Genomic DNA, 70933 nt, shown 5'->3' on the forward strand with positions numbered 1-70933 from the left:
CCAGGCCCTAGTCCCAAATTTTGGGGTCATCTTTGAGGACGCCCCAACATGTATCTGTATTAGATCCATTTATTAACTTAAAACTTTACAATGGCATTAACCTATTGCAAGTTTGCAACCCAACCCTCCTTTTTTTTTTCCAAACTTGGGACCGACACTGAACAATATATATGACAATTCAAAATCAGCATCATATGGGAAAAACCAATTAAATCTACGCTAAATGAATTGAATACTCATATTGTCTAAAACAATCCATAATTAAAATCGAAACAAACCAAAATCAAGCTATTAAAAATGAATTTATTCATAAGGCCAAAATTCTATCATTGTCAAAATTAATCCAACAAATACTAATATGCAAACATTCACATATAAATTAAGAAAAACAAATTGAAAAAGTAGATTGATATGAAAAGTGAAAACCCTAACTAACTAACCTGACCTTGAAAATGAGAGACTTGCCGATCCGGCCGGCGGGGTGATTGGCAGCGTACTCTTCCCTGGTCAAGTTCCTCGCCGCCATGAGCGCAATAGCGACGGTATCACCGAAAACCATCTGGATGGCCGTGGAAGTGACCGGAGCGAGATCGAAGGGGCACAATTCTCGCTCCAGGGGCAAATGCACGTTCATGTCACAGACGGCGGCGAGCGCATTGCCCTGAATCGAAGTGAGGGAGATGAGGTACGCGCCTTTGGCGCGAACGCAAGGGACGAGGCGGAGGAGCTCGTCGGTGTTGCCGGACTTGCTGAAGAGGACGACGACGTCGTCGGGGGAGAGAATGCCGATGTCGCCGTGGAGGGCGTCGACGGGGGAGAGGAAGGCGGAGCGGATGCCGAGGGAGACGAGGGTCTGGGAGATCTTGTTGGCGACGAAGCCGGACTTGCCCACGCCGGAGAAGAAGATGGTGCCGGAGGTGGAGAGGAGGGTGCGAGTGAAGGCTAGGGTTTGCGGGAGAGAGAGGTTTTGGAAGAAGAAGTTGAGGTGGCTTTGTTGAGATTTGAAGAGATCCAGGAGGGTAGTTTCGTCAATTTTAGAGTCCGATGATGATGATGAAGAAGACGATGATAGATAATGTGGAAGAGAACCCATTTTTGTTTGAATGAGAAAAATGAGAGAGAGAGAGAGAGAGAGAAAGAAAAGTGGTTTTGTGGTTTTGGGTTCGTTTGGTTTTCGCGGTATGAGGGAGTGTCGGTGGAAGGGGTCAATTATATATATATGTATTTATATTTGTATTGGGAGAATGGAGCCAAGGCATGGATAACTCATGGCTGTGCTTTGCAGTATGGTTTGTTCTGGCAAAGCACATGCCGACATGCACACACACCAGAAAGGAATGTGCTCTGTGGGCTGACGGTGAAAAACTAAATATGGGCATTTGTCCTGATTTACAAATTATGCACTAAGATATATCTGTTTTGAAACTATTTAGTGAAAGATTTCTGTTTTTAAAATTCAATTTTAACAAAATTGTATTACAACTTAAACTTAATATCATCAATGTCAAATTCTATGCATATTTGTCACTTAGATTTTTTTGAAAATTTAAGTGAAACTTGACACTACTAATGTTGAGTTTCACTTAAAATTTTGCATATACATTGAACTCGATTTTTAAGATATCAAATTTTATACCTAATTCTATTTTATTAAAATCGAGTTTAAAAAATAAGGATATCTTGCTATATAATTTCAAAATAAATGCATTTTACTAAATAATTTATAAATTAGGGCAAATGCCCATTTTTCCCTCCAAAGCAATGCCAATAAACTTTCTAAAATTGGTTGGATTGGTGTAACTCTTAGAAATAACCCATAACCTTTGTTGTTGTTGCTTTCTCTTTTTTTTTTTCTTTTTTTTTTTTTAGAGAAAGATAACCCATAACTTGCTGTTGGATTACATGTGCAAATTTTCAATTTTCATACGAATCAATATTATTTACTATTTGATCTATAAACTCATTTTTTATGCATTATTTTAAACTACAAAAAACTTGAATTTAAATAATTAATCAATGATATAACTACTGACCTTTGATTGTTTTGAAATTTTGCAAGCATGAAGAATATACGAAGATAATGTAATTTAACAATAAATTTGTCAAATTTCACATCCAATTAAAAAAAAAGCGAAAATACATTTTTGGTCTCTACATTTTGGTCTAATTTCTATTTTGGTCCCTAAATTAATTTTGCTACTAATGTAATCCCTAAAAAAATAAAATCAATTCTATTTTGGTCCCTGCCATCAAGCCACTAGCAGAAAAGTCCTATGTGACAAACGAAGTGCATAGGTGGCATGTTAGATGCTAACGTGGCTAATAAAATAATAACAATAAATTTTATTTATTTTTTAAAAAATGTCACGTCAGCTCCACATAAATTTCTAATTTTTTTTTTAAATAATTTCATTTTTTATACGAATTTTAATCAAATAAAAATATAAAAACAGTTTTAATCAAATAAAAATAATTTATCAATTTTAATCATATAAAAAAGAGAAAAAAAAATTAAAAATATAAAAACACATCAATTGAAATCTGTGTTCATCTTTGATCATGAACACAAAAGAACAACAACCCAGAATATTCAAACACAAGAACAAAAGAATAGAAACCCATAATATTCCAAAATTTGCACCCAAATTCTTCCACCAAAATTTTTATTCTAATACAATATTTCTCATAACATAGATTTTCAACCAAATACACAAAATTTCAATCAAAAATTCTTTCATCAATTTCCTAGCAACCAACAAAACCTTATCATCAAATCCACTAGAGATGTGGCTTCGCCGTGGGGACCATTTGGGCTTCACAACACCCACAAATCCACTACCTGAGGCTTCGTTTGTGAGGACTGATCTGAGCTTTACACCTGAGGCTTCCCCGTGGGGACCATCATAACAACATAGCTAGCACAACCACCGATCTAGGCTTCACAACACCCACAAATCCATAACCCACCACCCTGAATCGATCCTTTGCAACCACCACCACTACCGGTTTGGGGTTTCACAGCAGCACAACACACCCACAAATCCAAACCGACCCAACATCCCAAACAAATCCTTTGCAACCACCACCACCACTGGTTTGTGGTTTCACAGCAGCACAACACACCCACAAATCCAACACACCCACAAATCCACAACCCATAAATCCAAACTAACCCACCACCCTAAATCGATCCTTCGCCTCCACTAATCCACAAAACTCCATGGTTGGGCTTGAGGACTTGATTTAGGGCAAGCCCCATTTTAGAGCATTCAATCGGTTGGGAGAGTTTACCCAAAAAAAAAAAAATTGGTTGGGAGAGAAAGATCAAAGAGAGGGAGAATGAGAATCGGCAGAGAGAGAGAGAGAGAGAGAGTGAGAAGAATGAAAATAACTTTTTTAATTTAATAATTTGATTTTATTAGAATGTAGGTTTATTTTTTAATTTTGTTACGTGGCTTATTTATATATTAATATGCTTATGTGGAATCTTTTAAATGGCAAATAAGTTTTTTAAAATGTTATTTTAATAACAAGTCAGTTTAATGTTAGTCACCTATGCACTCCATTTGCCACGTAGGATTTTTCTGTTAGTGGGTTGACGGTAGGGACCAAAATAAATTGATTTTCTTTTTTTAGGAACTACATTAGTAGCAAAATTAATTTAGGAATCAAAATGAGAATCGGCCCAAAATGTAGGGACCAAAAGTATATTTTCGCTTAAAAAAATATTGGGTGATGTAACATTATTTAAAGTTACATCAATTGTAAATTTGTAATTTAAACCCAACTCTTTTAAAATATATTAATATTTTAATAAATATTTTTTAAAAACTTTGGCTACAAACTTTGTTGTAGCTTAAGATTACAATTTTCATGAAAAGAAAAAACTAACATGACTACATATTTTTAAAATATAGTCTCTAAATTGCATGTTTTTTTATGCTATTACAACATATGTCAATTTTTGTGTTAATCAAATGTTATTTACTATATGATTCATAAACTTCTTGCAATTTAAGCAATTCATTGATGGTATAGATATTGATTTTCAATTTTTTAGAAATTTTGCTAGCATAGAGGATATAAGAAAAAAAAAATGTAATTCAAAGATAGATTTTTCAAATTTTACATCTAATAAAAAGATACTGATTGAAGTTGTAACCTTGAGCTACAACAAAGTTTTAAACTTTTTTATAAAAGTAATAAACACAATTGTTGACTTGTGTAGATGATCAACAAAAGTAATAAACACAATCTAAACAAATTGATACCTTTGATCTGGTGCAGATGATCATTATTTTTCACATGGCTTACTATTATTGACTTGTGTTTCTAAGCAGTTTGCCCACATGGCAGACTTGAAGCAAAAATTGTGTCAATTGTTGTGGCATTAGACTTTTTTATTAATAAAATGTAAGAATTAAATCTTTCTACTAAAGAGTAAAGAGAATTTGGATTTCAAACCCTTTAATTTAATTTTGGATTTAATGAAATTTTCCTCCTAAATATTAGACAATTGTATTGGCCCTATTGGGTGATTATCACTATACCACAAGTAAATTATAGGATTTTTGTTTTTTTAAGTTACAAGTGAAGGGAGCCAGCCTCCACTAGAGGCCAGAGGAAAAGGGGTCCAAATCCCTTTTTAGGTCAACAAAAATAAGAGTAGCATTAGAGACACAACAAAATGTCACAACATTCCAAAATTAGCATATCAACTCATACAGGTCACCACAATCTCTAATTTAAATTTCTTGGTATGCTAACGTAGGAATGTAATAAAATTGCAACTCACACATGGGCCACCTCAATTTCTAGTTTAAAATTTTTGGTATGCTAACGTAGGAATGTAATAAAATTGTTGTCCCTACTCCCTAGCATTACATAGTTCATACGTACACATTTATAATTGTGGGGATAATCAATTTATATTAGGATCCTCTCAACGTAAAATGGATCCAAAAAATTCACAATGGAAGTCCCAAACAAAGAACCCAAGTTAAAGTGGAGCTATTATGGACAAGTCATCACAGGAACTGGACCTGTTAAAAGTTAGAAAGCCTTCACTTCACCAGAAACTAATATGGGGCTAATCAAAGGTGCTCCAGTGGTTAAGGTAGACACAGAAGGACGAAAGGTAACTTGTGCTGGATAAAGAATCAAAATTCTAATACATTGGCAAATGAGGTTTGGATATTTTTAAGGTCTTGTTTGAGAGCATCATAGGAAATTTCCCACGTTAAGTCTAATAGCCCATGCTCCCCGGGGAGCCTGAGGACTCCTCTGGGTTATGCCCAATGCCAAAGCTAAATAGAGGAATTAACCCTGATGAAAATTGAACTATAGAATTTAATTGCAGTAAAAACAATATCAAGAGAGAGAGAGAGAGAGAGAGAGAGAGAGCTGTTCAATCAATTAGTTTGTTGGGTGTAGCTATTTCAATATAAGACAGTGAATCAAAGCTGCGAAATAGCTGTTGCAACTTGCAAGCGTTTGTAGGTCCGCTTGTTCAGCTTGTTTGTTGTTGGGGAAAAGGGTTGCATATGCCAAAATTTTCCTGTCTCACAAACGCATCATGACATTACTAAAGAGGAGTACAAACTAACTACCCCATGTTTTACAATCAACCACAAAAAGGTATATGACATTAATTGGTGCTTTAAATTGTTATTAATATCAAATGTCTTCTATGGAGAAAATAAGAAATCATCTTCTGGGTGAGGAAGCGCCATTCATACCTCATTGCCACACTTCTCTAACAAGTTTTACTATAACACTACTCATCACCTTGTCATTGCTAATAAGAACAATATTACTTAAGCAAAAAGCTCAAACAATTTTTCTAATTTGCTTCTCAAAGCTAAATTGCTCACAGATGCCTCTTTAGATCTAAGATTCCAGGAGTCAACTGTATTATATTTTGCTCACTGTTAGTACCTTTTGAAAGCTTAGAAAATGCAGTTTCACTTAGCTAAAAGCCAAGATTTAATCTCAACATCAGAGTCCGAGGAACTTGAGTCGCTCCAGCTTTCAGAAGAAACTTCAGATGTCATCTCTCTTTGCAAAAATGAAATATAACTCGAGGTTGCAATTGAAATATTTGTAGATGTTGCTTTATCTTTTTCTTTCAGTTTGTCCAACGTTGTTGATTGGGGCAAACGCAACTTCATTTCTGCCTTGATGCTAGAAGCAGAAGTACTAGTGATGCCACTGCGTACTGCTGCATCTTGGGTCCCAACAGTGCTCTCTTTTTCTTTCAATTTGTTTAAGGTTTTAGACTGGAGCAGACGTGCCTTCAATTCAGCCTTAATGCTAGAAACAGAATTTCTACCAATGCTGTTGGGCGTTCCAATATCTTGGAATTTATGCTCCTTTTGTTTTGATTCTTCCGTATGAGACGCTAGACCACTTATAAAGCCTTCTGCCTGTGAAATGACTTTGGAGGCATAGGACTGCAGAGACAATCCAATATCCTCTCTAGCCCATTTGTAGACTGCAACTAGTTTTCCTTCTAAAGCTTCAATAAGAAGATCTAACTCACTCATTTCATATCGGAAGAGAAAAAATTTGTCACTCCAAGGGCAAGAACAGAGATGCTTGGCATGACTCAGACATGAAAATTTGTTTGGATTACATTGACAACCTGCTGCAGAGAGGTGTAAATCATAGAAACACACTGTGCATTCCATCTTGCTGCTAGCATCAAAATTTTTGCTCATCTTCTGCAACTTTGAAGAGGTGCAAAGATACTTCCTCATAATAGATTCAACTTTAATACGTGACTACACAATAAAGAAAGATAAAAAAGAAAAAGAAAAAAAAGAATCCTGCATTAGGTTGCTTCAACCACTTTGTAAAGAACACAACAATATCTACTAAGCGCAAAACCCAAAGCAGCAGAAAAAAATATATTAAAAGAAAAAAAGGTTATTAAGAAAAGAAAACCTTAATTAAAACTATACTCCTACCTATTGGAATAAAAAAGATAAAATGGTATCTATCTCATAGCAAAGCTGGAGTGGAGCAATCTAGGGGTTACCTTGGCTGCTTTTGTTAAGATCCCGTCCTTTCCACACCCGTCCCTCCATCTCAAATTATGTAACGTATTATTGCTTCGCAGTGAAAACTCCCATTGTGCCTTCACAGCTTCCCTAGCTGCTCCAAGCAACAGCTTATCAAAGGATATTGACGTCTTTCTCCGCTGCTCACGATAGAGTTCCACAGCATTCTGCCCAAAGGGCAACCAGTCAAGGGGTGCAAAATTCACTGCCTCGACACAATTAAAGCCGCAATCAAATCCCGAATGATATGCTCCTGGAAGGATGAGAACAAACTCCCTGGGATACTGAATGCAGCGATACACAGGTATACCCTCCGACTTTAACCTGGAGATAAATACCTCTTTAACCTGTATCAAAATTCATGTCATGAAAGATGTCCACAAAAAAAAAAAAAAAAAGGTGTGTTCTTGTAATTTCTAAATATCCAAGTAAATATTTACTTTTCATCAAAGAAATTGTTGAGCCAATGAAAAATTTAACTGCAATGATATATTCATTGTTCCTTGATTATTCATCCTATTTCTCCCAAAAAAAAAAAAAAAAATCACATCAGCTGACATGGTCAACTTGAGCATAGTAAATACACTGAAGACAACCATTAGCATGAAGGATCACTAACTCATATGGTGATAGATAGTACAATCACTGCAATAATTAATCAGTTTGAAGTTACAAGGGGTAGCATGTCTGCATTTAACTAAAACTGGAAGGATCATGTGCATAATGAGAAGAAACAAATCAAAGCTTATGTAATCAGCAAGCAACAGAATAAGGAGACGATATGAATTTTTTTTAGGGAAAGGTTTTGCTACATACTGGTATACAGCAATTGATGCATAAAAGATTATAAGCCGTAAAAAGAAAGTGACAAGTGTCTAAGGGTCCATCTGATCATGTATGTGCATTGCACATGACCGTTGGGACACATGTTGCTTTCTTTTTACTACCACATAACCAATTATGTGGCAATTGTTGCATATAAGTAGGGGTGTCCAACTCAACCAATGGCCCAACCCACCCGGTAAACCCGACTGGACCCGGGCTGACCGCCAGCCAACCCGACTACTCCGGCGGTCAGCGGCAGGTCTTTTTCTGCAGAATTCGATCTGGTCGGTTCGGTCTCGGATCTTCTCCCTAAAACCCAAACCAACCGAGATACATAGCATTTTTTCGTGAGATTTTTTAGATCCGGCAAGATCTCAACTAGATCCATGAAATCTCCACCGGATTTGGCGAGATCTTGTCGTTTTCACTCAGATCCAGCTGCAATCTAGTGGGCTTCGCTAAAATACGGCTCAGATCCGATGAAAATTTGATGGGTTTTGCTCAAATCCAGCGAAACTCCAACGGGTTTTGCTTAAATCCGGCAGCGATTTAGTGTTTTTTTGCTCAGATCTAGTGAGTTTTGCACAAATACGGCGAAGATCCTGCAAAAAATGCAGATCACTGCCAAAAGAAACCTCTGGCAGCATCTTCATCGGCTTCGACCGACCCGACTGCTAATCAACCAAATCCGATTCAATCTAACCATTGGTTTTTGTGGTCAGCGGCAGGTTTTCTTGCTGGAAACCTGATGTCATCGGGTCGGTCGCAGGTTGGGCACAAACCCGACCCGGACCAACCCGTGGACACCCCTACATATAAGAATGCAGCAAAACCTTTCCCTATATTATAAGTGACAACATAAATATAAGGCAAAGAACTATTTTATGCAGCACAATATAGCTGCAGTGGCACCGATGGTGTCAAATCTACAACATAGTTGGAGAATACGGTCCCTTTGAAAGCATAAGATCAAGGATAGAAACTTCCATCCAACCAGGAAGCCTTTTCAGGTTAGGGAATATGCAACTCTGGTAGCTAATTTGGTCAAAAGTATTTTATTGCATTTTAAAATAGAAATATAATCTCAAAATCTTATTAGGACTTGCCTAATGGAAATTTTTGTGTTTTGGTTTATTGGAGGCTGAGACATTGTTACCTCATCTTTACAACATCTCTTTATCTTCTTTCTCTATTATTTTGCATTGTCATTCTCTGGACTGCAAAATTACACAACAAAAATCCCTCTTTAGTTTTCCATCACAACACCCTAAACTGTGTTTCCCATTCTGCATATCTCTCACCTGAGGCAAAGGTAGGCATAGTAATGGGAACCCATTCCCAATAATTTGAGTCTCATTAACTGAGAAGAGAAAAATCCAATCCCCAGGGGGAGGGAATAAGACTCTGATAGCAACTAAATTGATTTTTGTAGTCTCTCTTCAATTTTATCTCCCATGTTACTCTCTCCCTTGCAAACCTCACCTCATTTGCACCCTCCACTGGTAATATCATACCCACACCAGCCACCACCACAAGCGATCTTACCTTTAACAAACCATTCCTATTCTTACATCTACCAAATTTGATAAATGTATATATTTCAAAAACTCCCATTCTGAAGTGTCAGAAAACCCAGACAAAGGAAAGGGAATCAATTGGTTGCAATGGGAATCACAGTAATGGGAACCCCATTCCAATTTTCATTCTCACAACCAAACAAGCCTAACTTTGCTATGATGTACCCTAAATTAGCTTGTGCCCATAATTTCGGGCAGGGTAATTTTCAATAACCTCAAGCTTTCAGGTGTAAAACCTTGAAGAATCCCACAATACCAACCCCACAATAGCTTACCAAATAAGCATTGGATGACCAGTTTCCAACTCTTTCCTATGTCAACCAACAAGCATATTTTCCAGAGGCAGAAATAAGTAATGAGCCAAAAAGATCATTACTATGATGTTTTGGTTCTTAGGAAGTTTGGGAAGAAAAGGAAGATGATGATGATGTTGATTTTTTAATGTTTTGGATTGCTTGAAAGTATCAAACATGGAACGCTACAACAAAAGCATAAGCAAGTTGACAACTTGACATATTATTCACAAGCTTCAGCTTCTAATGTATTGCTTATATATGACTGAAAACGGCAAGAGATCAGAGATGGCATATCCCATGAAAAGGCACGCAAGCTGTACCGACATAATTGAATTTCAAAGATATAATAAACAAGGTCCAGCCTTGAATGAACCCATAGTGGCATAAATTGGAAGGGAAATGACTAGTGCACACAAGCTGTTTACACACAAAGTTGTGTAATAGTTTTTAAAAAGAAGTCATGATTTCAGTTTAAAAAAATTCCATACAACTTTGTGTGTAATAGGCAATGTGTAATATACATTTCTTAAATTGGAAAATCATGTATAGAAATAAGGAGGAATTACAGGTGGGAAAAAAAGCACTGCATATTTAGACCAGAGTATAGATGCTTCTTACAAAATTGTAAATATATGCATGCCATTTGGCTTTTGTGTGACGAAATTGAAAGTAAGCCCATCAAATAGAGGTAGATATGAACTCATACCATTTTTTTAATAAGAAAACAACAGGAACTTCTCTTTAGTGAAGCAATTATATGAGAAGGATTGCAACTCACCAGACTATTGCCTAACTCATGTTGCTCAACCAACAAATCTGGAAAGTACTTCTTCACAGCTGCCTCAAATTTAACATTATAGCTCCTTGGAATGCAATAGGATATTCTAGGAGCACCCAAATGCATGTAACGCAATAAATATAGATGGTGCTCTTCAGTTTTCTGTTTTAGAAATCAATAGAATAAGATTGATAGGATGGATATTAAGCCAATTATTCAGGAAACAATCTATTTACATCCAGCTAATTAAGAATCCAAGTATCTTACCCAATGAAGTGAAGAAAAGCACATTCCTATGCGAAGCTGAGGCACTATGATACCAGAAGTCTCCCAGCTTTCGAAAGAAAGAAAAGAACCAGGCAGTCTAGATATATTGTTTAAGTTCCAGCCTGATTCCAAATACTTAGGATAACGAGATGTCTCTACAGAATTGGAAACTCTTGGAAATCCACTGCCAAAAACCCCAGTGTCCAGGTTTTCACCAAAAAGCACCTAAAGAGTGGACTAGCATAACAATATAAACTGGCCGACAAAACAGAAATATGTACAGAAATGTTAATCAATGATCTCATTGTATAATCTCCAACATACCTCAATTTCTTCAGTTGGATTCTCAACGATACGTCTATATTCACCTTCAATATTTTCCACTGATGGTTCCCACTGATTTTGAAATTCGGTTGAATTTTTATCTGAACCTGTAACCTTATCTCCACTGCAAAAATATTGGTGCTTGAAATCATCTGCACATCGGTTAAAAGTTTCAAGAGTGAACTCTGGACCAGGTTCAGATTCAAAGCCTTCAATATTAGAACGTCCAGCAGTGTCACAGTTTGAGGTATCTTCATCACCAGGATCATAGTCTGAACCCATTCTCAAGCTTCTTCTCCTCTTACCCTTCACATTTTCAGAAGATCTAGACATTTGAGTCTCTGAAGACTGATTTTGAAGCCCATCTATCCGCTGAGTATGGCTAACAAATGTGGAATTTTCCCATATGCCCTTTTCCTTTATTAGGCAGGGAGGTTGCCAGGAAGAAGGAGGAACAATACGACAAATTCCATATGGTTCCACCCTAGGACGTATTCTTGCAATATACTCAACCGTGTCTTCAAATTCCTACAGAAAAAGGTTCAAAGTCCTCAAAAATTAAAATTACTGCAAGAAAAAACATTTTATATTTTACAAAGTTACTGAGTACATATGAATGGAAGCAAAAATGATAAAATCCATGAATGTGATTAATAAAAGTTAGACAAGATATACTTCTTCTGTTGGGTGGAAAACAGGAGCCTCTTCAATGACTTCTATTCTTGCATCTTCAGGAAGCCACCTGGCTGTTACCTGTTTCCAAAACTTCAAATGACCATGAAACTGACCACAAAAATCAAGGAACCAAGAAAATTTGCCTGATAAATCTTAAGAATTATCAAGTCCAATGGAAAGGTTGGAACTAGTACCTAATAATCAATAATACAAACAGAAAAAGCATTGTAATGAATGAAAGTCAACCTTCAGACAGTTATTACAATCTGGGCATCCATGAGAAACCCCTTTTGGAAGGCAAGTTTTCAAAGGAAAATTCTGCACAAGAAAAAAAGTACCACTATAATTACCGCTTCCAACCAAAAACAAATCAAACAGTCACTACCTGTGAGATTACTACATTTCTCAACACATCAATTGTCCAGATGCAAAGTAACTATCAGATAGTCATTTTTAGACACATTCATAACTGTATGCTAAGTTTTAAGGTATAAATATAGACAACAGAGTTCATGTTTGCCCATGTGTATGAAATTACCTGCAAAAATGCACCTGTGGACACCCTCAAACCCACATAACATTTATATACATTTTTTTTGAGAGACAATTACAGCATGCTGTAACTCCGCAGCTCAAACCCTTTCCTCCCTAGACCCCCATGCACAAACTCAAACCCTTTCCTCCCTAGACCCCCAAGCACTTTGTGCATGGGGAAGTGCCAATTCAGTTACAAGGCCTTTGGCTTTATATACAGATATGCAGGCACAAACCTATGTGGCTGTGTCTATATTAGCAAGAGTTATTTTGTACAGTTCTTATTGACTAAGCTTCAATTTTCTTTTTCTGGAAAAGACTTAAGGAAATCTAGCACCCCCAACACCACCCCACCCTCTTCCCCCCACCCCAAAAAAAAAAAAAAAAAAGAGTAAGCCACAATTATCTCAATATGATTTTTTTTAGGATAAGTATCTCAATATGAACACATTAATCACCTACACCTCTTTATTTAAATATATATATATATATAATATAGAAAATAAAAAAATGAAGAAATCATAATGTTCAACTATGGTGAAAATCAATACAATTTTAAATAATGTTATCCACATTATTGATGTCAACATTAAAGTCAATATAAATGTTGATATTATTATCATTATTATTATTCTTCTACTTCTTATATTTTCAATTAAGTCATTCATCTAATCATCTAGCATAATAACTCAACAAAGCAAATGTGTAAGTACTTGAGGTGGGATATGCAGGTCCCCTTTCACCATTTTTCACCCTCAAGGGCCATATCTACCATTTAAGTCATAGGCCGCCATGTCTTTTCAGATGCCCCCCATTAAACATGTTAATGCAATCACTCTTTAGTGCCCATGACCAAACCATCTGTGTTTTACTTCCTCTTGGCTTGTTCTTATCTAATTTTATAATTAACTACATAAAAGTACTTTCATTTTACTTCAATATCATTACCTGCATTTCAAAGCAAAAGACATGATACAACTTTAATGTAATACAAAATTGAAATAAATACCAAAGTTTGCCCCTGTGCAGGTATGCTTCTTTACACATATTCTCGGATATTAAGGTTAAGATAAGAAATATGCATCCTTGGGTTTAGGAAAAGGGGTTGGGGTGGATGAGGACATCTTATCTGATACTAATAGTTATACATACTAGGTATTCATAATCAACATAAGTCACAGAATACCAAATTTCTTTTAATTTTACCACTATGAAACAGCATAATATATCAAAGCACCTATGCATTTTAAGGAGGAGAAGAAGAAGATCTATGACCATATCACGCTGTCCAGATTCAAATTCCTTTGGGCTATAATTGCTTTCGTCAAAGAGTATCCATGGTTTGCGTTTGAGTGTTCCTGACAGTTCTGCCATGTCAGTCTTGTCAAACATAGTGTCTGTCTTGATTGGCTCTTGTTTAGATGCTCCCAAGGAGGAAATCGTATTATTGGTTTCATCACTTTTTTCAACCCTCTTAAGTACAAAGGATGTACGAGAGACAAAACCTGGAGGAGCTGAGAGACCTTCAACCTTCTCATTATTGAGAGAAGACCTTATGTACTCTGGGCCCATCTGCACTATGAAGTAAAAAAATAAATAAATAGAAGATTTAAATATGACAAAACCCAAGCACTTTATGAATACAATAGATTAACAATCTAGTATTAACATATTGGGAAGGTATTGGTAGATTCCGACTGTTATCCTCACTGATACCTACTTAACAGCTCATACTAACCCACAACCGGACCTTACAAAAAGCTTGTAATTTTCTATGGCAAGCCAACAAGAGAAGCAAAAATATGGAGAAGATATAATTCTGTGGACCTCACAAAATGCCTGTAGTTCTCTGCAGCAAACCAAAAATATTTGGCTGCTAGACAACCAAAAAAAAAATCAAGAAAAACCACCTTTAAAATGCCAAGTAGTTTTATGATCGACTTTCCCTTTCTTCTCTCACATTTTCGTGACTTGAAAAATGGAATTTGAAGGAAATGGGCATTAAGCACAACATATTAGGTAGAAACTTACGCTCTACTCCATGCCAAATGACCAGCAAAAGAAGGAGCAGGGAAAAAAATCCCCCAGAACTTTGTGATTGTAGTTGCTGCTTGCCATTGGGTGACAGATTTTTAAGGAAAATCAAGTGACAGATTTAGCATGTGAAAGAATGACATTAAGAAAATTTTCATCATTTGCAATTATATCTGATCCCAAGGATAAAAAAGTGGATCTGGATATGATATCATTCTGTTTTCTTTTCACTTATATTATGTTACACCAGTCAAATTCATCCCTGATTCACGTACTAGACAAGCTCTCCAGATACATTTTCTTCTTGATAATATTTCATCTCTATTGGTTGAAAACATACCATATAGAAATTTAATTAAAGTATTTTTTCTTTTTCTTTTTTTGAAAAAGAACTTGGTGGGTCCGAACCCACAACCTCATCCTCTGCCTTACTCTTACAAGGGGAGAAGATGCCATTTGAGCTAGAGCTCATTGGCAACAATTAATCATATTCAAGATTCTCGAATATTAGCAAAGATTTAAAAAAAAAAAAAAAATGAATGCATAATTGAAATCTCATATATGCATTGTCCGATTACCGTTAAGTCACATATCAAGTGACAACCCACTAACCATATTAACTACAATGAAAACTAACGTGCTGCTAGTTTAAAAGTTTCCTCCTAAGTTAAAAAATGAATCTTTATAAGTCATGACTCATAAGTTGTTCTTGACTTAATGGCACATCTAATTTAACTACAAAATCCTCACATGTATTAGACAGATCAAAATTAAGATGTTCGAATGACATGCTTCAATGTCACAAGATACAGCATTATACTCATCTCTGAATCGCAAAATTCTTTTGTTGGTGGAAGACAGATTTTGGATTCAGTGCTTATTGCTAACGAATGCCTCAATAGCAGATTGAAGTATCGTACTCCAGGAGTGGTTTGTAAGTTAGATATTGAAACAGCTTATGATCATGTGAATTGGGACGCTTTATTCTATTTGTTGGAGAGGATGGGCTTTGGGGTTCGATGGAGGAAATGGTTAATGGCCTGTGTCTCTATTATCTGTTTTTCAGTTTTGGTTAATGGATGTCCTGCTAGTTTCTTTGGAAGTTCTCAAGATTTAAAACAAGGTGATCCATTATCTCCTCTTCTTTTTCTTTTGATCATGGAGGTTCTTAGTAGGATTCTGAAGAAAACTAAGAAAGGTGGTCTTCTTCGGGGTTTTCATTTGAGACCTATTAATTCTACTGGTATTTGTATTTCACACATGCTTTTTGCTGATGATACCATTCTCTTCTGTGATGCTTCTAGGGCGCAGTTGCTTTCAATTAGGTTGGCTTTGACTTGTCTTCAAGCCTTTACTGGTTTGAAGGTGAATGTGAGGAAAAGTGAGATTGTCCCTATTGGAGAGGTAAGTAACATTCAATCTTTGGCTAACATTCTTCAATGGAGGGTGGGCAATTTACCTATGACATATTTGGGAATGCCCCTGGGTACTTCGTATAAGACAGCCTTTATCTGGAACCCTATTCTAGAGAGGATGGAGAAGAAGCTTTCGGGCTGGAAGCATCTTTATTTATCCAAGGGTGGTAGGCTCACTTTGTTGAAAAGTACCCTTTCAAGTCTTCCAACTTATTATTTTTCTCTATTTATTGATCCTAAAGCTGTGGCTATTAGATTAGAACGTATTCAGAGAAATTTTTTGTGGGGTTCTTCAGAGGAGTGTTTCAAATACCCTTTAGTGGCTTGGGAGAAGGTATGTTTCCCACTTGAGTAGGGTGATTTGGGAATTCGGAAATTGATGCCTTTTAATTAGGCTTTGTTGGGGAAATGGTTTGGAGATATGGCCATGAAACTACTCATCTTTGACAGAGGGTTATTGCCATGAAATATGGGGAGGAGGAAAGGGGGGTGGAGCACTAGAGTTTGTAGGAAGGTTCATGGGTGTGGATTATGGCGAAGTATTAGTGAAGGGTGGGAGAGCTTTTCTAAGCATTTCACTTTTGTGGTGAGAGATGGCTCTCGTATTCTTTTTTGGCATGATAAGTGGATTGTGGATAACTCTTTAAAAACTCTTTATCCTCAGTTATTTTTGTGTTCAGCCAATAAGAAAGCTTCTATTTTTGATGTTTTGAGTCCTCAAGTAAGTGAAAATGACAGAGTGTGGAACTTAAGATTTTATAGGGAATTCAATGACTGGGAGTTAGCAGCTTCTTACTCCTTCCTTCACTTGATCCAATCTCAAGTTCCTAGGGGTGGTGGAAGTGAAAGTCTTTGTCGGAGCCTTAACGGAAGTGGGAAATTTGACATTCGGTCTTTTTATCATCAGATTCGAGATGTTACTCCTAATTTCCCTTGGACGGGAAATTAGGAGTTTCTTGGGATATTCAGTTTCGTCGTTTAGTGAATGACCAAGAGTCACAATCTTTGGATTTGTTTATGATTTTGATCTACTCCACAAAGGTGCGGGGTGTTGGTTCTGACATTCTTTGTTGGATGCCAACCAGCTGACGAGGTTTTAAGGTGAGTGGGTATTACCAGTCTATTTCCCCTTCTACTGGCAGTTCTTTCCCTTGAAAAATGGTGTGGCAATTGAAGGTTCCTCCTCGGGTAGCTTTTTTCACTTGGACTGCGGCTTTAGGCAAGATTCTAACTATAGACAACCTTCGGAAGAGGCATTTTGTTGTCCTTGAGTGGTGTTTTATGTGCAAAAGGTGTGGGGAATCTATAGATCATCTCCTCCTTCACTGTCCTATAGCCTTTAAGATGTGAAGTATGATCTTTAGCTTGTTTGGTGTTTGTTGGGTGATGCCTCAGAGGGTAGTGGATTTGTTGGATTGTTGGACATGCAAATTCAGGCGTCATCATAATGTAGTTATTTGGAGACTTGTGCCGCACTGTTTGGAGGCTTGTTAGATCATTTTAATTTGGTTTCTTGATGTTTTGCCTTTTTGTACATTTCTTATGTACTAGGTTGTGTGTTTTTATAAAATTTCTTTGTTACTTATCAAAAAAAAAAAATTCCCCTTGGACAGGCATTTGGAAAGTAAAGGTTCCTAAAAGGGTGGCATTTTTTATGTGGACAACAGTCCATGGCCAGATTCTCACTTTGGATAATCTTATACTCCGTGGTCGCCCCTTAGCAAATTGTTGTTGTATGTGCTGTTGTAATGAGGAATCTGTGGATCACCTTCTTATTTTTTGTCCATTAGCTCGTTCTATGTGGATGCATATGCTTCAGCTGTTTGGGATTGATTGGGTCATGCCAGGTTTGGTTGTAGACTTACTTTGTTGTTGGCACCATTGGCTGGGAAATATAATTTCAATATTTGGAATTTGGTACCAAGCTGTTTGATGTGGACTATTTGGACTGAACGTAATCGGCGTTCTTTGAGGATAACAAGAAATCAATGGCCCAATTGTTAGATTTGTGCCAACACTCTCTTCAATTGGTCTCAATGTTGGGGTCTTTCGGATTGTTCTACTATTATTGATCTTCTTTTGTCTCTTAGAATAGGATTTTGATTCCTTTATTTCTTTTTTTGTTGCTATGTTGTTCTTTGTTCAATACCGTGAACTCTGTGTATCTTTTACTCTTTTCTATTAATAATATTACTTTCTTACCTATCAAAAAAAAAAAAAATTATAAAAGTGAAGTCACAAGCATGCATGATTGCTCCTTCATCTTCCTATTGACTATTGGTAAGACATCATCTTAAAGTTTTCAAAACAAAACCTGAAAAATATTTTGCCACTTGTTGATACGATCCAATTCTCAAACCAACCCTCATTTCACTAATTGGCAAATTAGTCAACAATCACAACCAATGCAGAATCAAATGTTAACCGCTAAAAATTGGCCGGACCAACAACCCTTTTATTGGTATTTATACTAAAACTACTCTTCAACAATGATTTTTCACACTCAACCAAATGGATGAGGCGTAATTTGTACAATTGTACCGCCCGGGGTCATATAGATCAAAACCCGGACTCAAATGTTGTTAACTGACAAAAATTGGATGAACTGACAACCATTTCACTGATATTTATACTAAAACTACTGGCCTACAAAGATTTTCCACACTACAAAAAAAACTCAAACATTAACCGATAAAACTTGGCTGGATCGACAATTATTTCACTGATATTTATACTAAAACAACTGTTCTACAAAGATTTTCCACACTCAGCCAAACTTAACTGCAAATTTAGAATCATATATGATACATGAAACCCAAAAAAAGAAAAGAAAAGGGTTTGTTCCAATTTGCGAAACGAAAATAAAACTCACTATCAGTTTGAACCCATCATCAGCATGTACCTCACACTAAATATCTGTGTCAGTACTTAGAAAACAATAGTGAAATGTGCAATTCATTGCATCAAAATTTATACCCAAAATGGATTCTGAAAAATAATGGGATGGGACAAATTATCGAATGAAAAGCCTCACAGGAATTCAAAAAGTTCAGAAGCTTGGCTACATCTAAATGTTGAAGAAAGACTAATAAATAAACCAAAATGAAAAACAAGAACGATAAAGAGAGAGAATTTTGTAGAAACTTTACCTGAAGAAACCGAAAGCGTTTTTTAGTCTCTAATCTCTAATCTCTAAAGCTTGTTTCCTGAGTTGCTCCGAACCAAACCCACGTATGATGCTCTAAATGGGTTTTCAGTTTTCACACCCTGTTCCTCTTTCTCAGTTTCCACTCGTCTGGGGGATTTATTTTTTAAAATACTATAAAACCAGACTATATTATTAGTTAGTCAAGATTTTAAATTATATTATTAGTTAGTCAAGATTTAAAATAAATTTAGTATCTAACAAATGGAGTCCTTTGAACTTGATTTTGAAATGCTAAATCGAGGGTACTAAATTCAATTTCAACATTATTCGTAGTTGATGTGGGGCCAAAACAGGAAATTAACAATAATTTTCAATCAATATAATTAGTAGGCACTATTACCAAACTATATTTTTTACTAACATCTCAAGTCGAAGAGACTCGATTTTGGGCCTAAAAATTGAATCTTTGAAGGTCGATTTTCATGGTCTGACCATGTCTGATGTGGCATTTTTTTCACGTGGCGTCCACTTGGAAATCGAGTCTCTAAGACTCAATTTATAAGCCAAAAAATTTTTAAGTCTAGGTCAGCACAATCCATTATGACCCACCACGTTTACAAAGGCTTCGAGACCCACTACGACCCAGATTCACAAATAACCACCCCGCCGCCACCAGATCCAACTCACCCCTCAACTAGTAGATCGGTGAAGACCCGGATCGAAACCCACGGTTCTGCTTCTTACAGCCTTGATCTTTGCTTTGTCGGCGTGGAGGCCCAACCACCAGCACACAGAGAAAGAGAATGGGAGACAAGAGCAAGAAGCAAAACTCCTCTTCCTCTAATCCAACCCAACCACCGACTTCATCCAAGCCCAGCCAGCCACCACTCCCAACCCACCTACCCAAAATCAAAACCCACCCAGCACCCCCACTGATCAGCAACCATCAAAACCCACCCAGCCACCCACCCATCAAAACCACTGATTAGCAACCACTACCGCCTGGATCCATCACCTCCACCACCACCACGCAGTCCGCAAACCCAGATTTAAAAAAAGAAAAAAAGAAAAAAAAAAGAAAAAGAAAAAAAGATTGTAGATCAGGTGAGAGCGGAGAGAGGGGGAGAAAGGTGAAAAGGAAAGAAAAGAAAAGAGAGAGCAATGAGAGAGGACCTGATTTGTAAACCATTTTACTTGAGATCCGGAGTGGGGAGATCCGAGACGCGAACCAAGTTCTCGTCGTTTCTGGTTTTTTTTTTTTTTTTCCTTTCTGGTTCTTCTCTGATAAGACTTCTCTGAAGTTCTCTGATGAGAAGGTGTAAAGTGGGTTTTAAGGGTTATAAATCGATTCTTAGATACTAAATTTCTAGGTAGACGCCACGTGGAAAAAATGTCACATTAGACCTAATCAGAACATGAAAATCGACTCTCAAAGACTCGATTTTTAGGTCCGAAATCGAGTCTTTTAGACTCGAGATGTTAGTAAAAAGTATAGTTTGGTAACAGTACCTACTAATTATATTGATTGAAAATTATTGTTAATTTCCTATTTTGGCCCTGATGTGGACACTTGGTCTACGTCGGCATAGAACTCGAGTCCTGTGGACTCGAGTTTTGTCAAATAGAAATCGAGCCCTGTGGACTCGATTTAGTACCACCTAAACCCAGAAATCAAAACGCCGAAGAAGAAATCCAGAGATAAAAACGCCGAAGCAAAACCCAGAGATCAAAAAGCAAAGATCAACAACCAGAGATAAACAACGAATAAGAAAGAAGCAACGATGCAAAACCCAACAACCTAGGCGCCGATTCAGGCGATGGAAATCGGATCGAACGTGTGGTTTCTCGCCACTTCTCCAGTGGAGGAGAAGAACACATACCCAACAACCCAGTGCCAATTCCAATCAAACCCAGGCAGCGAAAACTTCAGGCGATAGAAATCAGCATAAGTGGAAAGTGGCGATGGAAACTTCAAGCGAAAACTTTAGGAGAATGGGTTTGATTTGTTTTGGATTTGATTAGTTCATAGGTTTTTGGGGCTTGGAAGTGGAGAGTGGGACGGCATAAGTAAAAAAGGGAAAGGAAGAATCGGTTGCTGAAACAAAAGATTGATTTTGAAACAAAACGAAATCGAGTCCATAGGACTCAATTTCTATCTGCAGAACTCGAGTCTTGTGGACTCGAGTTCTATACCAACGTGGACCGCATGTCCACATCAGCTTGAAATCGAGTTCAGTGCACTCGATTTAGCATTCCAAAATCGAGTTCAAAGGACGCGATTTGTTAGATACCAAATTTGTTTCAAACCTTGGCTAACTAATAATATAGTTTGGTTTTTATAGTTATTTTTAAATAATAAAAAAATCCCTCGTCTAGTGGTATAACATGTCTGATTTACTAACCTGCCCCTTGTCAGCTTGTTCTTGTTCTTTTTCCTTTTAAAATTTTTTTATTGGGTTTTTTTTTTTTTTTTCTTTTTCTTTCTTTGTTTTTTTTTTTTTAATTTTTAAAACCGTTTAGTTTTTTTTTAGTAACTATGTATTACTCACTTTGTTAAACAGAAGGCTGTTTGCGGTACCATGCGTGCAGTTTTTGGCTATTTTTAGCACCGCATTTTATGGTGCGGTTTAGCTAAAACCATAACATTATTTTTGTAGTCATGTGTGCGGTGCGGTGCAGTGCAGTTTGGAGTTTAACCAAAACCATAACCGCACCGCATCTTATTTCTGGGGTCACATGTACAGTGTGGTGTATAAAATGCGGTTTGAATTGTTTGAAGTTAGTATATTTTTCAAATTTTGGGCTTTTCCTACCCAGCCTAGAACTAATTTTTCCCTTTGTTTTGGTCTAAGTTTTAAACTATTGAGCTAGTTTTCCTTTATTTTTGGCTAGCTTTCATAATCAACACTCACTAGAATTATCAAACTATTTTTTTTTTGAAAACTAGGGTTATTAAACTATTATTATATAGAGAGGGTGCAGTGCGTTGCGGTTTGTGCGATTTTTTATTATAAAACTGCAAACTACACTACACCATGTGGTGTGGTACGGTGCGGTGCACTATTACTTACGGTGCAATGCAGCTATGCCATTTTGCAAGCGATTTTGGTGCGATTTTTGTGATTTGTGCGGTTTGGTGAACACCCCTAGTTAAACTTGTTGCACACAAACTATACCTCTTTATACACATCCCAAAAGTAGCCAATATACTTGAAATGTGTAAAAGAGTTTGTGTGAAAATAAACACAACTTTTGTCAATAATGTTAATACCACACATTTCAACACAAACTTTGTCATAATTTTCTTACATGGAAAATAGTGAGTAATGGAGAAAAAATAGTAAGTCCATCACGAATTTTCACATAGGAGAATTGCAATAAAGTGTGTGTGAAATTGTGTGATACTAAAATTATTATGTGGTCCTACCCATGGTTTTAAAATTTAAAAATGGAACTGTTAAAATAATAGAAAAATTAAATGTTCTAGTTTTTAAAATTGTTTTCTCAAAAAAAAATTATATAATGATGTCATAATTAAAAATTTTAAAAATTTTCCAAATTATTTTTCACAATTTTTACAAGGTCAATAGAAAATAATAAAATATAAACAATCGAGTTCAGGTGGAAATTAGGCCAAGATTATAAGGTGGGTGCTCGTGCTTTTCCAATATAGGAAGGCCATTAAGTCAACTACAAAAAAAAAATTTGTGTTATTATGAAATAAAGAGTCAAATAGAGTATTTCACATGTCTGTTAGGTTCTAAACATTTAGAATTGAATATCTAGATTTCTATTTTTATGTATGTTGACAAACTAAGATCAAAACATGTCTAAATTATGTATTAGACATTACTCATGATACTACAAGTCAAGATTCAAAAAAATTAAAGCCACGGAAAAGGGAATTTAATTTCAGTGATGTTCGACCAATCGAACTTGAGCCTCGACCGATCGAAAATTGCAGACAAGATTTTCTTCAGAATCTATTACAATCCAAACACTACAAAAACGTTTAGGGTTTCAAGTGAAACACTTCTGGGTATAAAAGAAAAACTCAAACTACGTTTTACTAGTTCTAGGAACTCTTGAAAGCAATTCCTGTGAAATCTAAAAGGTTCTGTACCTTCTAACTCAACAAGCAACAGCCGATTCAAGAGATCTACAATCAAGAACTAGTGGAACCAAGTTGCTGCAAGAGATTAACTATTAACGGTGATCTGAAACCTTTAAGTGGGATCTCAAAGTCACAAGTGTGGGAATTTTTGTTCAACAAATCCAAGATAGAAGAGTCTGTAGAGTTGGAGCTGCATGTGGTCGTGTTAGTAAGTTCTACTTGAGGTAGCTTTATATTTAGGGTTTGAATCTACTGTAATCTTCCATTCTATCATATTGGATTTGTTTACTTTAAGGATAACTAAGTTAAATTCTCCTTAAGTTTTTACCTTAAAACGGTTGGTTTCATTGGTTTTCCTAGATCATCATATTACTATCTTCTTTACATTTCCTCACCAAGTAATATGTTTCCATGTGTTGAACCTAGATCTCATAATTAACCTTGTTAGAATTTAGACCCCTGTAAAACTAGATAGTTTAACCTAATTAATTAACAAAGTGAATACTTAGGTTTATTTTTCAGATCTAGGTTAAAAAAATAACAATCATATCATGCAAAGCAGCGGAAATAATAAATAACACAATGATATGATGACCCAGAAAAACCAAACCGGTAAAAAACTTAGGGAGAATTTAACCTAGCTATCCTCAAGGTAAACTTGAATCCACTATGAAAGAATCGAAGTGTACAATAGCGACTTAGACCACTAACATCCTATTGCTACCCACCAGTAAAACTTACTGACACGACCACGTGCAAGCTCCAAGACCACAGACTCATTCTTTCTTGGATTCTCCCGCAAGTACAAGCACCTCTGCTTGTGTATCTTTAAGCTCTTATGACAGCAACTGAACGATCATCAAGTTCTTGAAGAAATCTCCTTCTTGATAATCCCAAACTTGTGTGAAGGCAAGCACCTCTCAGATCTCACCAGAGATTCACACAAACAGCAATATGAGCAACAAAGACTCTAGAGAGATTTTGAGTACAAACCCCCTAGATTCAGAAAGAGGCACACTCTTCTCTCTCTTAGAAGCCTTTAAAAATGTGCTTAGGGTTTCCTTTATATAGTGGGAGAAGTAGATCTGAAACCCTAATCCTTAATGAGCTTGAACTGTGTTTGGGCCGAATTAAAATTCTGCAGAAAATTCCTGATGCGCAATTCTTGATCGGTCGAGTCTATTCTACGATCGATCGAGCTGTGTAGAAATAGAATAGTAATTTCCTGCAACTACTCGATTTCAAACTTACATTGAACCAAACTTTGAGCAAGTCTAAACCTAGACTAAATGTTTTGATCATGGTTTGCCAACACAATACACATTGAAGTTCTAATACATTAATCCCTAAGGTCTTAGAACCTAACAAACCTAATTAAATACTTGACTAATTTATTAGGTTAAACTAATATGCTTTTTAAGGGGTTTAAACAAATAAACAATGCCAAAATTGGGTCTGCATTAATTGAACCCCCAACCACTCATGTGATTGATTAATGGGGCTTGAATCAACTTGACTTATCAAGAATTTTTAAAGAATATGTATGTTATTATGGATTTTAAAAAAAAAGTTTTACCTAAGCAAGTATTTAGAATTCATTGACAAGATTTAAAATTAAGAGTCCGTTTGGATAGAACTTATTTTGCTGAAACTGAAAACTGAAAACTGAAAACACTGTAGCAAAATAATTTTTAAATGTGTGAATAGTACTGTGGGACCCATTTTTAATGAAAAAGTTGCTGAAAAGTAAAATTTGTGGGACCCATGAACAGTGCATTTGTGCACTGTTCATGGCTGAATAGTCAAACCTTGCGGCTGGGTTTAAAAAAAAAAAAAAAAAAAAAAGGAAGCAAAACGCGACGTGGAAACGCAGAAGTTGTATCCAAACTCCACCTAAGAGTTCGATACTTAGCTACGTATAACTCTGTATAATGTTTGCTTCTAACTTAGATTCCACTTATTCTAGTAAAACTTCTGTAGTCAAATCATTATTGAATTTCAGCAAGGCTTTCACAATCAAATCAGAATTAAACTTTGGATTGGTCAAAATTTAGATAGAGCTTCCACAATGGGGCCAAAATTCTCTCAAAAAATGCTCACATTCTAACCCTAACTCTCAATTTATGGAGAAAATTGAGCATAACCAACGGACAATAGTATGCACCCTTAGCTCTTCAAAATGGTGAGGTATGGACCGCTATTTATAGAAATTTAGGATCAAGAACATTATGATCCATGTAGGATAATGTTACACTGATCATGATGATCTTTCACTAGCATCTTTTTCCACGATTAGTGTGCTAGCTTTGCACTATTCATTCTCTAACATTACATCTTTAAGGCTTCGATGGGAGGTACTACTGATGTTCAATTCAAGTGATTTCAGTATCATTAGAAATATTGTGATTCTAATTTCAAATGGCTCTAACCACATGTTATTTGGACCACAAGTCAGAGAGTTATGCATCACAGAGGTTGACTAGTTGGAAAGGATTGTCCGGAAGTTGATTAATATATTGTTTTTCGCACACAATTACTCCTAATGACCTCCAATGCACGAATTGGTAAAACCAAGTTTTAGAAAATTACCTTTACTTCAGAAAGTAGAGATAATTTTGCAGTGTTGAAAAAATTTGCACACAAATGACTCCTCAAAATCATTCATTGGGCTCAAACTCCAAGCGGCAAAAGATGCTAAGGTTGTGTTTGGATATTTGGAACTGAATTTTAAATCAATTGATTTAAAATGTCTTAATTCTAAATTGATAGATTTTAAAATTTCTTGTTTGGTTCCATTTTTTACATTAAAGGATTTGAAATTCTATTGTTAGAATACCGACAATTGGATTTGAATTTAGATTTTAAATCAATAGACTCTTTTTCTCAATTATTTTCTCAAAATTGCATTTTAATTTTAGTAACATTCTTAATACATACAAGCAGGGAACATATAAGTCAATCATAACCCCTTTTGAGCTATATATTCTCAAAATAATGTTGACCCAAGAACATTAAATAATTATGAAAGTATGGCTAAATGTATGTTTTCTACTATACAAAAACATCTTTATGTCGTGTTATATTTGATTTTTTGGTTCATAGATCTCAACCAATTCCCACCAGTTTTTTACAAGTCTCTGTAATTTTAAATCAAGCCATATATTTCGATATGTAAATTACAAAAAAAAAAAAAAAAAAGTCCTATGCAACCATGATTTTCTCCTGCAACCATTCCTCCTTCACGAAAAGTAAAGTTTGATTTTCATATACATTCCAATTTGCATACACAGAAAATAGTCAATTAGATGACACTACGAAAAATATTCAGTAAAATAATGTGTTCTTTAGAGCTTGAAAAGGCTAAGTTGATAGCAACACAGTTTTCTCTATAGGGGTATAATAGTATTAATGATTATGGTTAACAAAACCAGAGCAAAGTTAGCATCTAAATTTATAAAAATTTCTCAAATTAAAAGATAAATATTGGGATGCTTCGACATCTAAATTTATAACAATTTCTCAGCATGAAGGTAGCTCCGGCATCATCTCCACTGACATCTTTGCATAGTTGAAGGTAGTGATATTTGTAGGCGTGTTTTGATTTTATAAAAGTTGATTTTCTAAAAAATAAAAATATTGAGAAAGAATTTTGTGTGCAAGACTCTATTCATTAGTTTGTGAAGATCTAATGTGGCATGGTGGTAATGGAGGGTGTAAACCAAAGGATCTACACCTCATCCTTACTAAATTCGGACTCATATATTAATTATAAGTATTAGCATTGGGGATAAACCTCCCAAAATGTTATTTTAGCACCCCAAATACCAAAAACAAGCTTCATCCCATGTGATAAATCTAAAAAAAATATAGCAACTATCTAATTGCTATAATAGCAGTTTATTGTAACTAGTTGCTAATTTTATTGCAGCAGTGCTACTAGTAGCAGTTACTATAGCATATTGCTACTCTTTTAAAATAAATAATAAATAAATCTTTTGTTTTCTTTCTCTACCTTGTCACCAAACCCCAATTGAAGAATTGAAAATCTTCTCTCTCTCTCTCTCTCTCTCTCTCTCTCTCTCTCTCTCTCTCTCTCTCTCTCTCTCTCTCTCTCTCTCTCAATAGAGCAACAAACAAATGTCTTGCTAGGTTGTGTGAATTCACAAGGTGGGTTGATGCAATCATGATCGTGGATGGGTTGCAATTAGTGGTGATGGGTTACAAATTTGGTGTTTGTGGTGGTTCCGATGGTTGTCTGAAGTAGCTTAATAGTATAGCCTATAGAGTATAGTGTTTTTTTTCAGAAAAAATATATCTTTTAGTCTTTCCCTCTTCACAATCAAAATTCCGAAAACCCAAATCTGCAATCGCTCCTTTGAGTTTGTAATGAAAAAACAAATGTTGTTGTTATCCCAACAATGTCTCCTGAACGACATAGTCTACAAAATTATGAGTTGGATGCCAGTGAAACCCTTAATCCAATTCAAGTGCGTTTCTAAATCCTTTGACTCCATCATCACCAATATATAAATTGTTAGATGACACTACGAAAAATATTTAGTAAAATAATTTGTTCTTTAGAGCTTGAAAAGGTTAACTTGATAGCAACACATTTTTTTCTATAAGGGTATAATAGTATTAATGATTATGGTTTACAAAACTAGAGCAAAGTCAGCATCTAAATTTATAAAAATTTCTCACTATTATCATCATCATCATCATTAGTATTATTATTATTATTATTAAATCTTAGTGATGATAACAAAATGTTTCTTTTGCGTCTTTAACATATTTTTAATATTGTTCTTTGTCATTTGAGATTTAACTAAGAATTTATGTATGTTGTGAAATTTAGACCTCGGTTGATACAATTAACAAGTTTTAAACTCAAGTTTTTAATTAGATTTATTAATAAAATTTGTTAAAACAAACAAACATCAATATCGTGTCAATATCATATACAGCAGAAAAGTAAATAAAACAAGATATGATGACCCAGGAAAACTAATGAAACCAACCAGTTTCACAGTAAAAAACCTGGAGGGAAACCTTCCCGATAAGCAATCCACTATAGTAAAGAGAAATTTCAGATTTAGTACAAAACCTTTGTCCCCAGACTCTACAATCCCCGTAGATGAACTCACAGCGAAAACCTTCTACCGCTTCAGAACCTCTGAACTCTTTAATATATGAACGCCACCCTTTGATGCACGGATTCCAGTACGTGACTAACTTCTTTGCACGAATCCTAGTACGTGACTCACTCACCAACTTGAGAAAGAAGAATGTTGGCTGCAAAATTCTTCACTTCATCTACAATGAGGATCAAGAAGCACTTGGTTACAAAACCTTAAGGCGCAAAGACGCAGCAGCTTCTTTAAGAGAGAATAAAGCTTCAGTCACCTTTTGCATGTATTCTCCTTGTATTCTCTTATTCTCTTATGTGACAGCCTCTAAAATAAACCTTATATATGTCTAGGGTTGTGAGAAAAGAAACCCTATACAAATACAAAAGCATGGATCGAAAATTAGATTTGGAAATCTGAATTTCCGTAACCTCGATAGATACCTCGTAGATAGTATCTGTCGAGCCTCATTAAATCTCGACAGATAGCTATCTGTCGAGCAACTGTTGAGCTATCTGTCCGCAGCTGTCGAGCTATCTGTATAGCTTTAGTGAACGGCTTTTCTTCACTTGTTTCTTGGTTCAATCTTCATAGCTTTAATACTAGATTTGAACAACATGTTTCTCGAAGTATTAAACACATCCTAGATCTATCCAATTACAAGTAAAATGCGTTTTGTCAAAGGATTAGTCAATTATATAAAACATGTCCTTAACAATGTATTTCATAATAGCTTGGTATGTTGGACCCACTACAAAAAAATGGGACTATCCTAGCGTTTGCAAAACCGCTGGGATAGCCCTAAAAAGCGCCAAAATAAGCCCAAATGCCTATTCCAACGCTTTTTTTTCCGAAGCTTTAAATTGCCGTGTAGTGACAATCGGTATAGGATTGCCGAACCTATACTAGTGCTTTTCAAAAGCACCGGGATAGGTCTCGGTGCTTTTCAAACCTTGTTCTGGGGCTTTTCCTTGTGTCAGGATAGTCCAAACCAACAGTTTTAAGACCTATACCGCCGGATTTCAAGGCCTATACCGGAACTTTTTAATAATAAAATAAAGCGTCGTTATAAGTCTATCTATATCAGTGGTTTTATAAGTCTATTCTAGCGTTTTCCAAAGCGCTGCTATAGGTCTTCAATGGATATAATAATAAGGCCTATACTAGTGCTTTTAAAACGCTGTAATAGCCTTGCTTATGCCATACCCTATTCCAGCGGTTTTTAAAGCGCTCCAATAAGGCTTTTTTTTTTTTTTTTTAATTTTATAACACCTGTAATGAACCACAATTCATTTTTTCCAATAGCAAATACAATACCACATTAAACCAACAAACTAAATATATTTAATTACACCATATCAATAATTACATCCCAAATGTCTAGAATGTTATACATAAAACATTACATTCCAAGTGTCTAGAATGTTATGAACAAAATAATACATTCTACACAACTATGTAGAATGTCCTGCACAAAAGAAAACATTCTAACTATGTAGAATGTCATGCACAAAATAATACATTCCAATTGTCTAGAATGTTATAATAAAGTTTCCAACTATGATGTGTGTGTGTGTGTGTGTATATATATATCAAAGTTTGAAACTTTATTATAAATATCAAAATGTCACAGTAACTACTCCAAAATAGGGCCCAAAGTATCGTCTAATGCGTATCATCAGATGATAAGCACTGAGCACCGAGAGACTGGATATCCATTGCAAAATCACCGTCACCATTCTACGAATTAAGAAACACACAATAGATTAGTGTACTAAAAAACAGAGTTAGTAGTTGAATGACACAATATCACTAGTATTGCTACCAACTGCCACGTTAGCAATTAAAACACAATCAAGTACACTTTACACGTTTGACATTAGGCTAAAAATTTCAATATATAATTTATTAAAAAGTTTTAACACAACAGAATTCATATAAAAAAATAATGATCCAAATTCAAATCAACATCTTATTTTCTTAGCTCACACTTTCTAGACAAACAAACACAGCAATATAAAAATAAAATTAAAAAAAAAACCTACTTTGGCCTGAAAATCACAACTCCTCTTTACTTTGGTTGAAATTTCTACTTGGATTAGAGAGTATAATGGCAAAAAATAAACCCAACTCACAATGAAATTTCCACTGGGATTTGGATCTTCACCTTACCAAACATAAACCCCTAAATCTCAACTTTCAAAACATGAAGAAGAAGATTGGGCCCATATGATAACACCATTATTGGCATTATTATAGTAAAGTAATTGAGTGCTAAATTAAGCCAAACGTAGAGTAGGGTAACAATTTTTTAGTGGGATATTCCCAATATAATCATAAGTTGCATAGAAAGTTGGCAAATAAAAATGGCATGAAAGTTGGCAAATAAAAATGGCATGAAAGCTGTCACGACCCAAACCTGTACTTAAGAATTTAAAGCATGACCGACATGTTATCAAGTTTACCACAATACTAACACGAACCAACCTAAACTAAAGGTGCTTATCAAGAATTGTTTCTTGTACTCCTTATTTTCTTGCATAAAAGTCATAATATACAAAAATGATGAAAACCTTGAAACTTCATTTCATTTGAACTTTACAAGATTACCACTTGGCTGAAATTTGAGGTATTCGTGTAAATATTACATACCTAACGTTTAGCAACACTCTTATTTACAAACCTAATCCCAAAGACATATAACTGGGGTTCAAAACATACTAAGGTTCTGAATTACATTTGTGCTCAAAATGATCAAGTACATCTTGATTTCTCCTATACAACAAAAGAGATAAACTACTATACAACAAAAAAAACTATACATTCTAACAAACGAGAATCACAGAATCCTTGTCACCTCTAATACTCTCTCGCTGCTTCCAGGAAAGAACCTGTGCACTGAAATATAATAAGGTGAGTTGCGAAACCCAGTAAGGTTTTAAGCTCCATGGGCCTTTAATAAGAATGCATGTAAATCAAATATTTTATAGATATGTCAGCTTTGATAAAATAGCCTTCATACTATTTATATTGTTCTTAAAATAACTTATGAACTTTCAGATGAAAATACTTCATTTTCCTTTCATATAATAATAAAAGGACATAATAAGGAACTAAAACATAATTTAGTAACATTATCTTTAAATAGACTATAAAATACTTGGATCATAAACTTCTCATTAGACTTATAACACATTCAACATACCTTTCTTATCATCATACTTTTCTTATAATTTTCAAATAGCTTAATAGCTCATTTATAATATATATTAGTTAGTCCAATTGTAAGTATGTCACAACTTTGGGAGGCTTCCAGCACATAGTGCTAGGCATCCAGCATTCTCCACAATGCTAGGTAATCCCAGGATCATATCAGAGAGTATCACCCCTTTCCATGTGATCATATCATCAACCATAGGGGTCATTTGACATCCTCCATAAGTTGGCCGTTCCCAACAAGGGAGGGTACAACAGAGTCCTCACCACTTATAATGGCCAATCAAAATCTCCATGAAAATGCCAGTACTATAACCCCTACTGGTTGAGTTCAGATCATAACAATGGAATAACTGAAAACTATATTTTTCTGATAACTATGCTTTTACATGAATGTTTCACAAGAGTAGCATATCTACTTCATTTTTAAATATTATGTTCGTGATATAAGTAATAGCATTAATATGCTAAAATTATCATGTATATAAGATTGAACAACTCACAAACATATATTTTACTTAAATCATGCTTATATGTAATATCTCTAATTAAAGAGTTTTAATACATAATAGTTTTCTTAACAATTTTTATACTTATCAAACGCACATGTCACATATCCCTTACCTGAAAATAGAAGACGCGAGAAATTTGTACAAGAGGAGCTCAAGTGCTCATGTTTTTGTTCTTGTCACCTAAATGAAAGACCAAAACTTATTACTGACAAACTCTTTCTAAGTATTTAAACTTATACATGAATCACAACCTAACTCTCAAACTCAAGAAAATCTTAATTCCCATCACACAAAGGTTCTCCAAAGCACATGATACATTCATCAAACATATTATGTACCAAACTATAGAGAAACTGAGGCATAAAATTTATCTAAGATCCAAACATACCAAAGGATCAGCATACTAATTTATAGCTCAAAACATTCACCCTAACTTTAGAATTAAATCCTTAAAGTCATGTGTATCATATGTTGTTCACTGCTTATTTCAGCAGCATATGCCTCATTTGTAAAATACAAATGGGCTATCCATTCACATCCATATGTCATGTAATTTTACAGAGCCACTCCCCTGGATATCTAGTATATACCACATCAATTTTAGAGTCAACGCATAAAATCATGATTAATTAAAAATCATACAAGGCAGCATACTCAAATTTGTCATGACAGAATTTCATGTAACTTAGAAATTAAACCATTATTTTTATATTAATCCAAATGTTGTGAAACCACTTCCATAATAACCATATTTGTCTTAGAATTCATAAAAACTACTCCTAACATCCTAATTCACAGAATATGATTTAATCCAGATTTTTCTTGTTGTAAATATCAAATCTGTTACAGTGACATCTTTAGCATATGTTCTTACAAAATCATCAACTAATAGCAATTGACCTTCATTTCATTTGGGTATTTTTATACCTATACTATACATATTAAAATACGTTAATAAGCATCCCATAGACCACAATATCATCAAACTTTCAAATTACAAACACAGAATCACAAGTTCAACTTCTACAATTAGATTAGAACACATTGAGGGAAACTAAAGAAAACAATCACACCATCAAAATACCCAAAATCAGATGAGATTTTATTTACTTACCCACAAACTTTGAAGCTAAAACCTTAGGGCTAATCTTTTAATTTCTTCTTTAGAGTGAGATATATGGTTTCAGTGAGAGAGGAAGGGCTGTTGTCATGAAGGAAGGTGCTACCGTTTCAAAAGCAAAGAAAGGAGCAAAGAAAGATGAACAAAGAGTGTTTCTGGTGCAGCAAAGAAGACAAGAGAAATGGATTTTGGGGTGGGGCACATGTAATGTTAAGGGAAAAGGGTTGGTGAGTCACTCTTTAAACTTTTAAAAATTTACTCTCCCCTCCCTATAAGCTTATATTCTAGAAAGGCCAAACAACAATATAACTTTACATATAAACCCTTACCTTTATAAATTTCTTTCCATAACATTAAAAGAGCATATATGTTTTATAATATCACAATATCAAAACTTTATGCACTTAGAGTAATTAAGATAATACTAAGTATATATACCCATAAAAGTAATTATGCAATTAGGTTGGGATGTTACATCCTTCCCTCCTTAAAAATTTTCGTCCCCAAAAATTGTACACATACCATAAATAAAGAGATTCATAATATTTTTGTCTCATTTCCTCCTCTGCCTCCCATGTTGCCTCTTCTGTAGAGTGGTTTCTCCACAACACCTTGACTATAGGAATTGTCTCGGTGCGAAGAACTTGCTCCTTACGATCTAAAATCTTAATTGGGATCTCTTCATATGACAAGTTCTCTTGGATTTGAAGTGATTCATATTCTATCACATGCTTTGAATCAGGAACATATTTTCTAAGATTAGAGATATGAAATACATTATGTATCTTGGATAATGTAGGAGGTAAGGCAACTTAATATGCAGCTGATCCAATTCTTTCAAGTATCTCAAATGGTCCAACAAATCTAGGACTTAGCTTATTTGTTTTCCCAATTCTTAGCACTCCTTTCAATGGTGAAACTTTGACAAACACATGATCTCCCACATCGAATTCAATGTCTCGTCGTTTCTTATCTACATAGTTTTTTGCCTACTTTAAGTAGCCTTTAGTCGTTCTCAAATCAACCAAATTTTATCAATTGTAATTTGCACAATCTCGAGCCCCATCAACTTCCTTTCTCCAACTTCATCCCAACAAATTGGTGATCGGCATCGTCGTCCATATAAAGACTCAAAAGGAGCCATCTCAATGCTAGAATGATAGTTGTTGTTGTAGGCAAACTCAATTAATGGTAAATGACTATCCCATCTGCCTCCTAAATCCAAAACACAAGCCTGTAACATGTCTTCAAAGGTTTGAATAGTACATTCAGATTGTCCATCTGTCTAAGGATGGTAAGCTATGTTAAATGTCAGTTTAGTACCCATACCTGTAAACTCTCCCAAAAATGTGAAGTAAACTTAGGATCTCTATCAGACACAATAGATGCAGAAACCCCATGTAACCTTAGAATTTATTGTATATACAACTCAATAAGCTTATTTAAAGGATAGTTAACCTTAACACGAAGAAAATGAGCTGACTTGGTTACTTGATCTACAATCACCCAAATAGAATCATAACCTTGAAGTGATTTTGGGAGTTCAACAACAAAATCCATAGTAATATGCTCCCACTTCCACTCAGGGATAGGGAGGGGTTGCAATAGTCCTCCAGGTCGTTGATGTTCAACTTTTATTTGTTGACAAGTCAAGAAACGACTTACAAATTCAACAATATCTTTCTTCATACCACTCCACCATGAATTTCCTCTCAAGTCACGATACATTTTGGTACTACTAAGATGTACGGTATAGGAAGTACAATGAGCTTCTTCCATAATCTGTCTTTTCAACTCATTAACTGCTGGAACACACAATCTGGAACCGTGCATTAAAACACCATCCTTACTAATGAGAAAACTAGGTATGTTGCCATTAGATGCTTTATCACGGATCTTAGCTAATTCTAGATCATTAAATTGAGAGGCCTTAATTTTCTCCGATAAGGTAGGCTTCACAACTAGAGTAGAAAAACATGTACTTGAACCCCTGATTATAAACTCAATCCCCATCCATTGTAAATCTGCCAAAATTTCTTTTTGAGTAGTTAGTATGCAAGCTAATTGTCCTGAAGACTTTCTACTCAAAGCATCTGCCACCACATTTGCTTTGCTAGGATGATATTCAATGGAGCAATTATAGTCATTTATCAGTTCCAGCCATCTTCTTTGCCTAAGATTCAGCTTTTTTTTGTGTAAATAAATATTTGAGACTCTTGTGATCTGTGTTTATCATACAAGGTTCACCATACAAATTGTGTCTCCAAATTTTAAGAGCAGACCACTGCTACTAATTTCAAATCATGAATAAGATAATTTTGTTCATATGACTTTAGTTGTCTAGAGGCATAAGCTATGACCTTCCCTTGTTGCATGAGAACACATCCCAAACCTTTCTTAGAAGCATCACTGTATATCACAAAACTTCATGAACTTGAAGGTAAAGTAAGTACTGGAGCTATAACTAGTCTTTGTTTTAACTCCTTAAAACTGTGCTCACATTTATCAATCCATTCAAACTTCACTGCTTTCCTGGTTAAATTGGTTAGAGGCCAAGAAATCTTGGAGAAACCTTCTATAAATCTCTGATAATAACTGGCCAAGCCCAAGAAACTACGAACCTCCGAGACAATCTTTGGTCTTTCCCAATTCACTATAGCTTCAATCTTCTTTGGATGAATAGAAATTCCATCCTTTGATATCACATGTCCTAAGAAAGAAATTTGTGCTAGCCAAAATTCACACTTCTTTAGTTTGGCATAAAGTTGATTATCCCTTAAAATCTGCAATATAATCTGCAAATGCTTCTCATGATCTTCCTGACTCTTAGAGTATATTAAGATGTCATCAATGAATATCACCACAAATTGATCTAAGTAAGGCTGAAAGACTCTACTCATTAAATCCATAAAAGTAGCTAGTGCATTTGTTAATCCAAAAGGCATCACAAGAAATTCATAATGACCATATCAGGTTTAAAAGGCAGTTTTCAGTATATCATCCTTCTTCACCTTCAATTGATGATAGCTAGAACGCAAATCAATTTTTGAAAAAACTAATGCTCCTTGTAATTGATTGAATAAACCATCTATACGGGGAAGGGGATACTTGTTCTTCACCGTTACCTTATTCAATTCTCGATAATCAATACAAAGTCTCAAACTTCCATCCTACTTTTTAACAAACAGAACTGGTGCACCCCATGGCGAAACACTTGGCCTAATAAAACCCTTATTAAACATATCTTGTAATTGTACTTTTAACTCTCTAAGTTCAGCTGGGGCCCTTTCTATAAGGAGCCTTAGATATAGGACTGGTACTAGGAAAAAGTTCAATAGAGAATTCAATCTCTCTATCTAGAGGTAGGCCAAGTAACTCTTCTGGAAAAAGATCTGGAAATTCTTTTACAATAGGAATATCTTCTAACTTTTCATTAGTAGCTTCAGAGTCAATCATGTATGCCAAAAAGCCAATACACCCCCTTTTAAGCATATTCCTAGCTTGAAGAGCAAAAATTATACTCAATGGTTTAACCTTTGTATCTCCCTCAAAATTAAATTTAGATTGGCCAGGTATGTGAAAGATTACACTTTTCTCAAAACATTCTACAACTGCATAGTAAGTTGACAACCAGTTCATACCCAAAATGGCATCAAAATCATGCATATGTAACAAAATTAAATCTACAACTAGATCCTTACTAGCAATATTAATAACACAACTTTGATACACCCATTGAGCACATAACATTACACCCGAAGGAGTAGACACCCATAGTTCACAATCCAACAACTCAGGACTCATGTGTAATACATCAGCAAAAGCAGGAGATATAAACGAGTATGAAGAGTCACCCTTTAAACTTTTAAAAATTTACTCCCCCCCATCCTTATAAGCTTATATTCTAGAAAGGCCCAAACAACAATATAACTTTACATATAAACCCTTACCTTTATAATTTCTTTCCATAACATTAAAAGAGCATATATGTTTTATAATATCACAATATTAAAGCTTTATGCACTTAGAGTAATTAAGATAATACTAAGTATATAAACCCATAAAATTAATTATGTAATTAGGTTGGGATGTTACAAAAGCCACCCACTTGCATGGGACATCAATGGTACTCTTGATTGAGTATATTTTTGTGTTTGCCAATAAGACATGAAAATTGCTATATTTTTTTTATTATACAAGTTCCTTGTGTGTCTAAAGTTTTTATGGAGCCCAATATGGGAAATTTCTAACGGGCAAATGGAATAAATGTATTTGTAACTAGCATAACATTATGACAATATATGCTGGCCTATTTCACTGTAAAAATCTATCCTTGTTTGTGATCAATGATCTAATAAATATGACACACAACATACTTTGTAATTCAAACTTCTTACCATAGAGATAGTGGGAAACGATGGGTACATTTGGGTCAACATCCTCCTCATTAACCTCACTTCAGCTTCAATGGCATCATAACAAGTGAATTTTTCCCTCATTGCTTCTACTTGAGTAGACAACTCCTTAACCCTTTGGTCGGTTGCAGTAGATGTTGGAGGTGGTGTACTGTCCTCCATGTTCCTTGCACGATTGCCAGAGGGGGTTGGACCAAAGCCTACCCCTCTGACACGACCACCTCTCTTTGGACCGATGACCTGTCTAAATGCATCGTCGGGCTGCTAAAGTATGCCAGCCTCAATGTCCTCTCCCTGCAACTGTGAGCCTGTTGTCATAAGCTCTTTCATCTTCATCTAGTACTCACAAATAAACAAGACAACATATTAGCAATGAGGGCAATAATACACTTGCCAACATGAGTAATGTATAAACAAATAAGTACCTATATTTACTTTACTGAAACACATTTTCAGGACAAAACTTTCTCTATCATCATAAGTTTGTAGAATTATTGATTAAACATGTTGTCAATCAAACGGTGTATATTATTTTTTGTTTTCTATGGTCATTATAGATGTAGTGTATAAGAGCATTTAAATTTGTTTTGTATTTGTTGAGTATCCATAGGTGAGTTAAATGTTATAGCTAATAATAATGACATGAGTAAGTAATATAGTGTAACTAGGCTACAATGAACCATATGAACCAGTAGCTTTATCACATTGGTGTATATTCCATATGAATAAAGCAAAACAAGTTGTTGAAACATGGGCTCAGCAGTTTCATTGTTCTCCATGTGAGCAGAGATTGACCTTTCTATATCTTGCAAATGACATATTGCAGAACAGTAGGCGAAAGGGTTCGGAGTTTGTATAGACATTTGTTCCCCTCTATGGTCAATAAAATGATGTTTTAACTGAATGATGTGTACTAATTCTTTACAAGGAGTCATTTTCTTTAATAGCATCCACTAAATCTAACCCTTTTATTGGTCATTCCTTTTCTTAAATCTGTACTAGCATGTTTTTCATTGATACTCTGGGAGGCTACTGGATGATGTTGCAAGCTAATAACAGCATAAAATTAGTGGCCATTGAAATTGCTGGAGCAATTTGGAAAATTGAACTGCAGATATGTCTTTGTGAAGTCTATCTTAATATTGGAGTCCTCTAAGCAAGAAGCAATATATAGATTGAAGGACAAACCAGTACTGTTTGGACCTACCCAACAGATGTGGTTTAGAATTGGGGCAAAGAGTGGATTTGTGTTTAAAACCGGACGAGGACTCTCATTCTTTGTTATGTTTTAAATGCAAGAACTTGTCTTTTCTTGTTTTATTTGAGTTTTTGATACAGGACAAAACCAAACTGATGCAACAATAAAATTTTAAAGAGCAAAAAAACAATTGATAGATAACCTAGGAGTTAGCATCTAGGATTGCTTGGAGTTTGCACCAAGCAATAAAGAACAAAACCTCTAGGACTTTGCCTAGGGTTGGCTAAATTATTTGCTCTTATTCTTTACAAGAATTTCTTTAATAGCATCCACTAAATTAAAATTTGGAGAATAGAAAAATAACTGATAGATAAACTACAAGTTGGTATCTAGGATTGCTTAGAGTCAGCACCAAGCAACAATGAACAAAACCTCCAGGATTCTCTCCCTAGGGTTGACTGAATGATATGCTCTTATTTATAAAAAAAAAGTTGTTTTCTTTAATAGCATCCACTAAAGTTACATATTTACAATTCATATTTTTTCTAATAGCATCCATAATTCATATTTTATAGCACATGTAATGAACCATATGAACCAGTAGCTTTAATCTCAAATTGTTCTTCACCATTAAAGAACTTCTTGCCAACTCAAAATATAATACATTCAAATACAGTATAATTTGTTACAAACTTACAATGTTCACTTCTGCAGTTTCATTCATAGCAGTACCATCACAATGAGAATACGCCACTTCATATGTCTCACCTTTCTCTATTTGTTTGCCTTTCTTGTTTGCCTATAACATGGTTAGTACATTCGGTATATTAAAGAAAGGGTGTCGATTCAATGGTGTCAAATCACATTTATTTCTACTTTAGAACACAAAATAATATAAGCTTTGTTAATTTTTGCATGTTATTAATATATATGATGTTGTTCTTACAATGCTATCCGCCATCTGGGCATAGCTTTTGGATCCTAGCATATGCAACTCCGTCTACTTCCTAGGCCAGTCTTTGTTATTTTTAGACAGATCCTTCCAACATTTCAACAAAGTCACTACCGATTACAATAACAAGCTAATATATAATACTCTTGAGCATGGAACCTATAAAAGCAAAACAACTATACTACTGTAACTATTACTATCATACCTTTCTAAGAAAACCAGTACTCCACCAAGACATGAAATTGATTGTTATCAACCTTCGGCAATGATAGCTCAAGTAAAGCTTCCTTAGGAATGCCCGGCTTGTAGTACTTCTCCTTCAAGGATGCTTTGTGGCCCCTCCACAACTTCCCAATCCGTGACAGTGCCCATTTCCTTTGCTTGGTAGGTTTGATGCGGTTTGCAGGAATTATCCTTTGTGCCTACCATGTGTAAAGTTGAATTGACAAATGTCACATTTTCAACATAATAACAAACTTGCATAAAGCTTTAAACAAGTAATGAAGAAACCCCTTTTACCGTTGCTTTTTGCCTAATACTTGAATGGCCTCCCATCACCGATTCTTGTATTGTTGTGGCACTGAAGGCCGACGAACATAATTGATTGGGCACATGTCATGCCTTGCTATTATTCCCAACCACCTTGCCCAAGACCCAGCATTTTTCCCGACCGGTTGGCCCGCTTTATTTAATTGCAAAAACAGTTTTTTCCCCAGTGGCATATTCCAAATGTTGTCAAATCGGTTAGGCCCACGTTTATTGGGTATAGTGTCCGCTCCAGCTACGGGTACGTCCTCAGGATCTATTAAACCACCAACAAGTTGCATCAAGTTACAATGAAACACAAAAGGATGAAATGTCAAGAAACTAGCCATTTGGATACTTGGATATTCCAAAAAACCTATAAGTAAATTTATATTGTATCCTTATTAGGATATTTAATGAAAATATTAAAACATATTAAGTCATAATCCTCAAAATGTATGACAAGTGATGATATATATAAAGAAGGTAAAAAAAAATCATAAATTATACAATAGGTAAAACTATCTTCTTTTTTTAGATTGTTGTAATTATAATATTATAAGAAATACTTTTCTACACAATGAATAGGAACCTACATAAATATATTTTGTCAAGAGAACCAAACAAACTATGTTAGAATATTTATATACATGATTAAATAAATATACTTTATAAAATGCTTGGAATACTTGGTAAAATATTATTGCAAATTATTCTTAACATAATCTTGGGGGGTGTTTTGGACTTTTTTTTTTTGTGTGTTTACGAGGGCATTTTGGTCACATTTTCAATTTATGGGGCATTTTGTCTTATTCAAGTAATCAATGGTATTTTGCTCTTTTTCGATGTTTTAGGGGGTACTTTGGTCTTTTTCTAGGTTTATTGGAGTATTGGTCATTTGTTAATAAATCCCTATAGGTGACCTATTCCAACGCTTGTAAAAATGCCGAGATAGGTTAACCATCTGCCAGCGCTTTCAAAAGCGCCGAGATAGGTCTCTCCAATAAGGGAATGAAGTAATCCTATTCTAGCGCTTTTAGAGCACTGATATAGGTGGGCCCTATTCCAGCGCTTCCAAAAGCGTCAGGATAGGTCTCCATCATAAGGGAATAGGTTAATCCTATTCCAGCGCTTTCCTAAAACTCCGAGATAAGTTAACCCTCTGACAGCATTTTCAAAAGCACCGGGATAGGTCTCTCCCATAAGGGAAATGAGTAACCTTATTCCAACGCTTTTAGAGTGCTGGGATAGGATACTTTCAGAAATTAAAGTAATTAAAAAAAACGATAAACCTAACCTATAGCTGCGGTTATAAAATGCTGCAATAGGGCTTTCTATGCCAGCGTTTTTGGAAACCGTTGCTATAGGCCTTCGAATGTAGAGATTAATAAAGCGCTGGTTTTGAGCTACCGTAATAGGATTTCCTATACTAGCGGTTTCAAAAAGCGCTGCTACAGGCTCCCCTATTACGGCGGTTTTTGAAAGCACCGTAATAGGACGATTTTTTTGTAGTGACCTTTCCAATGTCCATCATCCTTATTTCATTTAGCTAATTGATCATATATAAAATAATAGCTAAGGCTTTGTCCATTTCTATTCTATTGAATATATTTTATTGAGAGTGAATGTGATTAAGATTGTGATCTAGATTAGAAATACAATTGTTTTGTCTTTTCTTCCAATTTCTATTATGTTTCTTAAATAATAATTTTTAAGTAGGAAAAGACATAATTAAAATATCATAAATAAATGAGAGGTGCTACGTCCACAACATTTTTACAACATTTTTACAACAAATCATAGGTGGTTAGTTGTTATTAGTTCAAATTTGAACCTAACACTAAGATTACTTTTTTGCCCCAACAATAACAACCAGTAACATCCTGCCACTTAGGATTTGTTGTAAAAATGTTGTAAAAATGTTGTGGACATATCATTTCTCTAAATATAAATGAAATTTCATATCCTTGTAATTAATTTAACACATCTTCATAATCAATAAATATAAATAACAAACTTATAAAGTCCTAATAAATTTTTAAAAATTAAAATCTAATATGACAAGATGATATTAAGATTGATACTCCTCAAATATTTCCTTTCTTAAAGCATCTCCAAAGGTTGTCCCTCTTCAATGACTCAACAAATGTGATGTTTTCTTCTAATACTTCATTTTCATTTGATGAAGCATTTTCTAACTCATAAATCATGATTCGAAACTCTCTAACAACTTATTATTATTCATTTCATTCTATATAAAGTTATGATGAATCCAAAAAACATTAATAATCCTAATTTGAGTCTTCACATAATAATGCCCACATTTTCTATAATATCACAAAACCTCGTTTGTTGTTTGATTGTATTTCATGTAGAATAGTGTCAAAGATTAAATAGCTCCTTATAATTTTTTGGTGTCAAATTTAGATGATATTAAGTTCCTCTATAAGAGCTAAGATCCTAGACAATTTGTGCTGACTCAAAGTATCACGAAACACTCAAAACTCTAATGCAAATCCTTCCTAACTAGTTTATAAATAAATTAACTTTATATTAGCATTACAGGCTACTCAAACATTTATACTAAACCCACATTTCCAATTTTTATATTTTTCTTATTCTTCTATAAGAATAGTTAATGTGATAACTGTTCCATTAAGGACTCCAAGTGCTCCCTAATAAGTATGATAAATAAATTTATATATATATATATATATATATATATATATACTCCAAGTGCTCCCTAATAAGTATGATAAATAAATTAATATATATATATATATATGTAAAAGCTTTAAGAATAATGATAAAAAAATCAAAATTATTTATTTAATAACTTGAACCACTTCCATCTCTCCTTCAAGAAGAAATGAGTGATCTTGTTTGATATACTTTTTACCTTAATTACAGCTTGCAATACATAATGAAATTGTCTAGCTAGTTATAACTTACCTCAAATGAGCAAACACAACTTTAATTATTCTATTCTTGAGGTTTTGAGAAAGAATATGTAAAAATAATGCTACAATTTCCTCAATTATAATATTTTTTGTGGCCACCAATCCACCCTTATCACTCAAAATGTTACATAACTTGAACTCATGTGTGTTTATACATAATTGTTCTATGCAATTAGACTCATGAATAGAGCTACCATGCAAAGTCTCCAACGATAAATTCCCTCTTCAATTTTACTTCTTGATGGTTCTTTCATGACAGGCTTCCTATGATAGCATATTTCAAAAAGCATAACAAAACACTATACTAACAAAGACAAAAATCTCATTGCCTTTTCCTCTTATATTTCCATATCCTCTTTGCTATATTTTCATTGAATGCACATATCTCTTCCATTGTAGGTCATTTTTTTTTTAATCTTTATTATTATTTGAAATACAAACAATAGAATTCATATAGGATTAATGTGTCAGGTCCATGTACAATGAAGAAAACAAAAACCTATAAAGATTAATGGGTCAGAGTCCTAAATTCCGAGAATGAAAAAACCTAGATGAGATTCATTAGTATAGTTGCACTATATTTGGGTACAATGAGTCATCTTTACAAACACAGGAAGCTATCCATGTTTCTAGTAGGATTAAAACACTTAATCATGTGACTTTCCTATTAAACACATAATATTGTATGTTAAAAAATTTAGGCACAACGTGTCATCTCATCCTATAATGATGCAGGAAAAGCGACAAGTTGTGATATGATTTAGAATTAGATGGAAAGTGAGTTTCTTAGAACACATTAATTGGTGAGTAGGTATCTCTTCAAATAACATAAAATTCTCAAATAAAAACTCTCAAGGCTTATTTTCAATCACACATACAAACTAATCTACAAAGTGCAAACATTCTGCTACTTATACTAGTTGTTTGGCGTTGGTAGCCTCTAACTGGTTGACAAATATTTAAATCCTATTGGAAAATGCTTAAATAATTATTTAACTAACTAACTAATTAATTACAAGAGGATTTCTTGAAATGCCCTGCATCAGGACTCTCCCTTTTAAGAAGCACTTGACCTCAAGTGTTCTTGGTTGCCACAGGATTTGTATGAAGTTAATTATAGGATGATACAATTGCCTTGTATGATGAGTTTGCTGCTATTGCAGCACACTAGAGGCTGCTACTTCTGTATAGACAAATCCCACACAAATGAAACACCAACGTAGATGCATCTACATTAGGAAGACTCCCCCTCTTAGAAACAAACTTGTCCTCAAGTATGGTTGACCATTTTAAGTCCTTCTCCATCTTGACCATTGGTTTGGGACTTGCTTTTCCCTTCTTTGGTTGCAATGAGTAGTGCAGTACTATCTTGTACAAACTATGTGTGTTGTACCTTGCACCCAAGATGGCTTGCCCATCATATTCACATGATTGTATGGCTACCTGATCACAAAAAATGGAATAACAACCTCTTGAAACTCCATTCTCTCATAACTACCTTTTTCAATCAACAAGTCACGATTTCTTTCTTCAATGCTAAAATTAATAGGAAAAATTTTATCTTTATTTTGTATGTCTTCCTCAATTTTTTTTTTTTTTGAAAACAAAACCAAGCACTTCATTCATTCATTATATTGTAACTGTCAATATGCAAAGCCTTAAGAGCAGGAGGTGGGGATTCTTCCAACCATATCCTCTCACTAGTTAAATGTTTGGCGAATCTTGCTAAAGAATGTGCCACAGAGTTGGCTGTCCTCCTAACATAACTAATAGAGAAATCTCTAAGTCCCCTCTTTATACAATAGATATCTTCATAAATAAATCCCAGTCTAGAATTGTTGGCGCTTGGAGCCATAATGGCTTTCATGACAGTAGCATTATCTCCCTCTAATATTATCTCCATAAAGCCTGCTTCCATAGCAAACTCCACAGCTCTTCTACAAGCCAACACTTCTGCTTCTTCGCTGTCCTGCACAGAGGGAACCCTTGCCAACAAAGCCACCATAACTTCTCCCTTATCATTACGAACCACAACATCAAATCCTGACACATTTAGCTCACTGAACATAGCTGCATCAACATTGATTTTGTAAACTGAACCTGATGGTGGCTTCCACCTAATTTGCTGTTGTACTAATCCATTGGTTACTCGGACCGAAAGATGGTCTTGGGCATCCTGATATTCCTTCAGATAATCCTTTGCCCATCAAACCAGCTGAGAAGGATCTTGTACACTGCCTCCATGTAACACCGAATTCCTCTGATTCCATATCACCCAACATTGAACAAAGAATAACTCCATGTCATCCACGGTTAATCGACCCATTAAATCCTCAATTAGTTGCAGTATATCTCCTCTGCCAGTCATACACTTCTGCAAACAAGCCTTACTACCCACCCACACATCTTGGGCAACCCCACATTCCCACAAGACATGAAGAACAGATTCAGTACCTTGCCTACATAAATCACATACGCTCTCCTCCACAATTTTTCTGCAAGCCAGATTCTCCTTAGTTGGCAAAATCCCTTGGCCGACCCTCCACCCAAAGACCTTTATTTTCCTTGGCAGATTATACTTCCATAGTTTAGGCCAAGCCAGACCTTTCCTGTTCAGCCTCGAGCTCTCCATCATTCTATTAGCTTCTTTTGAAAGTAATCTAGCTATGTGATAGCCCGATTTCACTGAGTAAAGACCATTTTTGTTATGGAGCCACATTATAGCATCTGATACCACTCTTCTACTCAATGGAATCCACATAATAGCTTCCATATATTTTCGGTGAAAATTAGCAGCAAGGACACTTCGGTTCCAGTCATGGATCGTCCAATCAATAAGTTCAGAGACTCTCCATTCCCAATCCTCATCAATTGGTGGATATAGGACTTTATTTTTTGGATAGTTTGGGATCTACCAGTCTTGAGTAACCCAAATGTTTGAGCCATCTCCTACACGCCAACAACAACCTTTTGCAAAATTGGTTGGAATAGATTGAGCAACTGCTTTGATCAGAACACTCCCATGGTATAAGCAAGAATAGATTGAGCAACTGCTTTGATCAGAACTTCCTTGCCAGCCCTAGATAGCAATAGGCCTTTCCATCCTTGGATTTTCTTCGAAACTCTATCCTTTAGATAGGAAAAAGTTTGATATTTTGATCTTCCCACCAACGTAGGTAACCCAAGATAGGATTCAAACCTGTCAACTTCTTTTATTCCCAAAGCTGTCTTAATCCTCTCCCTTTGGTCACCCTTCGTATTACTGCTAAAATAAACAAAAGACTTCTCAAAATGAATACATTGGCCTAAGGATACTGCATATGTCTGTAGAACTTCAGAGATAGCTTGCACTTCCTCCTGATTAGCTCGGCAAAATAATAGAGAATCATCAGGAAATAATAAATGGGATATACTGGGAGCTCTCCTGCATATAGACACACCATGAATTCGCCCCTCTCCTTCAGCCTTAGCCAATAAAGATGAGAATCCTTCTGGACACAGTAAAAACAGATAAGGTGATAAGGGGTTTCCTTGTCGGATTCCCCTAAAAGGTATGATATTACCATAAGCTTTGCCATTAATTTGTACTACAAAAGTAGGAGTCGTCACACATGTCATGACTCTATCAATCCAAACTTCAGGAAACCCTAATCTAGTCATGATACTTTTCAGAAAAGGCCACTCAACCCAATCATATGCCTCGCTAATATCCAGTTTCATCGCCATAGAACCCCTTCTGCTTGATCTTCTACAATGCATGGCATGCAAAGATTCATATGCTACTAAAACATTATCAATGATCAAACGACCCGGTAAAAAGCACTTTGGATTGGTGATATCAGTCTAGGTAGGATCAACTTCAATCTATTTGCCAATACTTTGGATATAATTTTATAAATGACAGTACATAAGCTAATGGGTCTGTAATCAGACATTCTCTCAGGTTTTTTAACCTTAGGAATAAGAACAATGTGAGTATAATTTATTTCAAGCAGCATGATACCAAAATTCAGAAAATCTAATATAGCAACAATCACATCAATACCCACAATATGCCAAAAATTTTGAAAAAATTTAGCATTCATACCATCGGGTCCAGGAGCCTTTGTTGGTCCCATCTGAAATAATGCTGCTTTGATTTCCTCTGCACTGTATTCACTGGACAAAACTTATTTCATATCTAGAGTCACCCTGTGAGGCACTGTATTTAGGCATTCTTCCATCTGATCACATTCGCTTGAACTAAACATGGTCTTAAAATAACTTGTTGCCACCTCTACAATGTCATTAATCTCCACTACCCATTCTTGCTGTTGATTTCTTATCCCATGAATAAAATTTCTTCTTCTTCTTTAGGAAGCTTTAGAGTGGAAAAACTTGGTATTTTTTTCACCATTTTTAGGCCATGAAATCCTAAACCGTTGGTGCCAATAAATTTCTTGTTTAAGGAGGAGGTCATCCAATTTTTTACTAACTTCTAAAAATTCAGCCTTCCTTTCTTTTGTTAGCTCTTCACGGTTCAAGCTCTCAATATGTTTTTGCAAACTCTTAATCACTTCAGTGTCAAGATGAGTCTTTGAAGAGCCCCATGCACTCAAGCTCACTCCATATTCATTGATTTTCTCTTGTACAGCTGCCATGGTCGAACCTGAACTACCCCTTACATTCCAAGCTTCCTCCATAGTTTGTTCACAATCATCCCATAACATCCAAGTTTCTTCAAATTTAAACCCACGTGTGCCACTACTCCTGAATTCCTTTTCCGATCTACTGTTCGTGAGAATTGGGGCATGATCTGAGGCGTGTGACATCAAGTGAGTTACTGTGCTTGCAAAAAATTTACTCCTCCATTCTGTGTTAGCCATTACACGGTCCAATCGCTACCTAGTATTTGCTCCACCCGGTCTTTTGTTATTCCATGTAAAGGGATAACCATGGAAACCCAAGTCCACTAAACCACATGACTCCAAAGCTATGCCAAATTCCTCCATTTGCTTGAAAGACAGTGAATAGGCACTTTGTTTCTCAGTCACATATAGTATCGCATTGAAGTCTCCAATGCAACACCAAGGACCATCCACAAAAGTAGCAAGATGAGATAACAAAGCCCAAGACTTAGTTTTCTGATCAATCTCAGGCCACCCATAAAAACCAGTTAAAAACCACTCAAATCCATCATCTTCCACCACTTTGGCCAAAGTGTGATTATCCGTATAGTTGATCACATCCAATTGCACCTCTGGTTTCCAAAGCAATGCAAGACCTCCTCCTGAATTCGGCTTCTTCACAATCAATTTATTTTTAAATGGTAGTTCTCTGCCATGTTTATCAAACCCTTCCTTATCTAAGCGTGTTTCCATTAGAAAGCACACTATGGGAGCTTGATCCTTCACAAGCTTGTGAAGGCTACGGATTGTCCAAGGGTTCCCAAGCCCTTGGCAATTCCAACTTAACAGCCTCATTGTGCTCGGCGGGGGCAGTTTGACATCCTGGCCGCTTTAGTTTTCTGTGTAATCTGCATGTCCATCTTCTCACGCTTCTGCACCTGTTCATCAGAGTCCCCTCTATCATACTCTTCTTTTTGCATCGTGTCTTTCTTACCCAGGACAGGAAGATTAATTTCATTTGAATTATCTGGCCCATATACCATACGTGCCAAACGTTTCCAAGTAGGCTGAGCCAAACCTTCAGATATATTATTTTCCATGTGCTCACTCACATGAATTGGTTTATGACTCTCCTCTATCAATTTTAAGTCCTCCACATTACTTTCAATTTTTGAATTCAAAATAGGATACTCATTCCCACCAAGATCTGAATCAACCCTTACCATATCCGTATCAATATTTCCTTCTTTCTCGGCTCTAATTCCGTTACTACCCAAATCAACTCCTAACTTTTCGGAGTTTCCTTCCTCACATCTCCGCTGCACACTGAGAATCTCTGATTTAGTGCATCCCACCCCCGTTACCCTCTCAACTGCATCCCTGTTGCTTTCCTCCACTTCATGCACGTCTGTCGAAGTCTATGGCATCCCCGTACTCCGTTTGGTTGGTGATCTAGGTCGTCCTCCACTTGCTTTCAGCCACTCCCCATACTCGCACTTCACTTACTCACCATTTTTCGTAAGAACAAAATAGGTAGCACAATGCTTTAGATCATGGTCCAACATGCTACAGTAGTGGCAGTGCATTGGCAACCTTTCATACTTGAATGAAGCCTATATTCTCTTTCCATCCGAACCAGATAGAAAGCCCCCTCGTCGAAGTGGTTTTGTAATCAGAATGGCAACCTTGACTCGCATAAAAAAATTCTGTATATCATGTTTACGCCTTCGTTCCACCTCTTCAACTGGACGTCGTCCTACCTCTACAGCCACCTAGGGACATACCATATCAAACGGAGCTCCCCAAATCTATAACCATATAGGCACTGACTCAAATTTGACATTCATCGTCGTCATCCCTACGTCCCATCTACACAGTAACAACACTTGGTTGTCAAAAGTCCACGGCCCTTCCTTTAGCACTCGTTCCAAATCAAAATCCGATTTAAATTTGAATTGGAACAAGTTGGACCCAACTTCAATTATCTGCACTCCTTTCTCTACTCCCCAAGCCCTCCTTAAGGTGTTGTGAGCCGCTTTTTTGTTAAAAGACTTGCAAGTAAGGAATTTACCGATCAGGCTTTGAACACAGCTCTCAATTTCTTCCTTGCGCCCTTCATCCGAGATTGTTATGACTTCCTCTTCCTTTGTTGTTAACTTCATGTTCTCAAAACTATGAAGCACATCATCCGCCGCCATCATTCAAAGTGAAAAAAGAAAGAAAAGACAGGCCTTTAGGAACCCTAAGGGAAAGAAAGCACTCATGGACATGAGAGAAGAAGAGCTCCTATCTCAAAAGGAGAGATGCTGCATAGTGTTTATTCTTCCTCAATTTCTTGCTTTGGAACTTGTAAGACCTTTGTCACTAATGGTAAATCATTTACTTCCTCAACAATAACATTTGCTTCTTCTTCCATACACTTTTCATAAACAAGTTCAGCCAAAAATTTCATGCTATCATTCATTTCTTTTCCTTCTTCACCAATTTTTCCTTCAAAGTAGTTCTCAAAAATAGGTTGTTCCATGTCATGATCTTCGAACTCTTCAACCAACAAATCTTGATCTTCTATCTCTTCAACCAGTAAAATTTTACCTATTGACAAAACAAGTTGGTTCTTGGCTAGTACCATGGAAACTTCATTGATCCAACAACATTTGATCCTTTTTCAACCTTATTGGTGAAATTGGATGTTGTATCACCACTTGGACCACTAATTTGAGAACTAAAAGGCTGCTTGTGCCTTATTGATGTTAGATCACCAGTGGTTGATAAAGACAAACCTGAACATAGATGAAATGAGTAATTGGCTATGGTTTCGGTTTCAAAACGATTGTCATAGCTTGAGGAATGGTAGAAAAGACGTGAGCAAGTGTGACTGGATTTTCCAAATTCCATGGGTTGTGGGGTAATTTGAAATCCTTAGATTTGGAGCCCTGAAACCTTTGCTGAATTTAGGTTAAATCTAAATCTAAATCCTTATCCTTTTAAGCGTTTAGTCATTTCTGCACTGTTTTTGTGATATGCTCATCCATGGTTTGATTTCAGTCCATGAATTACCCTGTTGAAAGGTTTTTCTGTGCTCTTCACGATGGAGATAAATTTGGTTTAATTAAATGGTCATATTTTTAGTTAAAACTCAGTCAAATCTCCATCAAATTTAGTCACTCTAAAGTTTAGTTGTAAATCGATCGAGTTTGCCATTTTATGTGTGTTAAGGCCTGATGTTTATAGAGTTAAATGAAGGGTTGTTGGTTGTATTCGAGATAACCACTCTCCTGAAGGGGAAATAAGAAAGAGAATTTAGGATAATTTTTCTGCTACCTTTATTCATACATTCTGCCCTTTAAAAAGGCATATAACAGTTACATCAGAAATTCAAATTACAAATACAAACAACTGCTGATTAACAACCAATCTACACTTATCTCTTCCTACATAATAGGGATGGCTGAATAAATAACTCCTAATTTATTTAAACTCCTAAACTGCTCCCAATACTTGTCATTCCTAATCTTTAACTCCAATTACACTTCTTTATCCTTATCCTAAGTCTCTGCAGAAACTGATGTGCAAGTTGAGAGTCCAAGTGTAGTTACACGCAGATGTTGTTGGTTTGTTGCTGAATCATAACAATGTGTTCTTCACAATAACGGAATATTTTGATCATGATTGACTGTGGTTTTGAACAAGGGCTGACTTCTTAGTTTGATTGATGCAAACCACTCTTTTGCAAATTCAAAAAAAAAAAAAAAATCAGGAGGGTCAAAATGGGGTGATGACACAACTTACTAGCCGACGTTGGTTAAAGTTGCATTAGTCCTTTGGACTTAGAACCACTCTTTATTTCTCAATTATTAGAGATGCTGAGGAAATGGTGAAGTATATTAAGAAGTTGTATGAAAAAGTTCTAGACTGAATTCTCGCAAACAAATTCAAAACCACAAAATAAGCCAACAAACCCTGAAAATTTATAGTTTTTAATGAAGGTGATTTGGTGTGGATTCATCTACAATAAAAACATTTTCAAGCTGAGCATCACTCTAAACTCACGCATAGAGTTGATGGTCCTTTTAATATGATTAAATTTATTGTTGAAAATGCATAGAGAATCGAGCTTTTGGGGGGCTATGGTGTTCTGACAACTTTTAAAGTCGCGTTCACCTTTTGCCATATTATAAGGAAGAAGGCGAGCAAGACTCAAGGAAGAGTCTTTTCCAACCATTAGAGCTTCACACCAAAGTGTCTCATGACCAAAAAAATAATTTTTGAAACACTGAACATCAATTTGATGAAGTCTTAATAGAATCTTGGTAAGCATTGTTGGATTATTTTCAAAATAAATTTTGGAATTATATGAAAGAATTAGAGATAACAAGACGTATATTTACCATCGGAAATCTCTATATCTCTAGTTTCCAATTGTATCAAACCATATGCAATTTGGAGTTTTGTTGAGGAACTTATCTTCATTTTACTACATATTGTCTGAATAGATAAAATGCACTTGGGAAAAAGTAAAATTTGAATGCTCTTGCTTTTGGTTTTGATTTCGAAAGAGTATTTTCCGAATTCTAAAATTTTTAGTAGTTTTTGTTATTTGCGTTTAAATATATGGCCAAGTCTTTGATTAAAAAAAAAAAATTGTCTTAAAAATGTAAGTTGTCATTACTCATGCTTAGAAGGTTGTTCCAAATTGGTCATATGTAACTCCTAGCTCATGTATGGATGGAAATAAAAATAAAATGAGTGTTAATTTAATTTAATATCCTTTGGCTTGTAAGAAGAATGCTTTCTTCTTTGTTTAACTTTTACCCATTCGGTAGATTCTGTGGTGGTATGTTTCTTCCTCTGTATCTCTTTAGATAGATTCCTTAACATGGTAAGTGTTTCTATCCTTTGTTTTATTTACTTTAGGGGATTCTTTTTTAAGGTGGTGAGCTTATCAACTCTTTGTGTATGTGAACTTGTGCTTCCTCCTTACTCTAAAGAGGGGGGGGGGGGGGGGGGAATCCAACAATAGATTGTACAAGTGTTGATACTCATATCAAGCAATAACTAGGTCAATTTAGACTATATAGGCGATTACAATGAATATTAATTGTAATCAGTTCTTTTGGGATAGCATATATGTGATTAACTTTTTCATCAATTTAGGAAAAATGGTATAAGAGAGTAATAAGCCTAATAACACCTACGACTAAGGGGCATTGCAGTTTGGAATCCATTATATGCCCTAATGAGAATTGCATGGATTTAAGTAGAGAAAATTGTGCTACCCTAAATGGGTTGAATCTTGGATTTTTGATTGTATGATCCCACATCAAGTATTTATTAGGTTTTGGGTTATATAAGCAATTACAATGAGTTAAATGAGTAATGACATACTACTTGACTAAACCTTTTGGGATATAGCACAAACTTATAATTACATTTTTTTGTGATTTAAATAAAATTATGAATTAAGATCTTTTAGAGTTTTAGGGTAACGCCATTGTAGAATTTCTAAAACCCTCTTTATTCATTTAAAAATGTTTGGATTGGATTACGTCACACCATTAATAATTTAAATAGACATAAAAATTTAATAGTTTTATTTTTTTTTTTATATACAAGACAGAATTTCTACTTTAACATAATCTAAGTGTATATGTGTGTAAAGCTCCCTCCTAGAGATTTGAACCTCGGCCCTTGCCCCCCACACTCTACAAGCACTTATACCTGTGGAGTGACCATCGCACTAAGAGTGTGTGGTGATAAAATTAAATCATTAAATGTTAATGAAGTTGTAAAATTCAATTCTTTCATTTCAAAATGAATGGAAAGTAGGAACTTTATGGGGGAGTTATCTAAGAACTTTATGGGGGAGTTATCTAAATCTTAAACTTTCTTCTTCTTCTTTTTTTTTCCTTTGACATACTGTTGCTACAGGATTGCTTGTAATAGAAGAATTTGTTATTGCCATTGACACCCTAATCTTAGGCGTAACCTCATTGTGGAGAAATGAATGTTAAGGAAAATGGCCAGTAATTAGAAATATTTTAATGCCATAATTAAATCCAGTTGTATACGTCTGTGACCTCCTTAGAAAAGAATACTTTATGGTATAGGGTTTTTTAACTGAAAGAGTGGGAATACTTTTATATTGTTTATATAATTTAATCAACGAGTAGGGACTTACACAATACTAATCTTGTCCAAGAAGCCTTGACATGCCTACAATTACGTGAACCAGCAAAAGTTGTCAGGACCCTAGCAAAGAATCTTTATATATTTGATAATTTTATACAAACCCCCAGTGCTGTATAAAAAATAAAATTAAAATTAAAATTAAAATTACAAATAAAACCTAACAACACACTATGCACAAACCTTCTAATATCCAATCAAACATAAGTTGTCCCTCAAAGCCCAAACACCAAATTAATATACATTACAAATCAATAAATTTGGCATGTGTTTTTTTAATTGATATAAACTATAAAATATATATGTATATATATATATGTATATATGTATATATATATTTCATAGGAAAACCATGCCGTTGTCAATCTCGAATCTGCTCATCTCCTCCAAGTTTGAAGGTGCCCCATTTCCCAAACTATCTTCTTCCAAGTTCATATCCCATAAGAACCCATATTCATCATCACCTTTGGAGGTAATTTCATTGTTGGTGTCTGTGCCCTGAGAATACTGAAGGAGATTTAGCAGGGAACTTTGGTTGTGGTGAGATGGGGTTGAAGCAAACGAGGTGATTTGATTGTACCCACAAGGCATGGTTTGGCTAGTTGGACCACAAGATGTGGTCTCAAACATAAGTTGGTTGCTATCTTCCAAGTTTGGTGCCATACCCTTGCTTTTGTGAAATACTCTGCACAAAACCCAGTCTTCCTGTAATCAAAACGTGTAATAATCTCATTAGCAAAACGCATGCACTAAGTAGTACTATCATGACATTATAGATAGGGTAGCATCTAATTTGGATAATGTTTCTTTTTTGTTTATCCTCCATTAAAGTGGAAACGCATGTAACAAAGTCAATAGGCAACTTTCACACACTCTTTCCTTACAGTTTCCTGTGAGAAATTGGTGCATGAAACGCTGAAACTTTCCTATACTTGAAGATTCTCTCTGTCTCACCGTGATAGTGTGTGATTGTCTACGTGTTTGCGTGTGAAATGAAGAAAATAATATTGTTCCCAAAGCAGCGATAAGAGAGTCATACCTTAGGAGGCATATGTGGGGTCTCCAAGCGAAATTCATGCATGATCCAACCAGTTTTGATGCCATTTGGAGCTCTATTCCGATAGAACACCAAAGTCTTTCTCATCCCCACTATCTCCCGTGACATTGGGTCCAGCACTGTACGGTCCTTCCCTGTGGCTTTCCAGTATCCAGATGTCGTTGCCCTATTGGTCCTGAAGCCTGTGGCATATTTGCGGTCTCTGAAGCTGAAGAAGTACCATTCAGTTGCATTGAGTTTAGCCACCTCTGTAGATTGGAAAAACACAGTTTTTTGAAGTTTAGCAATTATATGAACATTGCTTTCAACAAAGCAGTAGAGTAGTGGGGCACAAGTGTCATAGCCATGGTAGCATAGGATATGATTTGATATCCTACGTTACTGACTTTAATATATATACGTATGTACATAGTGTTGTACAGTATTGGTAGGATAAATGTTACAAATTTTATTATATAATATTCAAAAATGGATGTATCACCGATCAATAAAACTATATTATATATTTAATTAACACAATTTTAGGAATGAGCAAATAAATTTTTAGCAAAATACCTATTTCTAATTTAACACACTCTTGATACGTGATGTAATATATTTTTTAATAATTAGATAATTATAATAGGAGAGGGAGAATTTAAGTTCTAAACACCAAAAAATGTCAATTAAACTATAAAGTTATTGACATACGTGACGGAATTAAAAATAATCGAAAACTGATGATTGCCATGTACCTTAGCTTTGACTCTTTTTTTGGGAATTAGACTTGCATGAAAGATTAAAAGAGATGGCAAGTCTGTGTCACCTTAATGAGTTATGTCCAAGGAAGCTAAAGGTGTGGTGTCAAATTTAAGGAAGAACGATTTGAGGACCACTAGGGTTTAGAATAAAATTATTATGAGTAAATAACTAAATTCATGAATCTTCATGTTCAATTTTTCATTTGCTTGGACGTAGTGCTGAAGTGATGCGTGAAAGTCATTGAAAGTTGCTCTCTGCTTAGCCTCTTAGATAATCATCACGGTTGAAAGTTTTGGCTGGCGAGCATGCATTGACACGTTGCAATTTAAGAAGATATGGAGGAAGCTTATGAAGTAAGTTGTTGTGTCGTAAATAAAAAAGTTCATCTACGCAATTCAATTTATAAGAAATTCAAGCTAAATAGGGAATATTTATGTCCCACAAAAAGTTTTCACTGTATTAGATTACTGATCCCTTCAACCTACCATATTGTAAATCAATTAAGGATTATAAACACTAAAAATAATAGGAAAATAGACACAAATTTGAGCAATTAGATGCTCAATCATTTACCCTTCTACTGTAGCCACCTAATAATTTACTCTGAGACAAGGCAAAAAGATAATTTTTGGTGTACTTGATGATATGGTACATCTGGACCATCCATGAACCTGGTCCTATATGCATGTGCGTGGTCTTTGCACATGACTAGCCTCCATATATATCACAACCCATATAGCAAATTAGCTTAGCCGATTTGCATGATTACAGCAAAGAGAGAAAGAGTGAAAGCTATGGCATCTACGTATGCATGCCATATATCTTAAATTCCTTCAAAGGAAATTTATTTATATCAGGTCAAAATAATTAATGTACGTAGGACCAAAAAAAATATATTCCTCGTATCTATTTAATGGTCACTAATCATTTTATATAGAGTGTATAGTACTACTGTGTTCAGAAAGCCAATAATGGTTTTCCATTAGATATCATAGGTGACTGAAATATCTTCATGAATCGATCGCTGCTAAAAGGAAATCTAAACAAAAGCAAAAGTAAAAAAGAAAAGTTTATCTTTGAAAGGTCAGTTGCTTCCTTTTTTTCTTCGACAAAGGTCAGTTGCTTCCTTGAAGTAATGTTTAAGGCAGGTTGGATTTGAAATAACCATTTTATTAAATGCTTTCTAGTAATTAACAAACCTCCAAGCCTCCAACAGTAGAGCCTAAGAGTTTGCTTGTCAGTTCTTTCTTACAATTACGATAATAAACTAATTAAAATATGCATACATACAAACAATATATATATATATATATATATATATATATATATATATATTAACACTAATACCACTTAAAGAATTTAGCTATATCAGACAAAGGATTGAATAAACTATGCATAAAATTGGAGTTCTCTCTCTCTCTTTCTAAAGGGAAACATGTTTGTCTGCTCGCTCTACCCCAAGCTAGCTACCATTCCAAACATTCTGGTCTGCCTCGTACAGAAATAATTTTGCGTTATCTTTATGTCCTACCCCATACTAAAAGCATGCCAACAAAAAAAGACAGATTAAGGTGCTCAAACTTTTACTGTCACATTAATTTTTGTTACATCAGTTATAAAATGTAAAAGAAAAGAAAAAGGAAAAAATGGAAATTAATGAGAAATTGCTTTAAATTCTGATGAAATATAACAATGAGAAACAAAGATTTCAAGAAACAAAAAACAAAGGTTTTGTAAGCATATATATGGGGTGTGAGTCGTCAGAATAACTTACCAGGAAGCTGCCATGGCTCACAAGTATGCAAGTCAATTTCCATCAAAGTACCCTTCAAAACTTCCTCATTTGTGATCTTTTTGTAGAGATAATGGCAGACCAACTCCTCATCACTAGGATAAAACCTGAACCCAGGAGGCAGTGTGGCTCCAATGTCTCTCAAACCCATGTTGATTATTTTAAGGAAGGAAAAGATTTGGTAGAGAGCAAATAAAAATAAAATCTTTATATAGTTTGAATACCAAAGAGAATTTTTTATAGTTGGAGTATGTGTGTGGTTGGAGATTGAAGGTGGCTGGCTGGTTTAAAAAGAAGCTTTGGTTTCTCTGTTTGGGTATTTGAAAATATTGTACTATGGGAGAAAGGTTGGTATTATTTATATAAGGTTATAGGATGATAAGTGCCTTTGCCTGGTAGAATTTCTCACAATATTCTGGCAGGCCATGCTTGTTTAACTAGTTAGTTATAGTAGGAAGTTTCAAGAAAAACCAAAGTTACAAGAAATCTTCCTGGAGTATAACAATTGATGCAGTCATATATGGACAAAAGCCAAATTATTTTATGAGAGAAACCCTCCAAAACATCCCTTTTTTTATTTATCATATTTTCACATATTTATATCGCTTTTGTGCAATAATCATTCAAAGAAGATTAAGAATCTTTACCGGTAATACAAAAAAGAAAGGTTAATTTGCGTGGAGAATCACTTGTCATACACATTAATAGCCAATATCTAATACTAATAATTGATCAAACAATCATGCCCATCTGATATGTGGACCTTTTTTTTTTTTACTCATTTAAAATATGATCTCGTGAAAAGGATTAAAAGTTCACCTTTTGTATTGAAAGCCTATTATACAAGATTCTATTTTTTCTTTTTCTTTTTTCCCTTTATATATATCTTCATGTGACTTTGTTGTCCTAAAATTACATGTTAATAAAAACCTGAGGCTTTCTTAACTTGAGTTGTAGATCCTTGCTTTTTGTCATGAACTTTTCATTTTCATTCAATTTTTTAAACTTTTGTTTCTTCAACAATCTATCTATGCGCAGTCTTTGGACTTTAGTGCTTCTCTTGTTTTGTGGGGGTAACAATAGAAAGCCACTACTCCTAGAGAATTAAGAGGGTATATATTCTATTGTTAGAAACAGTTAAATAAAGAAGAATTTCCCTTTTATATGTTAAAGGAATATCATGTTGGAATTGGAATTTTATAATATAAATTTGTCCATGATTAAACTAATACTGGAAAATGTGGATTAAATAATTGATTTGTTCAGCTATTCTATCAGCAGGCCATCCACTTCAAGAAAATTCCCAAAAATCCAATTGTTGAAACCACGTGAACCCTTTGATGGATCTGGCTACAAACATGGACAGCTCAAAAAAATTAAGTGAAAAAAAAAAAAATTAATAGCTGGAAAAAAAAAACATTAATAATGAACCTATAAGAGCCCCATCTGTTCAATTTTCGATCACAGAAGAGTACTTTGGATTGATGCAATTGTGGGGCACACAGATTGTCTTTGCCCTGGGCCCCACTAATGATGAAGGACATTAGGCCCATCATACATAATATTGTATACTTATCTATACGAATTTTTATGATTTTTGTTTTTGGGTGAGTAATGTTAGAAAGTGCAATAATAAGGGAAATATGGACAAAGGGATGTTTGTCACAACATGTATCATCTTTATGATAATAATTTAGGATAGTATATTATAGACGATGACTGGACTGGGGTCTCTTCCATGGTTAGCACATATAGATTGAAATAATGGAGCTCAAATTACACTATTATATGAGCGTGACAGAAATAAACTTTAGGATCTAATATTCATGTCAACAAAATGACAACTATACCCTTTCTTATCCCGGCAGGATTACTTGTGCAATAGGTCATGGGTCCCTTTGGATGATAGGTCATTTTTGCCATTAAACGATAAATATCCACCTTATATGGCATGGAGAATAAAAAAAAAAAAAAGCACAAAGAGGTGAGACAATAGTAACTAAAAATGGGTATTAGTCTTTTTCTTTTCTTTTTTTTGAGAAAAAAATGGGTATTAGTCATAATCATTTCAGGAAAAAAACAGTGATTAACCCATAATTGTGAGATTGTAAGTAGTAAATTTAAAAAATGGGATTGCAAACTATTTCAATTTTCCATATATTAGAAGAATATTGAGGCACAAATTGAAACCAAAAAAAAAAAAGAAAAAAAAGAGAGAGGGTAAGATCGAGCATTAATAAATTTTAAACTCAAAGTCAAGAAGGGTCATTGAGTTTTCTTGAACAAATGGTAAACTAAAACCTATGGTGACTCAGGTCGGTCTTAGCAATTTGCTACAGAGAGAAAATTGATTTTGATAAATTTGTCAAAGAACCCTAAATTTACGGGGGAGCCAAAGACGCGCTAAGAAGACATACATATGTGTGACAGACACCACACATAAAGGGTAACACGTCATAGGGTGGGTGACGTGTGAGTTTATTCTAAATAAAATCATGTAATGTCCCGACCAAGCAAAGATAATACAAATGATTGTGAATTCTAGGGTTAGGGTTTTTTTCCAATGAGGGAATTTTTGTTAGGTGTAGATGTAGATGATGAATGATGTTGGACGATGAGTGACGGCTTCATATTCCTCTCTCCTTTCGAACCAATAATTTTTCTTCTCCTTCATTTCATTTCAATGTGTCATTTTACTCTAAATTCATTTCCATAAGTTAAGGGCTCTTTTTTCCTATATATTATATACTTTTCCAAATTCCATGGTTACCCCTTTCGTCTAATAAAAATTTTGCATACTTTTTGGGTGGGGACCAATTTTGTTTTATTTTATCTTTGATTATTATTATAAGTGGGGTCCAATTTTATTGATGTAGATGATAATAATCAGTCATGTAGAGGATCCAATCAAAAGCAGCCAACTAAGCATATTCATGCATGGACTACGTGGCGACCCCTAGTTTTCCTTTTTGTAATGTTTTTGTATTCCTAATCACAACCGATCTATGTGGCCTAAAAAAAAATTAAATTATGATTTACGAATATGTGATATAAAATATTAAGCCATACAAAAAAATATTTATTTATTTATTTATCATCTCAATGATTATCCTAAGATTTGCACAGTACTGTTCTATGGATTATCCTAAGATTTGCACAGTACTGTTCTATGGATATTGGGCTTTTGCCCTTATTTTGCAAAAATAACAGCAATATGTCTAAGTTTTGAAATTATTTAGGTTCATGTCCTTTTTTTTATTTAAAAAAAAAATTTAAGTGAAACTCGACTTTGCTAAAGTTGAGTTTCAATTAAAAAATTTACATATAACTCGATTTTGAGGATATCAAGTTTTATATCGAAATCAATTGTGTTAAAATCGAGTTTTAAAAACAGGAACACAAACCTAAATAGTTTTAAAATAGGAACTATAGGGATAAAAGGCCCAGAAAAATATATTAGGCCGTGGACCGTGTCCGAGGACATTAAGGGTCCGTTTGGATACCGATTATTTTGCTGAAAAATGAAAATAATAAAATAAAAAATAAAAAAAATTACTGTTCACGTGTTTGACACTGTTCATAAGCCTAAAATCACTGTTCATGGATAATGAATAGTGCCAGACACACGTCCAGGAAAGGAAAGGGAAGAAAAACTCAGAAAACGCTCAACCAAAAACGCAATACCCAAACGCAACTTAAGTCGTCTGAAGACAGGTTGACATTAACGAGAACATACAAATTAGTAAGCTATAAAAGAAGTCTGGTCGAAAAGAATTAGAAGTGTAGTCTAAGGATAAATACCTCCTCGACTTAGCAGAGTAGGGGTCAAAGGTCCGACCTTTCATCAAGAACAACACACCAGACAATCATATTGGTAAGTATTAGCATCAGAAGGAAATAAGACAAAGGAAAGCAGGGAAATATCTAAGAGAAAAGCTGCTACCACCGCATTGAATGTTTTACAGCTAACTCTCTAATCACGTTAATGTGGAATGATACCTGAGCAGAGACATGCAGCCTTACAGCTATCCACAAAGACTTCAAAAAAGTGCGGATGGGAGATAAATCAACACCAGCAGTTTGATCTACACATGGATGGTTAAGATGAAGTAAAAAAGGAGAATATAAAGAAGAGAAACCTCATTACAGAGGGGGATCAAATAATCTAAAGGGAGGAAAATCATTGTATACTCAAAAACTGTAATTGTGTTAGTGTCTGGGAGAAATATATAAGAACTACCATCCTCGGACTTTGTCGATAAGGACTTTCTTTGCATTAAACTGTTTATTCATGTTTTCAAATATCATTTAGCCTACTATGATTGCGGTCCAACATCTTGAAGTTCAGTTTCTAGCCCACTCTTTACAAATTCATTATTTTGGACTCTTTAAGCCTTAGTCATTTTCACCTTTGGGTTTTCCAAGCAAAACGTGCCCTTACAGGAACATATTGCTGTTATTTTTGCAAAATAAGGGCAAAAAACCCAATATCCCATTTTTATTATCTTATCATTCTTCAGTTAACAATTGTACTATGATATTATAAGAATAGTTTTGTTGCTATTCTTCTTTTCCTTCTTTTTTTCTCTTTTGTTTTTACTATAATTTATTTTCTCAAGAAAGTAGGAATGTAAACAAGTCGAATATTAAAGGTTAAGACTTATTCATTTAATTTTATACAAACTCATTACCAAAATTCTTGTAAATAGTATCAAGCCATTTCTCATGTAGTTTATCCATCAAGCTCAATCGGGTTTTGTACCATGGACTTAGAACTAGTGACAAATTATCTTAGTCCAAAAATTAATATACTACATAGCGAACCAAAAAAGTAAACATGGGGTGTTTGTAGCAAAAATTGATTAAAACAAAGCATTTGACTATCTCCATTGATAGTTTATTTGTGACTCATTAAGCTTTTACAAATTCGCTTCTTTCTTCTCTATCCCAAGGGTTAAGAGAAGATGATCCACTATCACCTTACCTTTTTCTCCACTCGAAATGAATGGGGGCAATTGGGTGATAGGATACGCACTACATATAGCTACCAAATCAAGCATCATGGTTGAATTATGGGCAATCTGATTTGGATATAGCACAAAACTTGAGATTTCAAAACCTTAAAATTGAAACCGACTCCCATTTGGCATTCCAATATGGCTAACTACTTAGCACAATGTTATGTTGGACTATACTAATCTCTTGGTTTATCTACTATGTGTACCTGAACATCTAATTTGTTTTTTAGTATACTAATATAAATATCTCTCCTTTTATGCAAAAATAATCTACCACACTTTTTTTCCCCACAATTTTCCAACAACCAAACCAAGAGAGAGAACACAAAAGAAAAGAAAATGAGAAAAGTAATATATAAATTCAGTAGCGGAGCCAAGATATGACTTAAGAGAGGGTAAAATTTACATTTGACACTCACATTTACCTAGTACATGTGAACACACGCACACACAAATACACATATAGTATTTGTGACCAATTTGAAAAATAAGAAGTCATTCACATGAAATGCTAAGTAATATTTGAATGCACAAAAAAAAAAAAAAAACAAACACACACAATAAAATAGTGTATTCATTATATCATATTATATATATTAGGAGTTTTTTTTCACATATATAATATTTATTTTTTTTTTTTCAAAATCATAATTCTACTTACAAATAGAAAGAATTTCAGTTAGATAAATATCAAGTACAACTATGTAAATGATATTTGAATTCCAAAAAAGAAAAAGAAAAAAAGAACACATGTGCAATAAAATAGTGTACTTTTATTTGGAGTTTTTTTTTTCACATATATAATCTTTTTTTTTTATTTTTTTAAAAATCATAATTCTAAATAGAAAGAATTTCAGTTAGATAAATATCAAGTACAACTATGTAAATTCATATTATGTAATTGAGGGGGGGGAAAGGAATGACTTAAGTAAATTTCTATTTGTTAGATAGCTTATATAATTTTATGTTATTTTGGAAAAAATTATACTATAATTCTGTTATTTAACTTAATATTCTAGTTTATTTTTATCTTTGATTGATGAAGAGTTTTCAAAACCTCATTTTTAACATATAAAAGAGGTTTATTGATTACATCAATAAAGAATGCCTAAGTAATTCATTTTTGCTTAGGATGGAATAATATATAGAATTAGAAGTTGGCAGGTGTAGTCTTAGTGGATTTGCATGTAAAGCTGCAGCTTTTTACATTAGTCAAGTGTGATGCGTTCCATGAGGTATGGGATGATGACATGCTTGCATTTCTTTGAGGTGTTTTTTGTGTTAGGTTAAGATAGATTTATCTCAGATAATTAATTCAATTAGGCAAGTTGATTTTCTCTAAAAAAAAATTAGTCAAGTTGATTAACTTGGTCAAATTACATGCAAATCGTGGAGAAACCAACAAATCACCAAACTAACTAAATGCTTTAGAAATTAAATTGACATGATGATTTGCTGACAAATAGGGAAAATCCCTCGCAAAGTAAAAACCCCACCAGTTGAATTTAAGGTCACCATTTTCAAAAATTCACTAATCAATAATCAAACGGTTACAAGTATAAGAAATCTTACCATTACCTTAGCCTATCCCAAAATACCAACTTACAGTTGAACCTTCGCTTTAATACCCTATTGAACTTGAAATTGTAGTAGCATTCTTTCCTTTATTGCACAAATCTCTAATTTGTGACTAACTCCTTTGCACGAATCCAAATACGTGACTAACTCCAATAACTTAAATGATTGTTGTTGACTGCAAAGTTCTTTACTTCATAAACGATGAAGATCAGGAAGTACTTGGTTACAAAACCTTAAGGCATACAAACACAGTAGTTTCACACAGAGTATATGAGTTCTGGGTCTTTGTTTTCGTACTTGATGACTTTTAAAGTAAGTCTTATATATGACTAAGGTTGTGAGAAAAGAAACTCTAATTAAATAAGTCATCATGGGCCGAATTTCAGATCTAAAAATTCTAAAATAGTAGATCTCAATAGATCGAGTTTATGTCGAACTTCTTCAGTAATCCTTGATGCAGTATCCGTCAAGTTTCTGTCGAGACTTAATGAATCAACTTTTCTTTACTTATTTCTTGGATCAATCTTCATGTCTTCAAAAAATATCACTTGAATAACATACTTCTTGATATATTAAACCCAACTTAGATCTACCTAATTACAAGTAAAATGCATTTTGTCAAATGATTAGCCAATTACATAGAAAATATGACCCTAACATTATACATGTGTAATGATTTACAATTTCTTTGGAATAAAATTTCTACTAGTTTATTAAAAATAGCAAGAAACGTGAAAAAAAAAATATCAAAAAAAGAAGAAGTCAAATACTCTTGCATATTAGTATTAAATATTTTTGGTAGGTTCAGGAGCTCTCGACCCCCTGGCTCCGCCCCTATGTATAATTATCTAAATTGAGTAGAGTTACATACTAGTAATAATTACAAGTGAAACATGTACTCGTAATTCATTTGAGAGATATATTGCTTAACAAAGCATTAGAAGTTAGAAGTAGTGACCCCTATCCGAACGTCCAACAATCTACAATAGAAAAAATAAAATTTCAAATAATAGGAAAACCAACACAAGACCCTAAACTAAAGTCAAAGTATAGTGAATACCTCATTGGCATCTACATTACGCTCATCGGACTCTTTCGCATCAGAATCACCTTTATCTGCATCCGCTTGCTTGGCCTGGAGATCACCATTGCAATAGACACAAAAAATTTCATTACTACAATTGGCGACAATGGCACAAATTAGACATTTCACGTCCCCTGGGTGCAAATAATAGTGGACGTTGGATTTGTGCACCTCATTACTAGTATGTAACTCTACCCAATTTAGATAATTATACATACCTTTTTTATTTCCTTTGTTTTTTCTTTCTCAGTTTAGTTGCTAGGAAATTCATTATACCTCTAGTCAAAGTATAGTGAATACCCCATTGGCATTTGCATTACCCTCATCGGGCTTCTCCAGATCGGAATCACCCTCATCAAGCACTACATTTTTAGTAGCATGTAACTCTACTCAATTTAGATAATTATACTTTACTAGTATGTAACTCTACTCAATTTAGTTAATTATACATTATTATGCTTGTTTTCTTTTCCTTTGTTTTTTTCTTTCTTGGTCTGGTTATTGGGAAACTTACTATACTTCCAGTCAAAGGTAGGTGGTTGGATATTCCTACACCAAGGACTAGGTTTGCCCTAGAAATGGGTGTGATGTCATGATTTTTAAAATTGAAAGGGAAAGATTTTCACCAACAACAAGCATAGCACAAATATATACAAGTGTTGCAAAAATTAAGTCTCTACCCTAAATTTACACATACATACAAATAAAGCATAAACCATAAAGCATGTTGTAGGGACACGAATTGACCCAAGGCCCAACGGATAGGAACAATGGCCCAACAAGCCCACAATAATAGATTTGTTAGAGAGTGGGTTTGATAGATGAAAATATAATGAATCAAATATGAATCACAGTGAGTTGATTTAGTGTTGTAATGATTAAAAAATACAATTTGAAGAGAAAAATACTCCTAGGGCAAATCTAAGGAAGGTATGTTCTTATATTAGTTTCAGACTTGTACAAATGTTCAGAGTTCTTAGTTACATTAAGTTCTTCTTCTTTTATTCTTCTTTTTTCAGATGATCCTCCCATGTAAAGGAATCATTTCCCTTTTATACTCCTTCTCCTTCTCCCATCTTAGGCTTCCACTTGTTGATCAAACAACTAATCTTCTGGATCCTATCAGATTCTTCTTGAAGTCTCTGTGTGTAACTGTAAGCCTAAAAATCACTGTTCAGGTATCACCTCCACATTAATGCGGCCAATTCGTTAGGTGCAGAGTATTCAATGTGATGGTAGCAGCCTTCTTCCTAAATATTTCTCAGTTCTCTGCTGACTCACCTCTCTGAAGTTTATCCTTCCAAGCATGTTTGCCCCTTGCCCAGTATTTGTTGGGTGGTCGGGCTTCAGACTTTCTCTCTATTTTTCGAGGAAGTTTGGCTCCTCGGTCAACATCACCTGTTTGTTGTTACTGGTCCTCGTCCTCAAACTAATAACCTACTTGCCCTCATTAATACTTGGTTGTCCTCAGACTCTTTGGCATCCTCGAGCATGGCCCATCGCCCAATACACTTATCCAATTCTGTTATCCCCACACATGTATACAAGCATGAGCAACAAATGATTCCAAATGCCAACTAAAGAGTCACAAGTCAAATAATGTAGATTAGGAGTATATCAAAACTCCTAGGCCCTCGTTGGGATCCTCCGCATCAGAATCTCGATCATCGACATCCACTTGATTAGCCTGGAGATTATTATTGCAACAGAAGCAACAAAATTTGTCACCATGATTGGTGACAGTGGCACAAATAAGACATTTCACATCTTCTAGTTGCATAGGACGATGGACGTCAGATTTATACACCTTAACTCGCTAGACCTTTCAAAAATAGTGCCACAAATATTACATAAACTTACCATACACCAGAGTGTTGTGCTTATCCATCTGAGGTATTTTTACATAACTTCTTAAAAAGTAATATAAAATATTGACCCTTATACAAAATATCAAGGTTTTTAGAACCGGACCAGACTGGGAGGTCAGACTGTGAAAATCGAAAACCGGATGGAAATTCAGTTTTTTTAAGCATAGAGAACCGGACATATGTGGCAATTCCGTGAACTCCTAAAACTAGAGTTGGACCGCACGGTTCATGCAGAACTGGTGGCAAGAACCGTGAGGTCCAACCCCTTAGCAATTTTTTTTTTTATAAAAACAACTTAACACAATTTTATTCTACTTAATTAAATTATCCATCTCTTACAAGGAATAAAAAAAATTATAATTAAAATTATTCAAAGATATTCAATTTTACTTCAAAAATTAATCATAAATTTTAATGTTTTCATGGTTATTATTTTATTTTATTAACTTTCTTATTTAATTATTAAATATATGCTTGAATATCATCAAATTTTCCTCACATATATAGATATATTAGTCAATTTTGATAGTTTTATAAATTTAATATCTATATTTAGGCTTTAATTAATTATTAAATTAATTATGACGTCATCACGGTTTGATCCTGATTCGACCTCAAAAACCTTGAACCTCTCTTTTTTACGATTCAATGAACAGTCTAAGTTTGAAAACCTTGCAAAATATACACAGTCATTTGAGCTAATTATTTTTATTATTTTATCATTCTTCAAGAAACAATGGTACTGTGGTATTATAGGAATAGTCATGTTTTCAATCTTCTTCCTCTTTTATACACACACTTACTCTCTCTTTAGCTATTATGTGTTTTCTCGAGAAAGTAGGGTTGTAAATAAGCTGAACCGAGCCGATTATTAAAAGTTCAGGTTTGTTCATTAATTTTATTTCAAACATGAGTCAAGTTAGAGTTTATTTTCAAAGAAGATTATATGTTTAAGTTTGGTCAATTTTATTGTCGAACAAACTCAAAATTTGTGTAAGAGGGTACTTGATTAATTTATTCTTTTCTCATATGTTGTAAAACCATGACCGAAATTTCCCACACCTTAACAATCTATAAATTTTTTTACTACAAATGAACTCTATACTATCAATAAACTATAAATACTAAATTTCATATTATATTAACCTATTTACAAACTTACACAATCCATTTTTCAAGTCTATGTATGTATATTTTTAGACAAGTATACGTATAAAAATATAACATTATATATAGTGTTAAATCAAGAGACTATATATTTATAAGTTATTCACAAACACATTGTTATGTTTGAGATAAGTTAACATTATTTGACAAGTGAACTTTGCTTGTTTACAAAACAAACGAACATTAACAAGCCTTTTCTTTGAGCTCGAGTTGTTCATAAATCGCTTGTCTCACTTACTACTTTATGAGAAAGAACTATGAGATAAGTTATACACCAAAAAATGCATGATAAAATATTCCAAGGGAAAACTTCTGGAGAGAGAGAGAGAGAGAGAGGTTTATTCATTCTTCCATTAGCAATTGCTTCCACAGTTGCGGCATGAAATCAAAAGTCATTTGTCAAATGAGATGCCATACCTTTATTTCGAAAGCTTATTCAATCTCGAAATATTTTTTTGCGGCACTTTGTTTACAACTTTAAACATAGAACTATTCAACTTTTGCACTTATATTCAACAGACATCTTTTAGAAAGATAGTTATCCCATTGATCACTTTAATTATATACTTTTGAAATTGCAGTACGAGATGAAATTGTCGAGGACTAGATAATACTGTTTCAGAACTTTATCGTGAATCATTTGCTTTTGGAAGAAATGACATATTGCATATATCTATCATACAAAAAATAAAGGAGTATCTCTCTACCATATAATCAGTTTGCACCGCTCCTGAACATATATGAAAAATCATCTTCATTATTGGCTTCAAATTACTCCATATACTCTATAATAGAAATTAGATCTTAGAATCTTTGAAATGACTACATTAGATGGATTTGTGACAAGAGACTATTAATTATGAAGATATTTTGCTTTAAATGAATTAAACTTTATTTATTTAGGTAGCCTAATTCAAATAAAACTCTATTACCTAAATTTCACGAAATTTAGGGTCTATTTGGTAAGCGTATTTAAATATAGTTTTTCTATTTTGCAGTCCATAAAATGGTGGGTCCTACTCTTGAATTTTTTGTTTGACTGATCTTTTCTAAATACACTTTTCAAAAAACTGTATCTTATTTTTCTTGGTTTAGAACACGATTCTAAAAACGGTTGAGGGGTATTTTTAGGATACAAAAAATATTTTTAATGATATAATTGTAAATAAATTGAAAATAGTAGACCCCACATATTTGTCCAAGCTCTTTTATCTCTTAAATTAAAGAGCTTATCTTTATCACAAAAAGAATTCCCACATTTCAAATTGAAACTTATCATTAAAAAAAAAAAGTACATGATGAGCTCTATTCCCTTATCATTATCCACAAAAAAAAATGTAATCTACAGATTCTATACGTTAATTTTTGTAAATATATATTTTTTTAAATCTCAAAAATATAATGGTCTCCCAAACAATTTTTTTTTTTTTTAGTATTTTGAAAATTGTTCTTAAGAGTGGGAGCCAAACACATATGATATAAAAATTGTTATCTAAAAACTAGTTTCAAGTTCAATTTTTTGAAAAAAAAAAATTTATACTGTTTTGAAAATAAAAACAAAAATTATCCTACCAATCAGAACCTTAAATTTATATTTCAAATTTTTTTAGGAATTTAAAATAACATTTAATACTTATTTGATCATCTATCCTGATTTTGTAATATACTAACCTTTAAACACGTGTGTTATGTGCGCTCAGAGACTCTTCTATTTTTTTGGGTAAAGATTAATAATTTGCATATATTATGTAATTTGGAAATATATATTTTTCTTTTTCAAAAAAATAAAAAGGATAAATTTTAAAGATAGGCAGTAACTGTAATTTCTTTTTTGAACGTATGTTTGAAAGTGGTGTAATGATATAGAGAAAATTTTTGGTAGGAAAAATAAAATGAACGTGAGGGAAAAAAGGATAAATTTTAAGGTTCTTTTAGTTTTTTATTTTTTAAATTGGGGGTGTTTTACTTTTATTCAGGTGAAAAAAGAATAAAAATTAAAAAATGCTAAATTTTAGGGAATAAAAAGATGAACGTGAAAGGACAAAATCCTAAATTTTAGGATTTCTCTTTTTGAATTCAAAATAAATTTTGTTATTTGACATTTATGACGAAATGAAGTTATCCTTCATTAATGATGGTTTTTTTGAATCACATAAAAGTCCAGTTCAAAAAGAGGAATCTTTATATATATATATATATATATATATATATATATATATATATAGAGAGAGAGAGAGAGAGAGAGAGAGAGAGAGAAACTTTTTTTTTATACTAGATAGAAATTCTACTCTAGCCTAATCTAAGTGTATATATGTGTATGAAACTCCCTCTTGGAGACTAGAACTCCGGCCCTTATCCCCCACATCCCACAAGTATTTATACTTATAAAGTGATCACCATATCAAGGGTACGCAGTGGTAGGGAGTGAAAAACTTTTGTTTATGCCAAATGGCTCAATATTTTTATGTATCATTCCTTAAATTAATGCATTTTTGTCACATGACTGATTAATTATAAGATAATTAATTAATTTTAGTGACTCACTATTTATTTGAATAGTACAATTTTTATTAATAAAATATTTTTTTCTATTACATATAATTTTTAATTAATCCGTGTATCGTAAGGGAATACTACAAGTGTGTGTATATATATGCATAAATTCTTCACTAAAAAAGCCATATTGTCCTCAAGTACAATAAAGAAAAGCAGTATTTTGCAATTGGACAATTAAAATTGTGTAGCTCAACTAACACTCTTGGG

At 34.4% G+C, this 70933-nt stretch overlaps 5 protein-coding genes across 7 annotated transcripts in view; all 5 read right to left on the minus strand.

Moving 5' to 3' along the window:
* Nucleotides 1-1373, minus strand: part of LOC142621359 (putative arabinose 5-phosphate isomerase) — a 3358-nt gene extending 1985 nt beyond the window's left edge. The window contains exon 1 of the mRNA XM_075794680.1: nt 446-1373. Coding sequence (XP_075650795.1) covers nt 446-1093 — 648 coding nt within the window. The 5' untranslated portion in view covers nt 1094-1373. The remainder of the gene's footprint in view (nt 1-445) is intronic.
* A 4242-nt stretch (nt 1374-5615) lies between these two features.
* LOC142620893 (putative lysine-specific demethylase JMJ16) lies at nt 5616-19082 on the minus strand. 3 transcript variants are annotated; one of them, XM_075794200.1, is made up of 9 exons: nt 18936-19082; nt 13613-13909; nt 12050-12121; nt 11804-11881; nt 11129-11656; nt 10805-11029; nt 10538-10699; nt 7040-7408; nt 5616-6782 (listed from the first exon to the last, which is right to left on the minus strand). In XM_075794200.1, exons 2-9 carry the CDS (start codon nt 13907-13909, stop codon nt 5964-5966), a joined length of 2550 nt encoding a protein of 849 aa, XP_075650315.1. In that variant the 5' UTR covers nt 18936-19082; the 3' UTR covers nt 5616-5963. The 3 variants fall into 3 exon arrangements, with proteins under 3 accessions (XP_075650315.1, XP_075650313.1, XP_075650314.1); XM_075794198.1 differs by having other exon boundaries at nt 11804-11893; XM_075794199.1 differs by having other exon boundaries at nt 11804-11893; nt 13613-13914.
* Nucleotides 19083-36295: 17213 nt separating this feature from the next.
* On the minus strand, nt 36296-37599 carry LOC142620587 (uncharacterized). The gene is made up of 2 exons (XM_075793943.1): nt 37420-37599; nt 36296-36877 (listed from the first exon to the last, which is right to left on the minus strand). The coding sequence occupies exons 1-2, from the start codon at nt 37597-37599 to the stop codon at nt 36296-36298; spliced, it is 762 nt and encodes a 253-aa protein (XP_075650058.1).
* A 10353-nt stretch (nt 37600-47952) lies between these two features.
* Nucleotides 47953-48534, minus strand: LOC142620589 (uncharacterized). The gene has a single exon (XM_075793944.1). It carries the CDS (start codon nt 48532-48534, stop codon nt 47953-47955), a length of 582 nt encoding a protein of 193 aa, XP_075650059.1.
* A 5383-nt stretch (nt 48535-53917) lies between these two features.
* On the minus strand, nt 53918-57862 carry LOC142619947 (NAC domain-containing protein 21/22-like). Its single transcript, XM_075793345.1, has 3 exons — nt 57438-57862; nt 54905-55170; nt 53918-54570 (listed from the first exon to the last, which is right to left on the minus strand). Exons 1-3 carry the CDS (start codon nt 57604-57606, stop codon nt 54205-54207), a joined length of 801 nt encoding a protein of 266 aa, XP_075649460.1. The 5' UTR covers nt 57607-57862; the 3' UTR covers nt 53918-54204.
* Nucleotides 57863-70933: the final 13071 nt, after the last annotated feature.

Source organism: Castanea sativa, chromosome 12, assembly GCF_040712315.1.
Source record: "Castanea sativa cultivar Marrone di Chiusa Pesio chromosome 12, ASM4071231v1".
NCBI lineage: Eukaryota > Viridiplantae > Streptophyta > Magnoliopsida > Fagales > Fagaceae > Castanea > Castanea sativa.

Coding starts and splice junctions, on each gene's coding strand:
- LOC142620893 (XM_075794198.1), bottom strand. CDS start 13,909: ATGGGCCCAGAGTACATAAGGTCTTCTCTCAATAATGAGAAGGTTGAA. Junction 12,122..13,612: donor AATCTGGACAGCGTGATATG/GTCATAGATCTT, acceptor TTTCTTGTGCAG/AATTTTCCTTTGAAAACTTG. Junction 11,894..12,049: donor ATTGTAATAACTGTCTGAAG/GTTGACTTTCAT, acceptor GGTCATTTGAAG/TTTTGGAAACAGGTAACAGC.
- LOC142620587 (XM_075793943.1), bottom strand. CDS start 37,599: ATGGAGGACAGTACACCACCTCCAACATCTACTGCAACCGACCAAAGG. Junction 36,878..37,419: donor CGTTTCCCACTATCTCTATG/GTAAGAAGTTTG, acceptor AAAAGTTTAAAG/GGTGACTCTTCATACTCGTT.
- LOC142620589 (XM_075793944.1), bottom strand. CDS start 48,534: ATGAGGCTGTTAAGTTGGAATTGCCAAGGGCTTGGGAACCCTTGGACA.
- LOC142619947 (XM_075793345.1), bottom strand. CDS start 57,606: ATGGGTTTGAGAGACATTGGAGCCACACTGCCTCCTGGGTTCAGGTTT. Junction 55,171..57,437: donor TGAGCCATGGCAGCTTCCTG/GTAAGTTATTCT, acceptor TCCAATCTACAG/AGGTGGCTAAACTCAATGCA. Junction 54,571..54,904: donor CCCCACATATGCCTCCTAAG/GTATGACTCTCT, acceptor TTTTGATTACAG/GAAGACTGGGTTTTGTGCAG.